This window comes from Dromaius novaehollandiae, chromosome 2 (assembly GCF_036370855.1).
Source record: "Dromaius novaehollandiae isolate bDroNov1 chromosome 2, bDroNov1.hap1, whole genome shotgun sequence".
Classification (NCBI taxonomy): Eukaryota; Metazoa; Chordata; class Aves; order Casuariiformes; family Dromaiidae; genus Dromaius; species Dromaius novaehollandiae.
The window spans coordinates 82,360,780-82,432,868 of NC_088099.1; the positions used below are offsets into that span (position 1 = coordinate 82,360,780).

The 72,089-nt window shown below is 38.0% G+C and overlaps 1 pseudogene; it reads right to left on the bottom strand.

Moving 5' to 3' along the window:
* Positions 1 to 35,937: 35,937 nt before the first annotated feature.
* Positions 35,938 to 36,439, bottom strand: LOC112990963 (vesicle-associated membrane protein-associated protein B-like; annotated as a pseudogene).
* Positions 36,440 to 72,089: the final 35,650 nt, after the last annotated feature.

The window sequence follows — 72,089 nt, forward strand, 5'->3', positions numbered from 1 at the left end:
TACTAAAAGTGAAGTACTAATATAGCCCAGAAAATATGATTATGCTATTACTGGTGAAAAGTCTTGTACTGACCTGGCAGCACAGGGTCCTGGGTTGGCCTGGGCTGGTTTTAGCTGTGGCAGCAATTATCCTGTGGCCAAGCACCTATTGCCTGGACTGCATTAGCTTCACTCTGGGGATGTCCCACGGGCTGGGGCCGGCACCTACGTGGTCACTGTGGGACAAACAGCTGCCTGCCGAGGTGCCTGGGCTGTGGGAGGGTGGTGTGCAGCATGCAGGCTGTGCCTGGGAAGTGGGGAGAAGGAGGCAGGCTGGGATAGGAAAACACACAATAATAGCCCCAAATGGGCCCCAAAATTCAGGAACAAGGGACTCCTGCCAGGAGTGTCACAGTCCTCCCAGCGAAGGGTAATGATGATTTGTCATAAGTCTGCCACGTCCCAGATTATTTCAAATTTAGGAACCAGAAGAGCATTGCAAGGACTGGCATAACACCACAGAAAATGATGTGGGATATTATTATATTAGAGCTTTAACTGTATTATTAATGAGATTTTTCTGTGTTAATATGGCCTGTAAGTGCATATTATTGTAACTGAACTCATAATGCAGACTGTTTAAACTAATTGAACTAGCAAAAAATTCTTAGCTTAATCTCCATTTGCCTGTAAGATTCTGAATGCAACACTAGCAGCAGCCCAACTCAGGTTGTCTTTGAGGTTGCTTTGGTCCTTGAATATTTTGCTAGAGAATGAGCAGTCACATCAGAAGGTAGATAGGAGCTGTAGAAGTCTAAGATACTTGACTGAGCATAACACACACCAGTGAGTTGCATTTCCTAGTATACCTGGACAGAAATTGAGAATGGGAAATTTGTACACCATTCCTATTTTGTTATTCCTTCTCTGTTAGAAACAGAAGGGACATGTTCCAAAATCCTGTAACTGCCTTTAGCCACACTTCCTTACTTTTCTTCTCTTGCTTAAGTACCGCCTTTTCCAAGGTCTTTCCTCATTTCCTCATTGTTAAGCCAAACCTGTAAATTGTTTGTATCTACATAGAATCACAGAATAATTCAGGTTGATTGAGAGGAGGAGGAGGGAAGCAGCACAACAGGGTAACAAGAGTGACAAAATACAATAATGCTCCAGATGCCTCTGGAAGACTACTCACAGTCCAGGTTTCTGGTGAAAATAAAATTTGGCACAATTCTCCCCTTTATGCCCAATGCCGGACACAAGGATGCTGGAAGAAGGTGCCCACTGACAACCATCTTTTTTGCAGCAACTCTTGAAGAGTCCTGTCCATATTCCCCCTCTATGGAATGTTAAGCAAAGTAAACCTTTACTCCAGCATTGTCTTCCTGTGGTTCCAGAGCAGACTGTTCTAACACACAACCAGTGTGTGTCCAGCAAACACGCAGACAGTTAGTGCTATGACAGGGAGCAGGTGTTTGGGAAGATGGGAAAAGAAGCTGGTTACCTGCTATCCTAACAGTAGTGAATGAATGAAAACCATATTACAGTAGCTATTCTACACTTTCTTCCATTCAACACACCTCTTTAAAAAAGGAATGAGGAGATGGGAGGCTCAGAGGGTTTCAGCCAGAAAAATTTACACCCTCAGTGCTTCATTACCTGTTGCTAGGGGAAGGCAGCTACTTCAGATAGATTTGAACTGAATGGTTCCAGGGTTACTCAACCTATGACATGCAGAGTCAAGCCACTTTTTCTGAGGCCAAACACCATGGGAAGTACCACCCATAACCCATTCTACATAAAGTACAGAGCACTAATAAAACCAAACCACTTCTTATGCAACTTACTTTTTTGAGACTCTGGGCAGGAGCATTTGAAAGGGATTCTTTCAGCCATATTTTCTTTCCAAGGCTGTTGAAAGTCCCATGTTGTGATCCTCCAGGATCTCCTGCTCTGTAGAACCCACTGCAGTCGTGGGGAATAGGGAACAGTGTGGGCTCTGCCTGCAGCACAGGTCAAGTCAGGCTGTAGTTTGTTCCTTCAGAGCCATAAATTTCCACTGGCTGCAAGCTCAAGACAGAGACAGCCACATCAGGCTGCAACAGGGACATATTTTTTTCCTAGTTTTCAAAAGTCTTACCATTCTTTTAAAGTGGATATGACATCGACTACAAGTCCCAAGTCTTGAGAACCCAGTGGTGGTCAACTGCCATGTCAGAAGACACTTCCATTGTCTTGTTCATGCAATGCCTAAACAGAGTTTTTGACCTACTCCCTTCACAGGTTCACCAGCATTGTAGTCTCTAACAAGGTTCAATGAGCACCACTCAGATGCAGTGCCCTGGGTTGATTTCTGACTCAGTGATATGACAGCAGGGATACAATACTTACTGTGGTGGAATACTACACTATTTTTTTCCTCTGCACAAGTAGAGAAGCCAAGTATAAGACTATCTTTCAGTATGCTACTAAAAGCAACAAGTCCACCAGGCACAGCTGTCCTTTCTATGGATGGCTCACAAATCAGATGAACAACCATAATCCTTTGTGTCACTTTGGACTTCCTTGAAATGCAAGGCAGAAACAAGTCCTGTTCAAAAGTCAGTTCTGCATATGCCTTTCTAACACCCAACAGGGGACCTGAACTGAGGTGTTCTCAATCCCCAGCCTCTATGGTGTCCATTGGCCATACTCCAGGGGTGGCATTTGGATAGCACCTCAGAGTGTAACTAGTGAAAGCAAGAAAGAAGTTGCAAGGTGCACACAAGTTGGTCCTTTTAAGGCATGAATCTGCTTTGCATCTACACTTGGAACCATCTTGCACATTGAACGGCTATTGTAGATGCGCCTTTTAAAGTTTGTTTTGCAGCTGTGTTCTTGGATGTATTCTTCCTCTATTCTTCCTCTAGCATTGAGTCACTGGAAAAATGAACAATTTCCTCATTTCTCCCATGTTACTTAGGTAAACTCTCATTTGAAGACTAAAGTTTCCTACAATAGAGCATGTTAAGTTAATAGCTACTTTAGACTAAGCTATGAATCACATCTTCATAATTGGTTTTCAGTAGTCTTTGAGCACTATGTTTTCTGGAAGTACAGGAAAGTTAATGACAATAGCATACGCTACAACATAAATAAATTTTGCGTAGTAATAGAAGCACTAATTGTTTGTGCATAGCATAATTCTTGTTTAATACAAAATATTCCATGAGATTAAGCTCATTAGAAAGCTAAAGAAGTAAGAAAACTACACAAGTCATAAGATGTCATCTTAAGTTTGTTACAGTTAAGTTGTACAGTTGTTAAGTTTAATTTGTGAATTAAAAACAGGTAGAAAACAGCTGAATTCAAATATGAATTCCCACAGTAAATAAAGACATTACATATTTATTTCAGTGAGATTACCATAACTCTCTATTTTTGACCAGCTAATGAGGATGTATTTGACTGATAACAGGATCTCACATCTTATTCATGTGGTATGTTGCTAATGGACAAATCTCAGAGGTATTCAGTACCTGAAGACTAAAACTGCATTGCAACCCCATTTTGTTCACTGGTCTTTGAAATCTACTTGTGAGTAAATTATCATTGTTCTGGGCTTGTAATCAGCAAATGCATTTATGATTATGTGTGTATCCACATTTATAACTTTAATTAGCTCTGGAAGCTGTCCCGATCCAATATCGGGAGGGTTTCGTTACGATCCCAAGGACGAGATTAAGACGCTAAAACCGGTCAAATATCGTACAACCTTTTACCTTTATTTTCCACAAAGTGGGGAGAAAAGGTGTGTGGGGGGGGGAAGGCGAAGGGAAAAAAGGAACAGAACAAGGGTAAGGGGGAAAGATAGAGAAAAGCTGGAAAAGTAGAGAGGAAGCTAGCTACCACCACTCCGAGGTCGATGATGTTCCGCTGACTCCGCTCGAATCACAGCTCAAGCTGGGGGGCCTCCGGCGAGGGATGAGGAGCGAGGGCCGAGAGAGGGAGCGAGGGGGGGGGGGGGCAAGCAAAGAAATCCCTCGGCAATTATAGCTTTTTTCAAATTAAGTTTTTCCACCCCTCACGTGGTAGTTCAGACCAATAGTAATATTTGGGTCTGGGGTCTCCTGCTCCTTATTGGGTCTCATCACTGTCCCTAGGTAGGCCGTTTACTGTTGCCCTTTCTGCTGACAGGTGTGTCTCCATTCTTGGGTCCAGCCATTAGCACTCAAGGTCCTGACAAAGAAGGTGATAACTCCAGCAATTAGCACTGTTTCAGCAGTGCACAGGAATGCAAATTGCTGGTAACTCCCTTATCATTCCCGCCTGCAGCAGCTCTGGGCCCTTTCTCACTGTACTAGGGAGTGCGGCCTAAGGCTTCAGCAAATTTAGCCACTCATGCCAAGCAGGTTTTATAGAAGTTGTGCTAAAAACGGACAATAATTTACAGTCCAGGTCCCAAAGTCTCTGCCCGATTGTGGTCTCGTTCAGTGCAGGCTCAGTGTGTCCCAGGTGGTAGCAGGGAGACCATCTCGGGGGTCGCAGCAGCCCAGTCCTGTTTCCGCCAGGGACAGATGGCTTGTTCAGGGTTGTGGCCTGCCTGCACCCCATGCACCAAGAAATGTTTAAGGCAAAAAATTCATTCATCAGTCTGCCACAGAAGCAGACTCAGCATTCCTAAATAAAGATATTTAGGAAAGATATCTAGTTAAATTCCTGATAAGCATCATTTGTATGAACTTTGCTTCATTTTACAGCACAAAGCTTCCACTGTTTGAATCATTAATGAGCTCCTAAGCCCCAGTAATATAAACTGTAGAAAAGGGTCATTGGCAAGATGTAGGATTTTCATTTCATTATGAACAGCTGTAGGGCAGTGTAAAGTTTCTGCTTTTTGTGTTTGCTGTTAAAACACAATAAGATGCAAAGATTACACAGGGCATCTGTTTAAATAGTATGATGCAGGGGAATTAGGTAAAAATGGCTAAAAAGTATAGAAATCAGTGGAAAAAACTAGATATAAACTTCCCGAAATAAGGGTCAAATTTAGTCAATTAAAAAAAAGTCAATAGGAAATACAATTTCTATCACAGGCAATACCCACTGATGCTAAAAAATGTTGATCAGCAGCTGTCCAAAGAAGAACAGACTCACAAGAAAAAGAAAGGCTAGAGTGAAGCTAACATTAAAAATGAAGCATATATTTGAGTTCGTTCATATTTTTGCATTAGTTGCACAGCAAGGGCAAGACCAAAGGTCAGGCAGAATTTCAGTATCTAACTCTGTAAGTTGAATTTCTTAATGCAAAAGGACATGGAGGGAGCAAGAGAGAGAAAAAGTGAAAATAAGAGAAACTGTTCCTTCCTGCAGTCCTTAAAGCAAACTTGCATATGAGAGTGGCTGGTTTTGTGCAGTGAACAGACTTTTTCCAGTCCTAATCTTAACTTTAAGCTCTGAATCAAGACTCAACATCACATTTAGAGTAAGAAAGAGGAAAAAAAGAAAAAGAAAAAATGTTATTTGCAACATTGGAAACATCTGAGGAATTCCTCCTCCCAGTGAGGTGATCTCTGAACAAAAGACTATCAGACAACAAACTTCATTCTATGCTCAGCCTAGAATAGAGAGTTCTGCAGAAAGAAAGAGGACTATTCCTTTTGACAGCTTCTGTTAAATTGTTTGAATGCCAATACGAAAGCTTACTAAAGACAAAGAAGGCGGCAGACCAACAACTTAATGTCTCCAGACCGAGTCTTTAACTGAAAAGCTCTTCTGAAGATTTGTGCAAGACTTCCTTAGCTTTGGCATCCTACTATAACAAACCTTGAGAGAAGTTTTATGTCCTTGTCCCTTGCACCATTTCCAGTTCAGACAGAAGAACACACCCCTGCATTGATAAACTTGGCTGTCCTCCAGCTGGAAACTAAAGTATACTTTACCCTTTACACCTTACATTTCCAGTGAATTATTGTAATACTATCAAGAGCAGAAAAGACTTGAGTCAGAAATTTACTTGTTCTTAAATATTGCCCTCTGCTACTTGTAGCTCAGTATGATGCAGTACAGATATTTAATATGACTTGACTTATAGAACTGCTGCTATGGAACTATCAGTATCCGCCCTGATTCTACACAATTATTTTAAGAAACAAATTTTAGTCCGACCTACTTCTGGCTACAGTTTCCTTTAACCAGAGCCTTGATGAACTAATGAATTTAAAAAAACAAAAAACTCCCCAAAACGGCACAGAAGATAGCACTGTTTCCTCAATTACCTTTCTGTCTCCCAGAAAAAGTCTGAGCAAGTCCTGTTCAACAAATACCGATATTCATGGCTAAATGCTGTAGAAATCAGCTGAAAGCAATTAAACCAAGAACAAGAGAAATTAAATATTTGAAGGGACAGGTGTTCCTGTCTAAATTGACAACTTTGTTAATGCAGTGAAGAGCCTGGCTTCATCTTGATGACCTTCATGTGGGTGCTGGCAGGTTTCTGTCAAGCCCCACTAAAGTCCTCTTTCTTCCAGTCCGAACAAGTGCTATTCCCTCAGCCTCTCCTCTCAGGATGACTGCTCCAGCCCCGCACTGTTTTGGGGCCCGTCTGCTGAACTTGTTCCAGTTTATCAATATCAATAATATTGTATCATTAAACTTTCATAATATCATTCTTATAATATCTTTTATATGGGGAGAGGGGGGACAAAACTGGAAGCAGCATTCTACATGTGGTCTGAAGAGTGCTGAGTAGAGGGGGATAATCACTTCCCTCCATCTACCAGCCATGCTCCTGTCAATACAGTCCAGGATACTTTTGACCTTCTTTGCTGTCAGAGCACACTGCTGGGTCATGCCCAGCCTATGTCAGCCAAGGCACATAAGTGCTTTTCCACAGAGCTGCTCGCCAGCCAGTTCCCAGCCCATATTGTTGCAAGATCTTCCTTCCCAGGGGCAGGACTTTGCATTTGTCCTTGTTGAAATTCATGAGGGTCCAGTCAGCCCATTCCTCCAGTGGACCTAGGTCCCTCTGAATGGCAGCCCTGCCCCTAAGTGTATCAACTGGTCCTCCCAATTCTGTGTCAAACACAGACATGACAATAGCGCACTCCATGGCCGCCTCCATATCATTGGTGAAGGTGTTGAAAAGGACAGGTCCCAGGATAGACCCCTGCAGCACTCTACTGCGTACCAGCCTCCAGGTCAAATATGACCTCTTAACCACTATCCTCTCAGCCTGGTTATTCAACCAGTTTTTTATTCATCTAGTCATCCATCTATCCAGACTGTGATGTCTCAATTTGGATACAAGAATATTGTGGGAGACAGTGTCAAAGACCTTGGTCACTCACTCTAAGGTAGAACAACATGTTCTTCTTAAATCTTACTCTGAGTGGAGTAAGATCATTAGCACTCTCATTCATAAGACAGTGTAAGGTAATTCCCCTCCTGAATGGAAGTCTCTTACTCCTACCTACAGTATGAACAGCCATTTCAGATGTTTACTGCTGTTGTTAGCACTTACTCTTTCAGAACGAGCCATCCTTCAAGTGCAATTATATGACAAAAATTTGAGTTGATGAAGTCTTTATAGGAAGATAGAAAACAGATAGAGTTTTGGTTGTTGGTTTTGGGGTTTTTTTTTTTTTAAACATACAATATATGCCCCAAATTTGACTAGCTTAATTCAGAAGCTTGAAAGAGGATTCACAGACTGATTCAGTCACTGCATCCTAGTTACCCTCAAGATTTTCAGAAGTAACCCTTGAATATTATTAGGAATTACTTCCACCCTCAACTTCCCACAAGGCACAGAACTCTTCTGTAGTCACTAAACTGACCAGTTACACAAGGCTGCACTTCAGCTGAGAGCTTTTAGGTATGCAGAGGTTACTATCATGCAAGAATAGTGTCAGGACAAAAATTACTTTTGCCTGGCTCAAAATAATAGCCATGGGTGAGTACCTGTGTCCTGTCTGGCTTTGTATTCCTAAGCAGTCTCAAACTAGTCCATTGTTCCAATCTGAGCAGAGTCAAAGATGAGTGTTATCTACAGCCCAATCACATTCATAAAGCTGTTACTCAATATTTCCATTAACTAAGCTGTATTTCTTCAATATTACTTCTCTAACAAAGCTAATTGTGCAAAATGTGTCTCAAAGAGATGGTGCTTGTTTCAGTTATTTTATTTTTCTTACATATATATACAAAAAAATCTGGTGGTACTAAGCAACGAGGAAGCTTGTTTCTATGGCTACCAGAGCTTCTTTCACACATTTGTCTTCTATGAAGACTCAGACATTATGACAAAGTATCTTTAAGAAAAAAAAACTTAGTCCTGGAACTACAAAAGGTTGAATGCTTACCAGAACTACACATCACAGAATCATAGAATGGTTGAAATGGTTGGAAGGGACCTCTGGAGATCATCTGGTCCAACACCCTTGCTCAAGTAGGATCACCTAGAGCAGGCTGCCCAGGACGCCGTCCAGATGGCTTTTGAATGTCTCCAAGGACAGAGACTCCACTACCTCTCTGGGCAACCTGTTCCAGCGCTCCATCACCCTCACAGTAAAGAAGTTTTTCCTGCTATTCAGATGGAACTTGCTGCGTTTGTGCTCATTGCCTCTCGTCCTGTCACTGGGCACCACTGAAAAGAGTCTGGCACCATCCTCTTGACACCCTCCCTCCAGGTGTTTATATATGTTGATAAGATCCCCTCTCAGTCTTCTCTTCTCCGGGCTGAACAGTTCCACCTCTCTCAGCCTTTCCTCAGATGAGAGATGCTCCAGTCCCTTAGTCATCTTTGTAGCCCTTCACTGGATTCTTTCTAGTAGCTCCCTATCTCTCTTATACTGGGGAGCCCAGAATGGGACACAGTACTCCAGATGCAGCCTTACCAGGCTTGGTAGAGGAGGAGGATCACCTCCCTCAACCTGCTGGCAACACTTCCTAGTGCAGCCCAGGAGACCATCAGCCTTCTTTGCCACAAGGGCACATTGCTGGCTTGTGGTCAACTTTTGTCCACCAGCACTCCCAACTCCTTCTCCACAGAGCTGCTTTCCAGCAGGTCAGCCCCTAGACTGTACTGCTGCAGGGGGTTATTCCTCCCCAGGTGCAGGACTCTGCACTTACCTCTGTTGAACTTCATGAGGTTCCTCTCCGCCCCAACTCTCCAGCCTGCCAAGGTCCCTCTGATTGACACAGCCCTCTGGTGTATCAGCTACTCCTCCCAGGTTTGTATCATCAGCAAATTTGTTGAGGGTGCACTCTGTCCCTTCATCCAGGTCATTGATGAATAAGTTGAACAATATCAGACCCAGGATTCACCCCAGGGAGACAGCGCTAGCTACAGGCCTCCAGCTAGACTCTGCGCCACTGATCACAACCCTTTGTGCTCTACCATTCAGCCAGTTCTTAATCCACGCCATTGTCTGCTCCCCTAGCCCGTACTTCCTCAGCTTGCCTACAAGGATTTTAAGAGAGACAGTGTTGAAAGCCTGCCTGAAGTCAAGGGAGACAACATCCACTGCTCTCCCCTCATCTCCCCAGCCAGTCATCCCATCATAAAAGGCTCTCATGTTGGTTAAACATGATTTCCCCTTTGTGAATCCATGCTGACTACTCCTGATCACCTTCTTATCCTTCACATGCTCAGAGATGGCATCCAGGATGAACTATTCCATCACCTTTCCAAGGATGGAGGTGAGGCTGATATAAAGCATGCCATTTATATACAGTGTCTGAGAGCTGCAAATTAATGTGTCATTTTGAAAACAAGTCACTAAGTACTGTTATTCACAGGAGTAGGCTTAAAACTCCAAGAGAAAACAGTTCAGGATTGAAGGTCAGTTGCAATGAGTTATAGTTTTCACTGAAGGATATTGTAACTGGATCTTGCAAATGGCCAGGTTAACTCAGTTGCTTCTTTTCTTACCATCCTCCTACGGCATAGATCACAAAAACCTGAAAATTGAGTTTTGCCAGAGAACAGCAATATTGATACTTAATGGTTTATGAGTTTATTTTTATTATTTGAGGACCTGGCTCAGTATCATCATTCATGAATTTGCTTTCCTTCATAGGCTTATTGATCTTTGAGTGTGGAAGAATCCTATTAAGCAAAATTAAACATCACAATCATTGTCCCTCTGGTAAAGCTAAGCAACATAAGGTAGTTAAGCAGTTGAATATCTATGATTAGGTGCTAGATTTCGAGATGATCCAAGATACCAGCACAGAGTTTAATTAATCACAGAGCATATATATACACGTCAAGACCACTGTTTCTGAGCTTCATTATCTCCTGCACATCTTTAACTCTCACAGCTTCCAGTTATACTGTGAAAAGCAAGCCTGGTGGGATTCCAGTCTCTTCTGCAACTTCAAGATGTAGCACCGCAGTGAGAGTCCAGAAGCTGAGATGCCCTGGGTAAGTTTAACAACTGACTTCTGCTCATTTTGTAGTGTTGAGCCATACAGGAGGTGTTCCCAACCCAAGACCCAAAGGCAGCTTAAACTTTGTTCCCATGCTAAGGGCAAACTACCTCCAGCAGCAGGGCTTTGCTGGCTATAAGGCTGCTATGTAATTCATGTCACTGACTTCATTAAGGTGCTCCTCAAGCTAACATTGTACAAAGTCCATCTGCCACCAAGGTTTCATCCTCCAAGGGAACAGGACTTCCAAACAGCAACTGATTCTGGCTCACAGGCTACTTTTAGCCCTTCCTCAGGGCTTTCCTAAGTACATGGTATGGGTTGTGACTCCTTATTTCTGACAACTATATTATACAGCTCAAGAAAAGGAGATATTCCTGAGGATTGACAGATGGATAAAACATTTAAGTGGGGGAGTCACACTGCATGTAGCATTTCCCTGACTTTTATAACCAAGCTTGCAAGCTTTTACTCAATAAGTGTGCTGCTGGTTTGAACTTTTTCAGATATCATTCTGCATGGTAAGGATGTAGTACAAAAAGCTATGTGCCTGCTATTTCACCCAGTGAAATAACATGCAGTTTCACCATCATTTTTCCTTCTAATTAAGAGATTTACAATGCTAGACCTTTTACAAGGGCTTTTCCCCTCTTGATCTTGAAACCATGTTTTTCACTGCATAAAAATGAACAAAACATTCCAAGGAACTCTAAAGAAAAATGAAGATGTTTGTTTCAACTGCACAGCCTCTACCATCTTTGCACTGCTGACCCTTAGAAGGCTATCCACATTGGCCACTGTTCCTACTTGTCTGCTAGAGGAGCTTTGTGAATAAAATGCTTGAAGACTTTACCACAATAACAAGACTCCCATCAATTCCCCCCCATACAAAACAAGTGACTGATGAGCATGCAAAATTGTGAACTTACATCAATTAAGTTTTAATATGTTGTCTTAGTCCTCATTTGTACAAGATAAAAGTCTGCTAAGGGCAAGCTTACAGCACAATAGAAAGTTTCACTTATATTCTGCGTTGGCATACACACTCTACTACATGAATGTGGCATCAACTTTTCATTTTTCCATATGAAGCTTTTTCATATTTTTGAGCTTGAGCTTTTGGCTTGTGCTTAGTACTTAGGTAGTCACAAATATATTCCCTGTTTTAAAGTTTTACTAAAGTTTTTAAAACAAATTTAGAATGAAAGCAAGATTTAAACAACCTTAAAGCCCAATTCTCAAAGCCTCATCTACTTGATGAGGTTGTACTTAAGGGTTTGTTATGTCACTAAGACACATTCCCATTTCATAGAAATTTTAGAGGATGAACTTCTTGTTCAAGACCTTTTACTAGTTATCTCAGCAAAAGGAAAAAAAAATCCTGATAGGTTGATCAGTTTACAGTCAAACATTCATACCTTAACTTAAACAGATTTTCATTTATCCAACACCACATTTTTAAATAATTCTATTGGCTTCAGTGACATAGAGGCAGTCAGGCATTAGCATCCAAATCCTTCTCAGTAAGATCTGGAGAGATTTTTCCATGAACACATTGACACACTGTTAGACTTCAGCTTTGCTTTGAAAACTTGCATGACACTCAAAAGAATAATCACTGTCAGATTCAAATTCTTGCAAGCTCTCATTGCCTGAACAATACCTTTCATATAGGAAGGAACGGGAAACTTCTGGTTGCTAAGCAAAGAGTGCATCATCCTTGTGAAGGAAGCCTTGGAAATTACAACAAAAAAAACTTGCATGAGAACTTTCCTCCCTACAATCCTCTGCTCAAGGGAAGACAAGCTAAGAAACAAGAGTTCCTTTCTCTTATGTGAATGGAAAAAATTGTTTGCCTCCATTGCTTTCGTGTCTATGCACTTCTTGAATCCCTTTGCCAAGGAGGAGGAAAACAACAGATGATTGCTTTTTCTCCTGTAACAATAATTTTTTTCCAAGTGTTCCTCCAGGCTTTTGCTTTGCCAGTTATCCCTTCCCAATGAAGTAACAAACTATATTTTCAAGGACTTATGGGTCTGATAACCTCTTAGATCAGACATTTTTAGATCGGATTTTTAATACATGTTGAAAATAGTTGAAATCGTCCAATTTCTTTTTACACCTCTAAGACCAATCTGGAAGCCTTTTTGAAGAAGTAAAGAAATATGATGCAGGTATCACTGAAGATAAAAGCTGTCTAGATGAACAAGTTTCTAAACCTTATTAGAAATCCTTAGTTTACATGTTGTCTCTTATTAGTGAGGTTTCAAGTTGAAGTTCAGCACTGCTTTATATAGTATAAGACTGTTTGCTTATAAGCTGTATACATTCAATGTACTGATGTTTTTCAAGGTATCAGAATGAAGTTGCTTGCTGTCTTTGTGAAAAAGCAGTCTCAGGCTTTAAAGGAGCTATACATGTGCAGACATATTTAATGATCACCAAAAAATGTAGCTTTACCCGTTCCTGAGCACACATGACCTAACATGTTCCTATTCAGAGAAAAGCATCAAAGCTAGTTGATTAAGATTGGCCTTCCCATGCACATCCTTTCTCCAGCTTTCATATCACCAGCCATCCTATGTGATTAATAGGAGGACTCCTGAAATCTCATAAGAGATCTTTCAGTAATGAAAGTTAAACAGCGACTGCTCTTTCACTGTATGCAGTGTCTTCCCACCCCTCTCTCCCGAACAGTTGAAGTTTTGATACTGATTGTTAACTAGAATTGATTCAGACTCTCTCTCTTCTGGTAAATTCCTAGTATAGGCACTTATGAAATTCTGGTAATCCATATTTGTCAAGCACAAAAGCATCTAGAAGTCTGCATGTATAACCTTCAAAATAGAGAAATGGTGAATATTTCCTACACCCTTATACTTGAGGACCATTTTGCCAAAATTCTGAAATGTTGTGCAGGTTATGCTATTCAAAAATGGAAGCTACAGGTGAAATACTCAGCAATGATACATCACGGATACTTTCTAAGTGATCTGCTTTCTATTAGGCTATAAAGCTCCCTTTCACCATCCCACTTTTCTCAATTATGTTTAAAAAGGTTTGCCTGTCAAAATCCTAGTTTTTCCAAAGACTGATCAGCTTTCTCAGCAAAATTACATTGCCATTTGCTGTTGTTGAAGCTGACATGCTAGTGTATTAGTACCACTAATCTCATCAGTCTTCTCATATGCACAAGGATTTCCCTCCACCCACACATGAGACAGCAGAGGGAGATATGAAGTAGATGTTTTTGCTCAATGAGTGAATATGTGGTTCACTAACTGTTCGCAGTTACAGAAGAGATCTTGTGAGAAAGTCACTGAATTAAGATGTGAGCTTCATTTTTGCCAGAGTGTAGTGTTCAAGTCAAAAGGAGGAACAGGAGAGGACTATGTCATGTCTTTTCCATGGGATGCAACTGGCAGCAAAATGCACTGATTTTAAGATCAGACTGGCAATATGAATCTCCCCCGAAAAACAATATCCCGTTATATGCTCTTCATAAGGTACGTCTTTCATATTATACTCCATTTCAGAAAGCCATTTATGACTGCTATATACTATTTCACATTGTAACTGATTCTATTTCTCTTTTGAACAACCGCAAATATGAAGTTAGCATAAGATTTATTCTTCAACTTTCAGTGTTAAAAATAAGATTTTCATGTGCTTTAGAGCTTCAGACATTTTTATTAATACTGTTTTTGATAACTATTGTTCTATGCAGCTAAGGTACTATACAGCTATGGGCATAAAATTATGTTATTGCATTACGTAGCATGTGAATGCACAGATTTACAAATTACGCAAGACAAAGCTGTGTATTTAAAGATTAATAATTTGAAGATCTTTAAAGACATTTACTCAGTGAAGCAGAAAGAACATACAGCCATTCTGCTCTGTTTATTTGAAAACTCACAGTTTGGAGGAAGGAGGGTTAGAACATATGTACTGAGATTTATACCTTTGTCACAATACATTGGTTATCTTCAGAACTGCATTGATTTGCAGGACTCAGTGTAGTAAATCTGAGTAATACATGTAGCAAGAAAACCTCAGTTTTCATTATCACTTAAACACCCACAAATGCTACCCAAAAGTTGAACGCAATCATGAAAAAAGGTTAAGCATAGTCAAAACCATATACCTCATGATCGTTACAAGGAACAAAATACCCTCTACATTCACAAATTTAAGTTATACAGAATTAATAATGATTTGTTTAAAATGATATCAGAGAGCCTGAATCCAGCGAATTTCATCCCTAAATAAGAAAGCATTCCTGTTCTTTGACAGCTTCTACCTCAATGTGAATAAAGTTGATTTAGTTCTATCCTAGTATATCTATATACTTAGTATACCTATATTAGCATGTTAAATTATAAGCCCATTCATCCTTCTGAAAGCCCATTAATCAAGTTTCTTACCCCTCCTTCAATATTCAGTGTTGTTGCAACAAAAACAAACTTAGAAATCGGTCTAAATCAGTTTCACGTTCTGCTGAACATCATGGTATATTAGCTAGGATATTTCAATTTCCATACCATGCATCTGTTGTTAGCTGGCAGTTTTATTCAGTAGTTTATGCTAGAAAATACTTTCTTGAAGGAAAAAAAGAAAAAAACCTGGAATCTGTTCTCACTCCTGTCACATTTCCCGTACTTACCTGACATTAACCTTAACATTAGCGTATGCTTTTTTAGCAGTTGTGTATAGGATTTCTTCATCACCCTCTTCTATTTTGAAAATATCAACTTAAGTAAAAGCTGACAGTGATAAAGTTTCCTGAGATAATTATATTGCCATTCATGCAGCTGTACTGAAATGAAGCTTCCAAATATCTCTCAAACAAATTGGCTATAGGTAGGAGTCATGCATCAAGAGTTTTATTCTTTGGGATAATCATAAGTCCAAGCTAGTCAGTCGGCTAAACGGTTATAGAATGGTCATTAACTTGAAAATCCCTGTTGTGATAGGAAAAACAGAATAAAATAAAACCTCCCACAAACAAACAAAAACACATACAGACAAAAGCTTAGAAATTAAGAAGAAAAAGCAAAACTACTATTTTCTCAGACACAGAAGTTATAAAAAAAAAAAGTAAAAATATTGTAGTATGTAGCTATAGCAGTTCTTCTTGGACATCTTAGAAGAAAGCCTCACTCTGTTAAATTGACTGCAATTACCTATACCTTCAGACTTACAAATAGATTTTAAAATATCATGTACCATGTTCAAAAAATGCTAAAAACTTAGGGCAGAGAAAGAGTAAAATTATTGCTATGTGAGACTCCAAGTACATAACTTCCACAACTTTGATCCCACCATTACTGAGTGTCCTCAAAAATCCACTGAATATGGATCTTACTCTCACTAGGGGAAAGCGGGTATCCTTCAGCTTGCACCACTTTCTGCTTGTGATAGTGTTCTGCATCTTAGACAGGGCTTTTAGCATCTTGCTGGAATGCAAAACATCTTAGCTAGGATAAGTTATTCCTATCAATACATGTTACAAAATTCTCTCATTCATATCCAAAGCACTGGCTAATCTCATTAAGTAGCATATTAATGGCTGTAGTACAGCACTCCATTGCATTTCAATTTCTCCCTTTTGTTATTTTAAGTTTACTGCAGCTCAGTCTATCATTATAGCTTCTGATACTGCTAGAAATACAACTTTATTCATAATAAAGGTTAAAAATGTTTATTCTTCTCCATCTCATGAGGAAGTTTCAACAGTGACAGGTGTGATTTACTGGGAATCTGAGGTAAATGAGATAACTGGAAAAGCAAGCAGTAGTCAGAGCAGCAGCAGTGAACCCGTGGCCATTTTGTAGGAGGAAGAATTCTTATGGCTGCTCACATTACTTGGCAAATCCTGTTTTACAGAAAGATATCAGTGCTGCCTGAAGTACAGCCCCTGTGACCTATTCTCATGATATTGCATTCCCTGCTCCCCACTCCTGCTTTTTAAAAGGACAAATATTTGTTATAGTAGTACCATGCTATGCAAGTTCTTAAATGTTAAGCTTAAACTGGGATTGGGCAAGAACATGAAAGCCAGTTGCTGAAAGACAGGTCTTTGAGAAAGCATGCTAATCACTACAAAACTTGTTAATAAGAAGTTCTTCACCAGAAACTATCTAAAGTTTTAAATCATTTTAAACAAATAGAAGATTGTTGTTGTTTTTGAGGTTCAGATCAACCATCCCATGAGGGGACAAAAACAGAGGTAAATATCAGAGAGGAGCCATTCTCCCAATTGTTTTCTCATACACCTTTTTTCCACAATGAGCATTCATCCAGCCCGGGAAAGAGCCAGAAGATCTTCCCCAAACCTGTTAGAGATGCAAGAGAAGTATTGCATAGAAGACCCATAACTGTCAAAGAGTTACTGTTTCTCAAAAGTGTCTTCTGGTCCCTCCAACAGTCAAGGCCATCCAATCAAAAAAACATTAGCTAGCATTGCATTATTGACTAACATAGCCTTGGTATCCCGTATCGGGTTCGCCTGAGATTGCTGCAGCTAGACAGGAAAAGAATGTTCATCCCTTTTCTGCTTCTCCTCCCTTTCTTTCCTCCAACCCAGAAGCTTCCCTCAGCAGAAAAGGGAGCCTTCAGAAGTACATGGCAGGGAAGAGAGGTAAAGAAAATAGCTACATAAATCCTCAGTTTTCTCTTCCCTGGGGGTTGTACAGCATTTCCTTCATACACAGATAATCTAAAACACTTCAGCTATATAGCTGAGTTAAGGACTCACTAAAAGCAAGCCTCCTTACAAATGACAATTAAAATCTATTCTGAAAAAAAGGCTATTAAATGGACCATGGGACAGATACATCTGTTCACAAGGACAGAAGCACATCCAAAGGGTCACCTTAAAAAACAAACAAACAAACCAAAATACCACTAAGTTTCAAAGTACCTCATAAGACATTAGACAAAATAGTAATTTATACTTAGAAAAGCCTCCCTGCACCATTCATCAGACATATCTTGTACATCTTAGGCTAAGACAAAATCCACTTCCCTACCTCTCCTTTCAGTGTGCTACACTCCCTGCTAGCCTGACTAGCTCTCTGAAGACTGCCTTGTTCAAACAGGAAGAGGAGGGGAGAATATCTGAGTACACTAAGAGATTGCATTTAATATCAGTGGGAAACAAGCCACATCCCAAAGCAAAGTATTGTCTCCTAAAACAGAAAAGTTAATGAACACAAAAATTTCCAGATAAATTTGAAATAGCTTTACCATGTGTGGGGGGACTGCTCTATTTTAGCAATTTTAGGAACTCTTCCACTTGTGTTCCAACATTAAAACAAAACCAACAAAAATAACATACCAATAACAGTTAGCAGTCTTGTTTCTCCATGTCACCTGCCAAAAGGAGGACTCACAACTTCTCCTCTCCAAGCTGCTCATAAACCTTCAAAAACCTGAAATTACAATAGAAAATAAGCTAAAAAGTTTTCCAGCTGCTTCCCTAATTTCCCACTGCAAGCCATGACACGGCCCTCTGCATCTCACAGGCCCTGGTCCTTGGCCCTTCCCAGCTAAACGTGTGCAGCTGCTTCCACAGCTGAATGCTGTTTGTCCCCACTGTTAGTCAGTGAGGGTATTCTGTGTGCTACATCACGTTTTCCTATCAGGATCAGCTCAATCCTAATTAATTAGGCTGTAATTATCATTAATTAGAGTTAGCTCAAAGTCTATTTTAAGCACTGTATCTATTTTTACTCAGGTATTTTTGGTATTTCCTTTATTTAAAATTCTAATGATGCCATTCAGTAAGTTTTCTGGTACTGATGGATTGTAATTGTCCAGGCTTTAGAAGTGCCCTTTACGCAGCTATGAATTGAGTGTACTTTGGAACAGGGTTCAGAGGCTTCCAATGCAGTAGTCAGCATTTAAAAAAAACAACTCTGATATACTCTTGTCAACAATCATGCTTCAGATATGCAGTCTCCATCTGTGCATACTTGGGGTCTTTTTTCTTTTTTTTTTTTTGGCTTAAATCCAGACAGGTGACAGGTAGGCTTCTCAGAGATACTTATGTCAGCTCTGGCACAAGACTCTTCTCAGTGAGGCTGATGAGAAAGGCAAAGGCAATTCAGGGACAGTGGAGACATTAATACGCAGGACGGGCTGTTTCATGAGCTCTGAGGGCAAGCCTCCAAAAGCTTAAAAGACAACTAATGGCAAGAGCAGTAAGAGTCCCTAGTACTAGAACAGTAGGAGACCAGCTATTACCTTCTGTTCTGTCCCAGAGGCTCTAAAGAGATTCGCATTTCATTGTTCCAGAGCAGGAAAAAAAAAAAAGTGGCAAGGATAGGAAAGAGCAGGCTGAGATTTGCTTTCTTTGATCCCTGTCAGCTCAGAGAAATAGTGAAGGCGTGAAAAGCAAAGTCCATTAATGTATAGCTAGCATGCAAGAATCATGGCACAATAACCTCAGCAGTGGAAAAAAAAAAGTGCTCTGATCTGAACAATAAAAATGAAGTGAACCAAATACAGCTTATTTCATTCTGTTTCATAGAGATACTGTCACACAACTTTCTATACAAACACTAATAAATCTGGATCTGGATGATATAGCTCCGGTAAGGACAGTATTTCTTGCATATTTATCTCAGGATATATTAAAAATGTTTGCTTTGCTTATTTCACTAAATTTTTGCTTCGTTTCTGAATAGGATTATTCAGGAAATTCAGCATAAATACCACATATTCTTGGAAAAACATTCTCTAAATGGAGTAAAGTTAAATCAGCCTTTGGATTAATAAGGTAGTCAGAACTGGGCTTTTATTCAATTATTAACAAACAGAAAAGTCACTGTGATGTTTGGGAAATGTGTATATAAATAAATTTCACTGAAGAGCTTGGACCAATGGTAATCAAGTGGTGGACTGTTTATGAACTCTTTGAATTAATTTTTGTCTAAATTTTATTTATTATGTAATTTTTCTTGTAAATCAGATGATACTGCTTCTTCTCCCTAAGGAGGAGCGCTTTAAATGTGAGATCAATGGCTAACAAATGCACAATAGAAGAAATATACACCGAAGATTTTTTCTCTCTTTTTTTCACTTAAAAGTACATATTCACATCATACAAAGTCACTTGACAGTGCCTGAGATTTGGATCCACTGTTTAATTGCAGTAAATATTTAGTGCTTTTTGCTATTCTAGTTTTCTGTAAAAATAAATTCTAAAATGTTTGGTGTTTGCGTTTTTTAAATCCACCTGTCCGTTTTCACACAAGCCCTCAGGTTCAAGCTTTCAGGGTTTTATATTTCTTGCCAATATTATTAGTTGTTGCAACCAGCTAAAAAGATATGGAACGGGACACTTCTGCTTTGTAGCAAAATTTTGAAAATCTTGAGTGGCATGAGCTATCATTCAGCCACAAGATTTTTTTTTTTTTCATATTGATAAGGGACAGATTGCAAAGGCATTCAGACAGCAAAGCTTGAAAATAGGGTACCTTGTGAGATTTTATCAAATGCATCTAAGCTTAAAACTTCTTGGAAGTTATTTAGAAAACTCCATTTTTGTCTGTCTCTGATTTCATGCATGACCCTGAGAATGTCATTCCATGCTTCAGATTCCCCTTCTTTAAATTGAATATGATAGTATGATAGTTCCATCTCATATGGTATGGTCAGGACAAAATCATTCATGGTGAAGTAATCAGGGGCTACTTCAATAGGTGTACCTGCTGTTGCAGAACGAATGAGTGAGCCCCATGTACATGTCAACAACTTTAGCCTTTATTTATATCAAATGCTGATGGGGAAGTTAGAAAATTGAAGTGATGAGTTCACTATACATCTTTGTAATGAATGAATAGTATATTTCTAAGCATTCCTTACCAACAATGATGTAGAAAGTCAAAGAGATTTTAGGTTTACTCCCATGCTCCTCTAAGGAGAGGACTTCAGTTCCATGATAGCTGCATATAATGAAAAAATGGCTTTTATTTTATACTTCTGTTTTAATTAAAAAAATAATAAGGTTGATCTATCCCAGTGACAAGTTTATGGTCTTCTCCCTCCCCTCTTAAACCACAATAGATCCTGCTTTCTGTTATAAAACTTCAGAAATTTTCAGTTGTGAACCCACAGCTTCTAGGGGGAGCAATGTACATAAATTTAATCCACATTCACACTATCAAGGTATGCATCAGAAAACCTATAATAAAACCCACTAATTCTCACTCCTACAGAAATACGTGTCTGATCACAGGTGTATGCTTCTTAAGATTTTTTTAATTACTCATTATTATTTACATGGGTAATAGAAAAGTGGCACTGCAATGCTGTGCTCAAAGTCAAGGTAGCAGTAAGAGTGATTTTTCTTCCTTTTATTAGAGATATCTCTAGAGATTGACTAGTTTCGAGCTAGTTGCAAAAGAAATAGCCACTTGGATCATAGAAACATAAAAAACGAAGTCAGCAAATACTTTTTTCCTCCTCTGTGTGTGCTGCAACTCAGACGTATCATTCCCTGCAAACTAAGAACCTATTCCTGGAGCTGTTACTAAAAAAAAAAAATGTAACATATTAATGGAAATATCTGCTCAGAGCACAGTAGTTAAAACATACGTGCAGAACTCTACAGTTCCCCAAACTGTTATCAGTTCAGAAGTGGCCAGCACAAAGGCACTAAAATCCATAAAACTGAAGTATATTACTAAACAAATATAGTAATATATATCTCAAAATAGATTGTAGTATGGTTATCACAGTTCAAGTAGAGTTTGGGTATTGCATTTATTAAAATCAATGAATGTCAATTGTGCAAGCATTTTGAGGATCCAAGCCTTGCTTCTGAAACATGTAACTGAAAGCAATCCAAGTTAAAAAAAAAAAAAGAGAGAGAGAGAGCGAGAGAGAGAAGGCAAGAAAATCTCTCTAGCGCATAGCAGAAGAGTCTCAGTGAACTTGTACTTTCAGATATTATCATCTGTGGACTTTCTGAAGGATTCACTCAGATAATCTATCTCAAAAATATGCTTCATACTTACATGACCTAATGAGAAAGAGTTGCTTGATCACAGGCTGGCTCCTGAGAAAGTCATGTATGGAAGCTTGGAACACCCGCCTCGCTCAGAGCCACCATTTCAGTGGATGGTGGCAGCTTTGGGAAGTCCTGGGCCTCCAGCTCAGCAGATCATATTTAACAGTATGAGCAGAAACACTTGAAATATTGTGAGAAATAGCTGCTTGGGGTTTTCTTTCATCGGAAGCCCAGCTCATGCCATTTGCTCCTGCTTCTTCCTTATCTGCAGCAATATAGCATATGCCTTCTAGAAGAGCAGAGAAGTAAGAGAGCCTAAGCAGAAAGAAAAAGAGTTCAGAAGAGAGGTTCATAACCAGTTTGTTTCTGAGCACGTGCTTCCAAATTAATCAGCCTAACATATGTAAGAGGCATTCCTAAATGTTTTTGTCCTGACTTTCATAATCTTTTGCAGGTAAGTCTTTCAAATAACAGCTTGATTCTCATTGCATTGTAAATACCTTTCCCTATTTCAATTAGCTTAGAAATACACTGAGCAGACAAAATATATGATTAGATGTCAAACTAAGTCTCCATGTTCAACCCAAAACTTTGCACATGGAACTTAAGAGTATTATTCAATTGCATTGGACAAACTGGGAAGAAAAAAAAAAACCCACAGCTCGTAACTGATATGTTGACAAGAGTTGTCTGAAGCCTGTCAGACCAACCTGGATTTCAGACATTTGCATCTTTCTTCAGAGAAACAGGAAAGAGGCTTATTTAATTTAAGCTTACATTACTAGCCTCTAAAATCTTCTTGCAGCCCCAGACTAAGAACCTTATTAGGTTCTTTGTTCGAAGGCTTTATTATTTTCAAAGAAAATACTATGGGCAAAAAAAGTTGCTAAATAGAGAAACATATTGGAAGCTTGTTTTGCCATGCTAAAGTAAAACATTAGTTCTCTTTTCAAGAGAACAGATATATATAGAAAGATAGATGGATATAGACAGATAGATATTTAAATTTAAGAAGATAACTATTCTTTACTAAATAATTGAAATAGAATTTATATGCATTTATATCATTTTCTGTGCTGACAGGATATAATTTTGTTATGAACTGAAGGAGATTTCATTTGAAGACACAATTCTTAATAACACCTGCATGAGAAAGAGCAATTGGCAGCTACTCCATCCCATTTAACTCTAAGAAAATAAAGTATAGAATTTCTTATATTGATGAAAAGTTCAGTGCTTATCTAAGTTAAAATGACAATAATTTAATGTTTCATAGATAAAGGGCTGGCTCCAATAACTCATATTCTCCTTTAAGAGATTGGTTTGCTTTAAAATGAGTGTAAATGGTCAAGTATACTAAAAATATTCAGAGATGCACAGAATGTCAAGTGACTTTTTTTTATTGAAATTCTGCTTTCATTTGCATTCTTGATCTAAATCAAGAACAACTCTAATAACAAATAGAATTTCACCATTTTCCGTATCCTATACAAGCAACAAGTGGGCTCATTTTTGACAAAAGGTGAAAATTCCTCCCAAAGTTCAACCAAGTGTGTAGTTGTTGTAGGTATGGGCTTGCACTTAACATTTTCAGTGTGATGTCTCATACCAAGCATGTCCTGAAGTGTTTGGACCGATAATTTTCAGAGCGCTTAGGATGCTGAAGCTGTAGGCTCCAGAGTCTGGGTGCTCTGGGGAATCACGCATTTTCTATTACATTTTTGGCTGTGCTCTTGGCTGCCTCTACACCATGACATAGCTTCTTTAAAAGCACTGTGAGACTGACTGCATGTCTAGTCTCAATGCTGGATTCAGCAGCCTTTTTCTAACACCCTGAAGCAATGCTGGAGTTAAAAGGAGAAAATGGCATAAAACTAGCAGGAAGAAAAGGTTAATTCAACTGACCAAAATCTATAGAGAGCTTCTGGCCAGTGATTAGGATGACATTTCAAGCGATTCTTATTCTGAAAAGGGTAGTTGTTTCCCCCTTGCCTTAGTGTTTTCAAGCTCCTCATGCAGATCAAATAAAGTTTCTTTGTCATACAAAACCCTGCTTCTATTTTAGACATAGAGAGAGTATGCTAAGCTCTCTAAATCCTGTTAGAATAATAAAACCTGAAGTCTTTTCCACTGTCTCTAGCATCAAGCAAGAATGTTTAACTGTGCTATTCTCCTTGTGCTTTTACTTTAAAGTCTTAACTTGTATAAGTCAGATCTACCTAATAAATACTTTGTTATATGTTAATTTCGTCTGAAAATGCATACTTTCATAAGTGTGACATCCTCAACGAAAATTCAAAATTACAGCTATTTATTAGTACCTCTTACCTCATCCATTTTTCCCCTAATGTGGAAATCTGCATGCGCTTTTCTCTGAATGCAATGTGTTCTCCATTAAAATCTGAAACTAATGCTTATTGCAGGGTAATATTTCCTCTATGCGCTTATTTCTCATTTTATATATACTACTGGTACACTCTTTGGAGACTTTAGTCTAGAGTGGCCACACAAACTGAACCACAAATCAATGCCTGGGCATAGTAAAGCAGTGGGAACTGTAAGGTCAAATACTTGGTTATTAAGGCATCAGTAACTGAGCTAGTAATCTCGTGTTGTGTTGATCTAAACTAGCCTGTGTTGAAGTCAGAGAGTCAAAATTGCACAAACAGATATAACAGATTTTACTAACTCACTCCGGTACTAATAGCACGGGTGTCCACAGCGTCACAGCTTGTGCACTATCAGTTCTTTGAAATCCTAGCTAATCTGTGCTACCCTACCTTCATACTGGAGCCACCAGACTAAAAACTATGTTTTTTCAGTGCAGTGTAGACATACTTCTGAGAGCAAAGATTTTTCATCTCTTGTTGTGTTTCAAGAACATGCCAAATTCTGGTTTACAGATGGGATTTCTAGACATTGGCACAGTCACATATTGGCCATGTTCACACTGAATTAGCGCTGCCTACCTTAGGCGCGTATGGAACAGGTGGATTTTTCCATCCACTCTATAGTCCCTGCTAAGAAATCTAAATGGAATTTTCTACAGTGTAAGAAAAAGTCCACGGAATTTACCAGGAAAAAACAATCTTCAGAAAAATTATATCAATATAAAACTGTAGCAAGGTTCATAGGGAGAAAGAGCATCATGAACTTTTATGTCCTTATAGTGGCTACAACACTATTACTGCTTTAAACTGTAACATTTTTCAAACTGCTGTAAGAAAGGAAAAGTATGAGAACTGCAGAATAAGATTTTCTTTTTCCTTGTGGCAGAACCAGCATTGTTGTCATCACATATTAATGTCAATTGGGGGAACAGTAGAAGCATACTAATAGTACAACTAGAACATGGGTTATTTCAGTATGGGGGTTGACTACTGTTATAACTGACAGCCAGTGTCTCTCCCTACCTTTCCTCACCAAAATGAGGTTATTTTTAAAGGTATTTGATGTTGATTTGTAGCTAACAGAAACATGCTTTTGCTCATAATTTGATGTTGAAGCCTCATAAAAAGTAAAGGACAAAATAACCATCAGTTAGGCTAACTTTGCTACAATGTCAGACTCCTAAACATTTAAAAAATAATAAGCAATGTTTTTCTTAAAGCAGTAGTTTCATGCTTTAAATGACTTGGTTCAGAGTGAGTAGAAAGCTCTGTTTAGCTCAGACGTATTTCGCTGTCCTAATTCAATTTAGCAGCAAGAAATAGACAAACAATTTAAAATTTGGCCAAGAGTAAATTCTCCTGTTTATAGATTACCAAAGGCCATTTTTAAGTTCTTGACCAGTCTGCAAATTGTGAGGTCTCTCTTCTTTAAAACTCCCAATTCCTGCAATGTTATTTATTAATCATAATTAACAATGCTTTCCAAAATCTAAATTTCATTATATAGCAGTACCATGATGTCCAAATGATCATGAACTTTGCATTGTGTAGTTTACAAAGAAAGATAATTATACACTAGGATATTTTTTATTTTTTTAAATTTATTCTTGAACTAAAAGATACGTTTTTCAAGAAAATGGCACAACAGACTTTCATTAATTTTACCCAAATCCCAGCTACTCTCCTAAATGCTAGTGATGGAGCTAATGATCCATTCAAAATAGATTTGAATGAGAAATGAACGATTGTATTTTCCACAGTATTCCAGAACAAAGGCAAAATAACAGCCTCATCATGCCTACATCATGACTGTTTTGCCAGAAGATAAGATTTAAAATCCACTTTGCAGAGTGGTTGAAACATTGGTCTTGTAGTACAAAAAAGAAAAAGCCATGATTTTAAACAATGTGTTTGGATTATGCAGCAGACTTTCAAATACAAAAAATACCCATATAGTGAGAATTTAGAGTTGAACTACTTAGACAATACACTAATACTGGCCATATAAATGGTGGAGAGACAAACTTAAATTTTTGACCATTTGTTCTAGATATGAAATCCAGTATTTTCAGAAGAGGCTACTGATTTTTGGCCATCTTCTATGAGTTCTCAGCTGGGGACTAGATGTTCTAAATAAGCGTGATCATCCTTTCCTAAAAATGTCTCTGTAAGTCTGCCAAAAGCTGGCACTTTCACTAATCACTTCCTACCATTTTTATTAGGAAATACCGCAACCTTTATAAGAACCATGATCTTGTTAGCAATGCAGTTCTGCTTAGTTTGACAACTGTTGATTGACAGTACCTGATTAAAAAGAATGGTATAGCTTTGAAAAACCCAAACAACTAACAGAAACATTATGAAAGGTTTCCTGAACAAAAGTTGCTTCCAAGGTAACTATTTTAAAATAATAATTCCTGTATCCAGCAATTGCTGAAAAAGGAGTTTGTATCTCAACGTTCTTTATGATTAATTTTTAAGAAGCATAATAAATTTTATGCAACCCATTCATGTTTTTTTTTTTGCAGAAAATATCTTCCAGAACATTGCAAACTTCCACATTAATAATGATGTACCAGTACGGGTACAGCTATGGCTATGAGTAGCAAAACAAGTTCTTGTTGAAGACAATTCAGTCTTCTAATTGCTCATGGAAGTGAGGGTAATGAATATAACATAAACGATAATAAAAGGCAGGGTGTAATTATTGGCTTATATGTGCCCATTTGAGACATAAAATGTAGCACCGTTTATAGTGATCTTGGCCTGAATGGGAACTAGATTTGGAGCTGAAACCAGTCTCTCTTACAAAATCCTGTGCTAAAGCATGTGCTGGAAGAAGGCAATTTCCAGAGGATTTTGGGTTTTATTTGTTTGGTCTTTTTAATAAGGGTATAAAAAATGAAATTTGCTTAAATCTGTAGAGCTGAACTCATTAATATCCTGAAGGAGGTTTATGCTCATAATTTGGAGGTACTGCTGATTCTGTAAAGAATGAGATAATACTGCAAGAATAATTAGAAGACCTTGTTGCCTGGTAGTAAAAGAAATGAGATCCTTAGTACAAAAATTCAAAGTCATGCACTAATGGAATAATAATGAGAAGTTCTGCTATATAGAAATACATCATTAGCTGGAGGTGATAGAAAAGGAATGAGATCTGAGTATATTTTTTCAGTCATACGATCATTATGAGCAACAGCTTTGAAAAAAAAGAAGACTAAAGTGATGCTAAGATCTCTCAAAGCATCTGCAGTAGAGAAAGGGAATAGAGAAAGTGGTGCCAGTATACACAGTACAGGTAACATCTCAACTAGTATATTGAATACGATTCTGATCACCTATTTTCAAAAAAGATTAACTTGCAGCGGGTATAGTGATTTTCTGCTAGGATGATCAGGGAAGGAGCATCTCTTTTAAGGAAAAAAAAGAAACATAACCCCCAAAACAAACAAAACCACCCACTTATCTAGTTCAGCACAAAAGCCCTGAGAAAGATACTGACTTTCTTTTGGTATGCTTGGGAGTAACAAGAAGGGGAGAGGAAAATGATGTAGCTATTCAAATGCAATAATTTTAGGAGTCTGGTAGAAGCAATTAGAAACAGGTGGTCAGAGTCCAACACCCTCTGACCAGGTTCTTTCAGATAGCCCGCATATGGAGGATTTAATGCTAAATACCAAATTTACTTAATTGGAGTTGGATCAGAAAACAAATGTGATTCTTATGATGGGTCTCTATAATATGCTCACCATTATGATGCTGGGTGTCCCCAGTTGCCAGGGAGGAATACACAGGCTGAAACCAGCTCAAGCCTATTTCTCTCTTCAAAGTTTCTTCTGTTTGTTGATCATTTTTTATACTCTATGTTGGGCTATTACAGGTGTACACTCCTCCCTCCCTGCAACCCCTGCTGGTCTAGCTAACTCGGTGAGATCTTTTGATTAACTCAGGGACAAAGCATTACACAGCTAGCCAATCCACCCAGCTGATACAGCTGTTTATCTAGAGCAAAGGCCCCCTCCAGTCCCTTCGTATTGAGATAAATTCAGCTTTCTCCACAGTACCTGTGGTCAGTTACTCCATACCTTCTTCCCTGAGCTTCTTGGCCACATTGCCCTTCTCTTCTGAGCCTTCTTCTGTTGGAGGGCTTCACTGATTTGTCACATAGGTTTAGATGCATAATGAGAAAAAAACAAGTATTTCCTAACCTATGAATGAGTGGTGAGCTTGAAAGAGTATTTGAAAAAATAGTAAGAGGAAAGAGTTTAAATTGCTTCAAGATGCACTTTACTTATTAGGGAAGGAATTTTATAGCAGGACAGGAGTGATCCCAAAGCTGGAATATTGTTTGGTATAAGTGTATTTAGGAGTACAATTTACTGTAAAGTCAAAGGGGTGGCAGGAGATTTCATTACTGTTTCCTAATTGTTTGCACCATAATTTAATGCAGGAACGCTGCGCTTTAGGGTTCTTGCTGATCAGCTGCAGAAGACAAGAAGGGCTGCCTCCCTCACCAATGCATGAGTTGAGTGGGGTTTTATTTTGTTGTTGTTGTTTTTTGCTTTTCTCTATGATAAACATAGCGAAAACAGCAGCAGTTCTTTACAGCAGACCTGAAGTTTTCTACTCGTGTTAATGAGCTCTTCAGTGAAATGGATGCATGTGGATTCAGACAGACTGTCAAAACAAGAGGTCTAACTGCCTGAAGCTGCGAACCACATGTCCCTACCAATCCTAACAACCACCCTTTCGAATATCAGAACAATATCCAGGTAAAGGTGAATGTTTCCATTCATTGAAACACAAAGTTTTATGGAAAAAAATGTCTTTGGTATGTCTGTTTATACTATCTACTGTAATACTTAAAGAATTAGAGTGTAACTAGGACAGAAACTCTTCCCCTGTTAATATACTGCAAAATAACCCCTTTTAGCTGCCTTTTATTTATTTACTTCAATAATTGGACTTTCTGTGCAAGACAATGGCTCACAAAATGATAAAAGCAATTAAAAAAAAAGGAAATTGTGTGTGGAGATGTGGGTGTGGGGGAAGAAAGGATGTTCACACCAAATATTTACATAGGACAGAGTACAATTGAGCTTGCTATCTTGTCTTTAGGATCCTGCTTCCACCCAGTCACTCTTTCTGATCTATATTCATGGGATTTTCAGGGAGCCAGCAGTTACATGTCAGAATGATGTGTCTCAACCTTGTTTCAGGATAAAGCATCAGTCTGCTTGTGAGCGTTGGAGCCTGACCTGGTAAATTTAAGCAGTGCTGTGGACCCTGTGACTCCTTTACCCAGTGTAATTCTGCACTCGGTGCTCAGTGATGGACAAGATATTTTTATTAAAGTTGTTTCTCAGATTTCAGGCAAGAGCTGTCCCAGGAGTACCTGTTGAAGGTGTTGCCAATCTATGTTTCTGCGAATGCTAACAACACTTTTACAATTGATTTTTTTCACCTCTACTCAGTGTGTAACCTCTTGCCCTTTATTCTATTTGTTTTAGGCAACAACATGTTACAGTCTGCTCCCTAGTATCATGCTAAAACTAAAAGTGCCTTTTTTTCTGTGTAATATAAAGATTGATTTCTAGTAGCTGGGACTCAAAACATTTTGGGGTGTGTGTGTGTGTGTATGCATGTGCACACCCTTTTCAAGGGAAAGTAGGGAAGAGTTAGCTGAATATTTCATATAAGTCCTCCTAAAGTACAGGAATTGCACATCATTAGTTCCAGACATATTCCATTACTCTGCAATGAAATCACTGATACTGAATGCAAGAATTCAAAATCTTGAATCTTTTTTATTACTCACATAATTCTGAGAATATACCATCTAAAGCACATTGAGTGCTGATTCAAAAAGAAAATCAATTAGCAAAACTATGAGGTATTAACTGAATATATTCAAGAGTTACCATGGTACTGGAGCAGCACAGTTTCAAAACAAATTTAATCTAATAAACTACAAATGTAATCCAAAATAATTGCACAGTACATATATGCATTTACCATAGGACCTGATATTAAGTTGGTAACACATAAAGTAAATTTGACAGCGAAGTCCTACTCCAGGAAAATGAATGCAAATTAGCTTTATCAGCTTAACTTAATTTATTGAGCAAACAAAAATATATATTCCTTTGTAATAGTTATTACTTTAGAGATATAATATTTCTGTATTTTCAATGTTAATCACAGTATTGACATTCAATACAGAGATATATAACATATTGTATGCACCCTAACCTAATTTGTTGCCAAATATTTAACTCTTAAATATTGACTATTTTATTGCAAATGTAAAGTAAAATTTAATACCTAAATGTCAGATATATCTTGTCTAGACAGAAGATTTGTGTTCAGTTCTCATATAAGTCTCACCTCCGGTTTCTCTCAAGCACTATTCTGAGTGCTCCGGGAGTCTCAAGAACAGATTTTGTTTCACCTTTACTTAATTGGGATGCTCAAAAAATCATTTTACATATGCCTGCACTGCATTGCTGGGAGCACTTGCATATATTGCCTTCTCACTATTGCCCCAGGATAAATGGTACTTAAAAAGGAGGAGGATGTGTGGGGATGTGGCAAGAGCACTTCAGATATTCGTACAAAATTCAACTGCTTTTACAAACACCTTTTGCTTATTGAAATTCTTGGGCAAAGCAGCAGATGAAAATGAAACTCTCCAGGTAGTTAGGTACTGTTAATTGAAGCTGCCATTAATTAGAATAGGGAAATAATTGGTCCATTAAACAAGAATCCACTAATTTGAAGCCATCTTGCAGAGATGACACTGCCAAGTAATTTACAACCAAGTCTGAATATCTTCATTTTACTTCCTTTCTAGTTACATAATTTGCTGAAAACTCTACTGGGATGTTTTAACTTTGGAACCCCAGATATGATTCTTATGACATGCTTAAAGTTCCTCAAATTGCTGGTTACATGAGAAAGCTTAACATGAAGTAAAAGGGATCTGTCCTGATATGTCTCATGCTCAAGTCCTGTAACCATTCAAGCAACCATCCCCTGGGTTCCCCGGTTTGTGGATATCTTATACAGCGTGCCGCAAAGTGGACATGGTATGCCAGCTGTGGCCTCACAAGTGCTGCAGATCTTCAATTAAGCTGATAGTAAGTTATTCATAATCTGCTTGATTTGTGTCTTGCTAGTGAGTTTTGTACCTCTGCTCCTTATTTGCTACATAATTCCTATGGAGTTTACATCCAGGTGCCAGAAATTTTCTAGTGCAGAAAAACTCTTTTTATAGCAATCTTATCATCTAAAAAATTGATAATTAACTCAATGCAGTAATAGCATGACAGCTGTGTATTATGTTAAACTACAGAATTCCTAATAGGTAGAAATCAGTGCACAGAAGTCATGTATGAATGACGCTGGCTGACAATGGGAGCGATGAGAAACCATGATGGTGGTGCACTATTGTAGTGCAACATCCAGTGGATTAAGCTGTACTTCTACAAATGGTTGGAACTAGAAACATCAGTGTCAGAGTCCAATACTGTCTGACCAGATTTTTTTAGATATTCCATGTGTGGAGGGTGTAATGTATAATATGAAATTTACTTAAGTGTGGATATTTTATGTTACACAGGATTCTGATGTAGCAGAGTGATACAGCAATATACTGAAATTACAATACAAGTGTAAGTTACACTTAGCAGAATATAGCAATTTCAATATACAGTTGAATCACAATACAATGTGATGTTCATTGCTAGTGTCTATAATATGCTCACTGTCACAACGCTGGGCATCTCTGATCACAGGGAAGGAATATGTGGGTTGAAAGCAGCTCAAGCCCATTGCTCTCTTCAAAGTCCTTCCTGTTAGTTGTACAGTTTTTATACTCTGTGTAGGGCTGAGACATGCACACATGTCACCCCCCAACCCTGTTCCTGGTCTGACTAACTCAGGGAGACCTTCACTCTCTCGATTAACTCAGGGGGAAAAGATTTTACCCAACCAGTTGATCCACTTAACCAATATAGCCATTTATCTAAAACAAAGACTACCCTCTGGTCTCCCTTGTGTTGAGATAAATTCAGTTTTCTTTGAGACAGCTGTGGCAAGTCACTCCCTGTATTCATCCCTGAGTTTCACAGGCACACTGTCCTTCTCCATCTCCTCTGAGCTTCCTCCCATTGCAGGGGTTTATTCTTTGGTCACAATCAACAGTAAATCCCTTGTATTCTTTTTGTGTTCTTCTGTTTGCCACTCTATTTTTTACTTTTCTCAAGTGACTTCTCATGCAAACTTCATATGGTAAGTTAGGACTCCTCAATTGTAACTTAATATTTAACTCTTTTAAAAAGAAGTTGCCAGTAATCTCATTCTGTTCGTGAATTTTGTCTTTAGGGCTTACCTTCTTTTTTTGTGTATGTGCTTAATGAGAAGACTGCAAAAGTTTGAAAGTGAAAGAAAGGCTTTTGCATATTTAAATTACAGTAGCCCACCCCATAAGTCTTTGAAAATAGTAATGAGAAAAAAAAAAAAAAAAAAAAACTACTGACATTCTTAGCATACATGAATTAACTTTAGACTTAGTTCTAGGGACCCTGACAGAATATACCCTGAAAGGCCTCACACTGAAAGTTTGGAGAAGTATCTAGGAATTCTGTAGGGATTTCCCTTCAAATTCTTAGAATGACTGGAAGAGGTATGAACAAAGCTTGGGAGTAACACTATCTTTTGTGAAACAGCTGATTAGAATGGAGTACAATATTGGGCAATGTGAATAAGATGATCTTAGAGGTTTGCAAGGTTGAGTTAAGAAAAATATGATTGTACTGAAGGTGACATCTCACACCAGTTCTAAAATAAACAGTGTTTTTGTGCACTTAAAATAGAACTTAGTTATCCTTGGGCACTGTCTGCCTAACTTACCTTTTCACATGGTTGTAATACTGCTCTTTCCTTATACTTTATTTACACATTACTTTCATCATTCTTTTAAAAGTCCCCAAAATATTTACAAAAATGAAAATCTTAAAGGCATCCATATTAATTGCTCTGATTCTCGGTGGAGTTGCAGTCTTAATAGCAACTTAAATTGACAAGAAACAGTTACTCAACAGAAAAAAAGACAACACTTTTGCTTTCTTTGTAATGTTATGCAGTCTCATTTTGAGAGTAGGAACATCATGTCTACTGTTCTGCTACAAGATACTGATACAAATACCGGCTCTGTACATCTTGCAGATCATTGTGCTAAATGAAGACTAATGAGCTGTTTAAGAAACTACTTAAAGCTCAAGAAACTAAATGAATTTAGTGATTCGTATCACAACATTATACCACTGCCTATAGTGATGTTACTATATTTTTCTAAATTATTAAATTAGTAAAATTACTAAATTTTTGTAAATTTAATAATATAATTATGATAGAACATAGTTAAACATTTGTACTGACATTACTTATGATGGTTATAGAGGTTTCTTTTTCCCCAGACTTTATAGGCACAGATTGCATGTATGCAGCAAATCTATTGAGCACTGTTTGTTTGTAGCACCAAAAATCTGTTAAAGTACAGAATGGTGGTGCATTCTGAGACCCTTATTTTACTGGATGTCTACTTGCAGATTGTGTTTAAAAGTCTTGCAAAATATTAGTGCTTTTGAGATTTTGGTTAACTCATTTTTCCCATAATTGGGAAATTGGAATGCAATAGAACAATGTGTGTGCTTCCAGTTCATACAAGGGTGCCTTGTTCAGGGCCAACCATTAATCATCAGAAATGGGTCTAGCTTTACACAGCTGTTTCTAATGCTCCCGGGATTACGAACAATTAATTCAACACAATAGTGTGCAATAGTCATTCATAATAGCCTGAATGCACAGCTAGTTGATGATCATCAGTGTCTGTCATCATTTGCTTACCTGTGGCAGTCTGATTCACGGACTCCAATGTGCTGGCTCAGAATCAACTTTATTCAAGCAAGCAAGGCCTTTATATAAGCTCTAGCCCAGATCGGTACTTTCTCGAAGGTGATGTTCCCATCATCACTCCTTCTCATCCTGTGCGGCTACTACCTTATCTACATACTGCTATTTATTCCTCCCAAGGCTTTCAGCTCCTTAACTCTATCTTGTCCAATCCCTCACTGTCTGCCCCTACATCTCCCCCTTTTTTATTTTCTAAACTAAATATTGCCAGTGCAGTGTGTGTTTGTACAACAAGTACTTGATGCAAAGCCCTTCGAGTCATTCTCTGCATAAGGCTTATTAAGCAGGGGAGATAGATAGCAAGGGCTAGAAATCTTAGCAAGATTACCAATCCACACGCCAGTACCTTCTTAACCCACGACCCCAAACCTAACGTCCAGTCCTATCCCTCAAAAGGGTTCCACTCTGATTCTATCTACAACTTATTAGTGAGGTCGTGTAGGTGCGGTAAGCTTTTATGAATCGATATTGACCCTGCACGAGGCAGGCAGGTATTGCCAGAAAATGTCCTGAAATGGGCTCATCTTAACTAGCTCTCAGTCCTTGTTTGGTGTTTCGAGGGATGCGACAGCTACCTTAACTGGCTCTCAGTCCTCGTTTGGTGTTTCGAGGGATGCGTCAACAGGTTGAATCAGCCATGCAGGCATCTAACGAGGCCCGTTACCTGTAGAGACACAAGCATAACCTTTCCCCCACGTTATTAAGTCTACTGGTTCACTCCACTGATCCATTTCCAGGTTCTTGTAGTGAACCCGAGGCTGTTCTCACCACGTAGGGCATGAGGAATGCTTATTAATTGCACTTTGGTCCGTATAATGGTTTAAGAGGTTGAGAACATATAAGGCTTTCCACAGCTGCTCTTGTTGGGAGGTACCGGGGCTATTCCCCCTTTTTTGTTTTTCAAGCATGTTTTTTAGAGTACGATGGGTACATTCCACTATTGCCTGGCCAGTTGGGGAATAGGGAATTCCGGTCACATGAGTGACCCCGCCAGGTCTGAAGAAATGCCCGTGTTAGTTGTGCAGTGCATGCTGGACCATTGTCAGTTTTAACTAGAGTGGGAACCCCCATTGTGGCGAAACAGGCAAGCCAGTGACGACATACATCGCGGCTTTTTTCCCCAACATGGGCAGTAGTGACAACATAATGGGAAAAGGTATCTACAGAGACATGGACATATTTCAATCTTCTGAATAAGGGATAATGGGTAACATCTGTCTGCCAAATATTGCAGGGTTGCAGGCCTCGAGGGTTGGTCCCTAAGTAGAGTGGTAATGGGGATACATTTTGGCAATCGGGGCAACTTCAAATAACATTTTGGGCCTGGTCTCTTGTGATAAGTTTTTTGTAGCGCTTTTGCATTTTGGAGAAAAAAAAGAAATCATGGCACAATTTAGCCTGCTGATCAAAAGTCCCTTGCTGGGTTCCACTGGGTTTTCCTCCTTTGTCAGGAATGGGCAATCCTCCTGACATAGTTAGACCAACTTTTTTTTTTCTTTTTTTTTTTTTTAATCACACACTCTCTTTCTCTCACTCTCTGGGAACTGCACTCACACCACCTGAGTCTTTAACTGCTAGGACTGCTATCCCATCACAGCGGGCGTCTTCATCAGCTGACGGGTGCCCCGGTTGGTTCCCAGGCTATACACACTCACACACACAGTACTGCTCACACTCACACCAGTCACAGTGACTCTAGACTTCTGTCTTACAGTCTTGCAGTGCGCCTTATGCTGATCAGGCTGCGCACTCCCCTTTCTGGCCGGACCGAGCTGGGACTCAAAACCTACTCAAACCCTGGGGATGGGACTCGCACCCATCCCCTGGTACGCCTTACGGTGGCCAGCCCGCGTACCCGTTACAGTGCACTGTTACCAGACCAGAATTTAGAATTTAGGCGGGAATTTAAGACTCACCTTTTTGGTGCCTCTCATTGCCATAAGATCCCAGGTGAACTCACCCGATGGCGCCAGATGATCGTTTGGAGGCGAGAGGCGCCGACACTGGTCACCTAGGGTCTCACCTGGGTCGCCAAACTGTTATGGAAATTAGGCTTGTCAGCCACCGTAACAGGGCCTGACCCTAGGTTCCCGCAGAAAAGTTCAGAGCCAAATCAACAAATTAAATAATTAAATTTTAATGATACATGTGCAGTAATTACAGCTCGAGCTGGGTGCCTCCGAACACAGAAGAATCTGTCTTTGTTGCAGTTGTAGATACACTTTCATTTCTACGTCATAAGGCGTATCATTTTCCATTGGTAGCTCAAACCCACACCTAAGTTTCAAATGCATGAGTTCTTCTGGTTTTGCCTCTTTCCATACTGCTTCCATATCTGAAGTATCAGCTGGAGCAAGCATAAACTGTTTTTGTTTTTTTTTTTTCTTTTAACCATAAACTTGTGTTTACTTTTCTCATTAGGATCATAGTCAAAAGGCTGTGGCATCACAGAAACATTAATTGATGTTCCTGCATCGATAATTGCACTGTTAGGTTTTACACAGTATCTACGTGGTGCCGTGGTCTTAACTTTGAAGCACACCTTTCTGTCTGGAGGATTGCCGAGCTTCAGGTTTGTGGTAACAACATCTGTGAAAGGCTCTTTGAATTTAAGCTCGTGCTGCGGTTCCAGGCTGAGGCCCTGCTCCACTTTCGCCATGTTCCTCCTCCTGCTGCTTGGTGGTGGGGACACCAGGTGGAGGCGGCACCAGACGGAGAGAGGAAGGACCGTGTGAGAGGGGAAGGAAGGCAGGAAGGAAAGGAGGGAGGGAAGAAGGAAGGCAGATGGGGGGCGTGCCCGGCTGGTGTAGTCACACCCCACCGAGCGGCCCTGGGGCGATGGATCCTTCCCAGAAGGCCAGGTCAGTGCTTGGGGGGATATATCTCTACCGTGCTGTTTCAAAGTCTTTTGCATTACGTTTAGCATGGACCTATCTTGCGGGGAGATTCTATTTCCCATCACTCCCACGCGTTCCCGGCCACTTACCTCCGTCCAGCGGTAGGTACCCTGTTGTGCGCAATGCCGCTTCCTTTCAGCGGCTCCCCTTCTGCTTCCTTTCAGCAGCTCTCTGTTCAGCCAGGCTCTGCCACCGGTTCAGCTAACCGCTGCCTCTACAGACCTGGACGAAGTCAGTCTTTGGTCCTTGTTCGGGCGCCATTTGTGGTGGTCTGATTCACGGACTCCAATGTGCTGGATCAGAATCAACTTTATTCAAGCAAGCAAGCCCTTTGTATAAGCTCTAGCCCAGATCAGTACTTTCTCGAAGGTCATGTTCCCATCATCACTCCTTCTCATCCTGTGCGGCTACTACCTTATCTACATACTGCTATTTATTCCTCCCAAGGCTTTTGGCTCCTTAACTCTATCTTGTCCAATCCCTCGCTGTCTGCCCCTACACTTACCAGGAGATATTTAATCCAAAAAGTAAAGTTAACATGGAAACTATGGAGATGAAGATGAAAACAATATCTAGATATGTTCTTTACAGAAATACTTCTACTATGCATGAAAGGGAATATAATGAAGCTGAATATCCCCTGCTTAATACTGTGGAATCTGGACTCTAGCCTTGGCTTCCTGTACCTGAAAGTATACAAGTTTAATAATCAGTTTAATACGATGTAGCTAAAAGCAAGGGCTTTATATATATATTTTATACTTCCTTGGGAGATGACAAGTATTACATAAGTAACTCTTCAAGACATTAGTATACAGTCCTACAATATTTTCCAGCACCTTACCACAAGGTAGAAGCAGTGTATAATTTGAGATTTAGTTACCTTACTCCTTTAAAGGGGCAAAAAAAAAGGAGGTTTGATAGGTGAATTGTAGTAACAGAGTGGATCAGAGCTAACAGTTGTGAACAATAGCTCCAATATCTAGCACTCATACATACTTTTGTAAAATGAATAAGCATATGACGTAATCATCTATCACTTCACCAACAACTGAAAGCAGTGACACTTTTAAGATTCAGACAATCTCACCTCTCTGGTTTATTTGTTAAACAAAATTCAGAGCCACAGAGATGCTCTGGAAAGAAAGAGACTGTCGTGTTGACCTAACTTTTCATGATATATTTCTAAATGGCTATTTTCCTTGTTGTTTCACATGACTGGGCATCACAAGCAGCTGTATTTTAGAGACAGAGGAAAGGAAGTGAAGACTCCACTTTCCAAATATGTATCCATCCCAGTATTAAAAAGGAAAAGAAGAAGTTGAGCTTTGAAAAATGAGCTTCACAACCCTTCAAACGTTAGCTCTCCTTACAAGACAGCTGACTCATCAACGGCTATGAACTACACCAGCGTTGTTAACCAGTTGCACCAAAACTTGAATAACTGCCCTATTCAAAGAATTCACTTTGTTTCAGGTTTCAGTAATGCTAGTTTACAGCAAAGCATATTATTTTGTTCCTTACAGACTGTGGAAACGGCATTGGGGAATAATGCTTTTTCTGGTAAGAATTATGGCTGCTGGGCAGCCAGTTCCAGCAGAATCAGTATTGTAGTTGAGATCTGGCAACTGAAAGTCCCTTGGCAGTGTTTTCTGATTAAGACTCCATAGCTTGTCCTCCCATGCCTTGTGATAAAAGAAGCACTGCTCTCACTTTCACATAGCTGCTCTGTTAAAAGCTAGAAGTATTTCACCCAGCACTGAAATGCAACTGCATCCATCTTTATGACTGAAATGCATCTGGCTGGATCTTCTTTATAGTACCTGGGATTATACAGGCTGCAGGATTTGGACTGAATGGGTTACCTGGAAGTACAAAAGTCATTGTACTTTAAGTAGTTGGTGTTACAGCTACTACTAGATGTGTATAGCTAACTAATTAAAAATAAAGAAAAACAAAACCATGGGGATTGTGAAGCACTTGAAAAGCCTTTTGAATCCCTTTAAGTTTAGAATTTGACCACAAAGTCCAGGAAGCAGAGATGAATGTTTTATACACTTGCTGTGAAAAGTTCTAAGCAGTTCTAATTAATTCTTCAAAGTGAATTCTCATTTGGTGAAAAAAAAAGTGTAATGACATTATTAAAGCAAATAGTAGCATTATTCTATTACCCACTATATCATCTTACTTCAAGTGTTCAGGTGTGTGTAGTATTTTACGAAGTGCCAAGATTTTGGTTCTTTTTCCTCTGATGACATTTTTCAAAATGACATACCTATGTCATTAATTTTTCTGTTGTTTCTGAGATGATATTTATTTTACTTTGGCAAAACAACAAGAGAAACATCAAGGAGACAACCTTCCTTCAGTTTGCTTTCTGGAGAGTAATCTTTTCTGATTTCCTTTATGACAATAAGAAGACACCTCTCAGTATTCTACAAATATACTGGTTAATTACTTCAGGTAGACTGACTGACAGTAGCTAGTTCTAGTGGTAGAAAATTAATCTGACAATTGTCTTCAAATCCATACTCTTTTTTGAAAAATAGTTCATTTGGAGATCATGCAAAGTTAGCTTCAATGTAACATAAAGCTCTTCTCTTGACTAAAACCAATTCCCGAGGCTTAAATATGGTAACACAGCAAATAGGAAATTACCATTTCGAATGTCTGCTGTTTTTTTCCCTGAAAGACAACCAATGGAAACATGGGATGAAAACAGGCATAAGGAAAAACTGGTTTTAATATAGAGAAATGTTCAGCTGTGTGTATTGTGGTCTGGCCATCATATGCTCATGCACATCGTTTCATTTGTTCCAAGCAGATTTAGGCTCTTGGAGGGGAGTACAGGACAGGTGCTGTCCAGGTGGATTTGTGCTTTAGATACAGAGCTCCATTTGAACAGAACTCCTGGGTGTTCAGAAGACTTTGGTAAATGGCTAGATACTTCTCTTTCTGCCTAGAGCAAATTTTGGGATTGAAAAGGGCAGCCTGAGAAACATGGCTTAGCAGAGAGGAAGCCAAGCCTTGTGAGTTCACAGAGTTATTGAGGCTCCTTATGCATAAATAAAAAACGCTTGTCCTCAGAAGATTCAGCATGTTCCTAACGTCCTTATATAAAGTCCTTATTTAATCTTTAAGCAAATCTATAAACACAGGGTTCATAAATAATGCTTTGTGTAATGTTACCTGGTTCTCTCTTCCAAAGCCTTCTTGAGGAATGATACAGTTTGTTACATGCGATTGAGCAAGTTGGTTGCAAGACATTTCCTGGAATAGCTGAATAGTTTGAAATATGAATAATGCAAAGTAGATTTAAAATTTGGCTTTATTGTCCTGATTAGTATTGTTAAAGTTATACAAAATGTCACTTTTTCTTAACCTTACTCTGTACAATATCTAAAAGCTTAACTCAGTTGCAAAGTAAGTTTCCAAATTGAATAAACAAATAAACATCTAATAAAAAAGTCCTAATAACTTAAGCTTTGTAATCATATAAAAGCCTGTAAAGGCAATGGACCAGATGTTATTAAAATTAATGCTATAATGCCAAATGTTTTATTCCAATGTGGGTAACTCTGAAAATCTGCCTACTAAAGAAGCTAATGATATCCTTGTCACTTCCTGAACTTTTTTCATGCTGGGAAACTGCATATGAAAAGCATCTGTTAGCAAACCCAGGGTGCCAGCACAAAGCAGGCTAAACTTCCTTGACTCTGAGTCTCACAATAACTGCTACTGGTATGGCTAGAGATGCCAAGTTAGTCAGGGGTATTCTGACATTCAAATAAGATAGTAATAGTGATGCTGGAAATTATTAAAATGAACTCTGTCTTACAAAAGCAATTCTTGGAAATGGCAATCAATCACAACAAGGGTTAATTCCTGACTGAGGGGATCACTTAACAGCATTTCTACCAGGCCTACAAATTGTTACATTAATGAGCTTATAGTTTGTAAAATAATTTGTCTGCCCTTTAGCAACCCACATAGGAATCTGTACTCTCTAAGGGTCTTGGAATTTGTCTGACATAAGAATAAATTTGGTTCAGCTATGAGTCTTCTCCATCAAGTTTGGGGCTCTCTGATGTAAGCTTTCAAGTTTTGCTGAAGTTGTTTATCCCTAGTAGATGATTTCACTGTTTTTCTTAAAGACAGGGTAGTGCTTAGTATTTGTGATATAAGCAGTTAAGGAGTATTTTCCCTCCATAGCATAACAAATCCTGCCTTTTCAATCCTTCTAGGTTCAGCCATCCTCCCTCTTTCTCTGCCTTTCTCCCCCAGCTCAAGTCATTGTGGTCTCCTTGCCCATTGAGATTGTGCTGCTGAAAGATTTGTATAGCACACACTTAAAGCATGAATGATACACAAAAGGTAAGTCAAGTGACCATCTTTTAGGATGTCATTCAAGAAAATCAAAATATAGCTAACAACAGACAGAAAGATCTACACAGTTACCCATTATAACCAAAGAGAAAGGAAGGAGCAGCATGCCATAATGAAATACTTTTTATTAGATGTCAGCCCGAAAACAAACTTGTATTACTATATTTCACAGTAAATCATGTAATTTAAAATGTTTTAGGTTAACATTGGACCTCATAGAGGCATAGGTGAGCTACAGAAAGTGAGTCTTAAATGAGAGAGAGAAAATATCCCTCTTTGGTATGGAAGACTTCTATGGGCTATTTCAGTTTCCACTGGAGTGCACAATAAACCACCTAGTTTCTTAACATTTCTCAATATCTCCATAATTCCTTACACATAAAGAGCTAGATTAAAATGCATTTCTGTATTTCTGCAAGAGCTATTTTAGGCTAAGCATATTTCTTCTGAGCAAAGAATATGGATAATTCCCCCTCCCCACCCCCAAGGCTTCAATCAATTTGAGTAATGTATGCTTTTTAAAAGCACGCATCTCTTACTGCATCACATGTTGCTCAACTGCCTTGATGCCAGTGGTGGGTGGACAGATCTGTAATACAGTTGTGTTATTCACACAATTGCTTTTAATGAGTTGGCTCGGAGCCAATGGTATCAGCCTCTCTGTCTGTTCTAGCGCTGTCATGTACATGATGACATAATCGTTTCTTGACTAATAAGCTATAACGTGAACCACATTGACTGTGGAAATCTAATTTGCAAGCTAAGTGGTCATTTTGACCATGAATTGAAGAAAACGCTACATGGAAGCCAAAGGTTTGAACTACACCATAGTGACACACTTTCCACCTTGTATGCTTAAAAAGAGTGTGCTACTGACAAATGAAAACATTTCTGGAAAAACATTACAGAATTGCAATATAGGATTAATATTGTATATCTCCTTAGTACAGGAACAATTTATGAGTGATTGTCACAAGATAAGCTCCAATTTTATGGCTGTTTGCATGCTGTTCAGGCCAGATAAATAATTTAAGCAAGACAAAGAAAACTTGTTTTCAAATATGAAGCAGGTATCATGAAATACTTAACTCTGCTTCCACTGTTACTCCTAAGTACACTCAATTTAAGCCTTCTAAGTTACTGAAAAGACTCTTGGATTGTATGGGAATTGTTCCAGCTTCATGTATAACATGAAACTGAAGATTCGTCTGGATACTTAAGGAGCACAAATTCCTTTTTTTTTTTTTTAAAACCTTTTTTTCTTGTTTTAACTAATTTTGTTTCAGTTAACAATACAGAAGAACTATCTTTTTCTGTATCTCCTTTTTAAAGATGGCTGAGAATGTAAGGGTACATCTTCCCAAACACTTTCAGGCCAAATGGGAAATATGACACAGGTATCTAGTTTTTACAAGGTGAATGTCATCACTGCCCAAATGAACCAAAAGGTAAGTAGTTTTATTTATTAGGCAACATGGTGTTTTACAAGGGATTAGCACAGACTATTAAAAGATGTGATCACTTTAGGGGTTGTTTCTAGATGGAATAATAAACTGATAATGATGCTTTCATTTTCTTGCAGATTTGTTAATTTCTGAAGACATAATAGCAATATTTAAGTAAACCAGTGATAGCGCCATTTGGACTCTCTTAGAAGACAATGCAGTCAAAAGCTAGTATCTTACTCTTTCCATCTGGTTTCTTGCTTGACAAAATAGAAAAAATCATGTTGCCAGGCTGTTGTGGAAATCAAAGTTGAAAGTGAGGGGCAAACATTGCAGATCATATTTCATGGGACTTCATGGACTGAAAAGTATAATGAATCTCAACCAGTAAGTATGCTGCATAAGTTTACCAGCCAGGGAGGCAGGGGAGAGGGATTGGCCCTTTGTGTTGTCCACTTGCATGCAGAATAAACTGTGCTGCTAGGGAGAAATGATCCAGACTTGCACATTTGACAGAGTTTATCCATCAGACTGTGTGCAGGAGGGAAGATACAAAAGCAAAAAACCCTCCAAACTTCTCAAGCTTGCCTTTTTCGGGTTGATGTCTCCAGAGAAATGGATAGAACCTGGATTTCAAAGGAGTTAAGTATTTATTTACATTTCCAAATTAAAATTTCAGGGGAGAGGGGTCATTTTGAAGGGAGATGGAGAAAAATCCAGTGAGAGAACACTGTCTGGTACTTTATTTTTGTGAGTCAAACTGTTCAAGCAGAATATCTCCTTCAGTGACTAGGAACCTTGCAATTCCTCCCCTCTGGTGGAAAACCTTTGATGGTGATATCATCCAACAGGCTTTCAACACACAAAGAAAAATGGAAGCACAAGGCACCCTATCAGAACTTTTATTCTGACATTTTTAACCAATCTTGGTTGGAATAATTTTTCTTTAATTCTAACAAAGACTTTTTTTCCTAGATGCTCCTATGTGGAAAAGCTTTGGTTTGTGCTACAAGCCACTCTAGCCATCCCAGCACTAACAGGTGCTATATTGCCTGGAGACACAACACTGTGAAGCTATATCTGTACTGTAAAGCTCTGACCTAAATCTGCTTCTTATTAGTTTCTTGACACAGATCTGATACGGCAGAACTGTGTTTTGAACTGTTTATCACCATCAGATCATTCTGCTATCATAGCAATTATTCTACTATAGCACCTATTAAGCCAGAATAAATATTTAATTGTAAGCATACACAGCATGAGTCCTTAATGTAGGTCCATCAAGATGTCACAGTATGTTAAAAGACTGTTGTATGCTTTAGTTAAAACACAGGCTTATAGGTCAGTGAAGAAAGGAGTTGAAAATTGAAATTACAGAAGTATTCTAAGGAATATAATAAAAGGCTGTTTTTTCCAGTGGCTGGCTTTTGGAAACAGATCACTGTTCTGCAAGATTCCAGCTGCTTCATCTGGGGGTCTGAACAGCCAGCTATTGCCCTGTTTTCCTGTTCTTCACCCTTGAATGACTATTTAACTTTTGATTCATCTGAAATGGTGATGAAAATGTAACCACTCAGAATGAGGCAGCAAGAATGCTCACACCAGAACATTTAAGTCAGGTATTCAGTCTCCCATATGGAGCAGTTCATATCTTTGGAATAGAGACCTGTCCCCAAAAAGCCAGCATCTCCTCCCGCTGGTGAACGTGATGATCCTGCTTCTGCATCTCTGTCCTCCAAGCCATATATATTCTCCTTGTATACTTAAGCTATGTGTATGTCTTAAGCCACTGCATGCATCCCCCTTCTATTCCATCAATTCCTACTCAAAAATTGTTTTGCTACCTGTCAAATTGAGAGGCTGAGTTCCCACTGTGGATTTGTTTCTTCACTATACGAATTTTACAGGCTGATGTGTGTGAGGCACAGCAGAAAGTGAAGGGGGAGTGGAAGAAACACAGAAATGTGTTGTCTATTCTACCTACAGAGGTAACAAAGTACTGAATTCAACGACACGGAGAACCTGAAGTCTATTTCGGGGGGGCGGGGGGGTTGCCCCCACAATGAGGAATAATGTTGGTATGACGGAGTTGTCTAAAGGACTATACTTTTGTTCTGAAAAGAAAATTAATCAGAAGTCTTCTATATGGATAGAGAATGAAACATTTATCAAGGTGTGATTGTGGTGACCTAATTAAGTTCCACACACTCTTTGATATTGGACAATTTTATCATCAGGTCACCTGGTTTCATGAGAGTCTTCTGAAGTGTCTCACCCTCAGTGTGTCAGTCTCTTGCATATGGGCCAAAGTATTGGTGTGTATGTACCTGTGAAGCATTTTGTTTCCTCCTGTCTTTGATATGGGCAAGAAGTAAGAAAACTAGAATTTCTGCAGCCCTCCAGAATTCCTCTGCCTTAAGACTGTCTTTTCAGGAACAAAGCTTACATCTGTTTTGTCCCTTTCATTCTCATGTAAAATGGAAACCAGTGTGTCTCACTACTGCATTTACTTCCAGAATGAATAACTTCATAAATCCAGAATGTTTCCCAGTCAAACAAAAAACCATGAAGCAAGGAGTCATAAAATAAGTCTTCAGAGCTCTGTTTCCACTAGCTTGTAGTTGGGAGAACACGCTTCCTTTTAATGTAACCCTTTTGATGACTGACATTCAATAGTCAGCTTGCAAAATGTAAACACTCATTCCTGGCTAAATAACTGAAGAGATGTTTTATAAGGCCATGAAGGGTGGAGATAGCTTCCTCATGGACAGATGCCATGTTATTTAGGCTGATCCCCTGAATAAGCTAGGCGAAAGAACCTGTTCAGTCTGTGAACTCTCTTTAAATCTAGTCTTGATTTGAAAACATCAAAACCAAACAACATACTTAAGAAGATCGTTCCAGTGCTAATTTAAATTTTATACCTACATGCATTACTTCTGGCTTTATTGAGCTGATAAGATTCAATGATCGAATCCCATTACGCTTTTCCTATCTAAAACAGGAAAGTTATCTACTGTATGTATCTTCATGTGGGTCAAAAATTGTGGATTATAATCAAATGAGCTTTTTCTCTATTTTAACTTTTTATTTCTTCCTGTGAGGAATTCCTGTTCGTGAGTTTACTGGAGTTTGCTGTTGGTGTGCTACTCCTTTTCACTTCTATTCATTGCTTAAGCTGTACCTTAATTTAGTGCAGTCCTATCTAGCATACTAGTTGACTTCCATGAGCAGTGGCTCTTAAAATATGATTATTCAAACACCTCAGAAGCAAACTGTATCTGCTGTTTCTCTGATGTGCAATATTAAAGCTAAATTTGGATGTCCATATAGAGGCAATGTAATAATTCTATAGGAATTCATGGGCTCCATATCTTACTGTTATTTACTTACTGTTAGTTGGAAAACACTGACTTTGACAAAGCACTACAGAATTTCTTTTCCTACAAAAAAGCCAACACTTCTTGAAAATACTGATGCCACCTTATTTCATACTGAATTTTCTATTTAGCAGCAGTGATTTTGATTCTCAATAATATTAGTTATGTCAGCTATTATTATCTACTATATTTCTAAGCTGACCTATCAAAAGGTAATTTTTTCATTAACTGATAAATCACTGATGGGTATTTTTAGGATTATAAATAAAGGTCATTATGTATAAAAGACCTCCCCACAAATATCTAAGCTTTAAATGACCGATGAAATCTAGGGTTACTATGTCTGTTTTGTACTTAATTTCTCTCATCCTGCTTAATATCTCAATACACTTTCAATGAACAACATGACAGATGTTCTTAGAAGTTGTTTCTTTTCGTGATCAGTAAAGAAGAATTTAGATATTAAGTATGCAAGTCTCTGTAAATGAAAGCTGGTTCAGGTTTAATGCTAAATGTTTTAATTAATATATTACTTCCTGAAGAATCTAATAGGATGGATTAGTGTCCAAAGGGACCATATAGAGAAATGCCATGACCCCCACCATGGGCCAGGCCATTGCATTTATATCTGCTGAGAGAAACTCTAATACCAGAGTTTCTGCAGGTACATACTACCATTAAAATGACTGGACATGACTCTCTCCCACTCTGAAAGGCCAACAGTTCAGTATGGTGTCCCTTCCAAGTCATGGAAGAACTATCTCTAATTTGAGAATCATTAAGCGATCCTTAAGTGTCTTCTAGATTATTTATTCCTTAATTTAGCCTTTATCCTAACTGTGTTCTAATTTAACACTTAATTAGTTTCCAATAACTTAAATGATTGCTGATTTTTTTTTTTCTTCAAGGTTGAGGACTGAAATGTTTGCTGGCCTGAAGTTTCTGCTTTTCAGTGTCTTAACTGATACAGAAAGACTGCTATCCATTTTGGAAATATTAGAAATAAGCTTTCAAGTAGTCACCCCTCAGAGTGTCTTCAGGAGCTTGGTCTTGTATGTCTGCTAGCCTCATAGCTCTGCCTTTGTCTCTGCTCCTTGTTCTCCTCAGGAATTTCATACTCTACCCTACTGTTGCAGTGGGGAGCTGCTGCTTCTCTCTCTGTTGCTGTCCATCCATCTGTCTGCCTGCCTGTCTGTCTCTCTCCTCACTGTATTCCAGAAATTTCTCCCAGATGTGCATGCTGATGGCTTGATGCAGACAGTACTGTCCCTTCCCTGCAGAGGCTTCTGTGTGCTCCAAGAAAGCCATCAGGCAACTTTTCTCTCTGCTGCTTAGCCATAAATTTTTTAACAAAATGTAATAGATGTAAATGATAAACAAGCAGACAAGAGTGTGTCTACATTAATATCTAATAAGGGTGCCTTTAAGAAGCTGAGAGAAACACTAATGTGAAAAAACTTGCCCATTAGAAATAAGTCCACTTAGGTTTGTAGGACATGGGCATTACTTATAGTCAGTCCTTGTTATAAAATCTCTACCTGAGTGAGTATACCAGTACTGTATCAAATGCATATTGGTTTAAGAACACAAGCTGCAATAAATAATGTTGTCTGTGTCATGGATAATTCTTTGAACAAAAATAAGCCACCTGAAAAGCCTCACCTACTATTGCTATTGCTCAGTTAGCAATGGATCATATTTATTTTTATTTTATCTTCAGTATAAAATTATTGGGGTTATTAGCTGCCTTCTCTCTTAACAGAATAGAAGCCTGTGCCATTGATTTGTTCTTTATAAGTTTCAGAATTTTTACAACTGATTATGTTCCTGCAAAGGTAAAAATTAAGTGGTCTGTGTTACTGTGCACAAGATATGTAGGGCTTCAAGCACCTCATCATAATTAGTGAGATGTGAAATATTACCTTGACAAGCAGGCTGCTTGTCATATCAGCTTTTGGAAACTCAGCCACCAGTTTTCTTTCTAATGAATATTTCAGCTGTTAGGAGTAGCATAATGTAAGTGTCTCCACATGTGTTCATACCCCAAGTGTAAAGATTCTCCTGTGGCAGTACCTATGGGATGTTCAGTCCTCCTGAGCCCTTCCTCTGTCTATGTCTTTGAATTTGTGTTGCTTTACCCCCCTTCCCCCCCATGAGGTCCATGTGTTTCTGGACCAGCAATTCCTGCTTAGTGTTCCTATCTAAAATTCTTATTTTCCCTACTTTTCTCATTTTAGACTCCCTAAGGAATTCTTCTGAGAATCTTCTTCTACATGTGCTTATTTTTCTCACTTCCTAAAACTGAGTATTTTCGTGTCCCCTTTATTACTCTGCAACTGGCCTGGTCAAGTCTCTCTTCCAGGAGTTCTTAGGCAAGTGAGGCCCAAACTGATGCCTCCTTTTCATTTTGTCATCACTGTTTGCCCTTTACTCTCTATGACTTCTTTCTCTGAAGCAGTGTACATCTCCCGGTAATTGTTGTCTGTTGTTGCTGGAAACAAATTTACCCAAAGGCATGAGTTTCAAGTGCTATTTTTTTATTATTTTTGGAAAGTGTATTACATTCCTGCGTTGAATTTATATAGCTTCAGAGAATATTGCTTCCCCACTGCATACTCTCCAAGTCAGCTGCTTAAGCTAGAACCTGCAATATCTGACATAAAATACTGTTTATATCTGATAAAAAGTCTGTGAAATCTGCCTTTAATTCACATCCCTGGGACCACTGTGAGCTTAACTCAAGGTGTGGTCAACTTGTTTCTTCAGGATCCAACCTCATATACTTTTAGAATTAACAAGAGCAAAAGGCTGGAATGCATTTCTTTGAAATGGGCACCCTAAAGAATCTTTCCTTGCCAAAGTTATGCAGCTGTCAAACTTCAACAAGCCATATGGATAGCTGAAAGCTTGTTTGCTCTTAAATGTTTTGTACCAGCCATCACTATGGTGGCTCTGGCCCACATTGACAAGGGAAAGGAAAAGACAACCAACTAGAATACATTATATTTCTTTACGATGCCTGCCCTCACACCACCACAAATCCAGAAATTATCCCAAAGTCCTTCTCATTCTGCCATGGCACAGGTTTCCCAAGTCCTGTTCAATGAACCCCTTGTCCAAAGACCTGAGGAATTTGATCCAGATAAAGGCTAGAATTGCCTCAGATTTGTTGTTAAGATGGAACTAGGAAGAAATATATTTTCCATTTTAAGATTTCATGGACTTGAATGTCTACAAAAAGAGAAATTTTTAAAATGTATGTGTGGATCTCACCATAATCTGAATCCATCTTAAAAGCCATTTTATTATACTATATGTTCCTTTATTTTAGTAACTGCATGAATTATGTAGAAAGCCTTGGTAGGGTGAGAGCCTGTTTATAAAGGTCTAACCCAGAGGTGCACATTCCACTACTTAAGTCAGCACTTCAGGCTTGTGGCAACGTGATCCACTAAATGGGGTTTAAATTTGTTTTCAAACACTCCACTCCAGGGCACGTATTGTGATGCTACTTGTAGTTGTTAGTTTCTTTTCATGTTTTTATGGTAGAGATTTTATCTAGGTTTGAATGTTATTGAAGGTGTTCTGTCAAACTGAACTTTGCTATACTGACTTGACCTTTTTATATTTCTGCTTTTCCTCACAGGTTCATGCAATTGTAAAGAAGAACAGAGATGGTCGACCAAATCACAGAATACTGAAAAGGTCAAAGTAGCAATGCAGACCTCACTGTTTCTCCAGATGTAAAGTGTTGAAACTGTACACACATAATTCTCACATCTAGATTTGTAATATGCCTGGAAAACGGTCTATGTGAACTCCCGTTTTTAATGATGGGAGTGATGAAAAAGGTAAATGGTAAGAATGTTATTATTCTGTAGAAGGCCTCAAGACTGCGATCAAATTCTGCCATGTGAAATTAAGGCTATATGCAAAGGTTAGCTACAGACATTTTTGTCTTTCATACAGGTTTCCCATAGCTGAACTATGCATTAAATGTTTTCCAGGTGATGGTTATGTATCATAGTCTGTACTGTGTAAGACCTTTCGAAAGAATTTTATTCTCTTTCAATCTACTGTACTAGCATACAAATAGAATGCATGGATTTTTGGTGGGGAGGAGGGAATATTTTTGTGTATTAGAACAAACTTTCTCATTCTAAGAAATCTTCATTTAAGAATTTCAGTACTCCTGCAGCTTTACATGTGAATAGTGTCTAATATATAGCCAATAAAGACACTACTTTAAATATTTGGTACTCTGTGATCTTCTGTATAATGGTATATAACCCTCAATACCATATAAAAGGTATGAGCTGAATTAAGTGACCTATATTATATGTTTCTTTGAGAGATGAATGCATTGTTTCAATTTTTTTTAGATTAAAAATATATTATGTTGCATGCAAAATCTTGCTATGGGCAAAATTCCCCACACCTTACATATAGAACCAGTAATTTACTTTAAGTCCAATTAAATGTTTTAACAAGCTTCTCATAATACAGCAAACAGTTATCAGACCACGAACAATAATTCTAATAGTTATCATCCAAACGAATACAGAAAAGCCACACTAATGATACAATTACAGTTGTTTTAAATAAACTAGTGTCGTGCTCACTCTTCCAATGCCTCTCTGGGTCCCAAGATTGACAGTGTCAGTCTTCCTCAAGGAGAACGGCATGAGAAGTTTATAATAAGTCATCATTGTCCTGAATCATTCACCTGAAGGCACATGATGTTCACAATGAGTTTCTTCTTCCTCAGGTTTGCATCTATTTGTAGTTATTTTTATATGTCATCTTAATACATGCTACTTTCTTATTGGTTTCCAGCAAAGTTTGAAAGTTAAGTGGTAGCCTGTCCTGATTAACGTGACATCCTGTTGTTCGTTATGCAATGGTTACCTATGGAAGACCTTAACTACATATAGTATTCACAGACCTAAGCTGAAACAGGCAAGGCAATAGTCCCCAAACTGCTAGACAATTGCTGTCACTGCTAAAGCAAGCTAAAACTGAGTCTGCCTGAGCCAGACCTGGGCAAGTCCTGAGACTTTGTGCTATCAGGTCAATACAAAGCCTGTGACTTTTTACTAGAAATGACAAATTTTAGAAATTTTTTTGTTTAAAGAAACAAAAGCTGCATAATTCCATTTCTACTTTCACCAGAAGAAAATTAACTTATCTGTAATGAAATTAGACCTAATAAGCAGGAATCTAGTTCCCCATTCAGGAGAGTGTCTCTCTGTACACAATACATTTTTGTGGTCACAAAGAGGCTCTCCTATGATGTTCAAATTTGGTGACAATAGAACCACAGTTAATTAGAAAACGGGGCAATACACTTTCTGTGCCAGGTAGAGAAGCAGAAACATGAAATAACATGTTGGCATTTGGCTATCTCAAAACTGCCTTTAGGATTATTCTGAAACCTTTCTTTCCTATTTCTATTAAAGGTCAGACCTAGATTCACAAAAGGAAGGGACACTAACCACCACTATACACAGAAGCCAGACTTTTAGGGAACTCTCTATGGATACAGCTCAGAAGTATGTTTTTTCCCTTTGCCTGTATTGTTGCCTTATTTTTAGCTGTACAGTAGATACTAACTGAAATGCCTTAAATTTGAGGTAAAACAATTTCTTTGATCACAAAAGACTGCAGAGTTATATGGTTCTATGATTCAGTAACTGAATCAAAAAGCTTTGCATCCATAGTCAACCAAAGTTGACTCCCTAGTAATTTCCACTAAAGAAGTATAAGCAATAGAGACACATTTATAATCCTGAAAACTAAGTCTTTCATCCTGAAGATAAAACAAATTCCAATGGCACAAATCATTAAAGCATTCATGGGCAGTGGTTCATTTGATTTTTAGCTGATCTTGTCTTTTCCTAACTGATTTTGGTTGGATCTGCCAAAATGGGATTTCAGAGCCAAAGATGAGAAGTTTTCCATATAAAAGAGTATTCCAAATAGAATGTGATCCCTGTTTAATGTTCATTAAATCTAGAATTTTGCATGCATAGAAGCTCGTTTGAATATATTGATAGATTTCTATTCCTTTTCTTTTTCTGGAAGAAGTTAGTGCATCTAGACCAGTCTCCAGATTCTCATGGACTGGTAATGTTTTTTTCCCCTGCTTAATGCAATAGTTGGCAACTCAATATTCACACTCTAAATTCAGTTGTTGCAAGCTGAAGAAACTGTCAAGAAAAGGTAGATACAAAGAAGTGTATAGCTAAGTTTAAAAAACCCTCTTTCTTAATACAGAAGCAGTTGGACTCTTTGTAGAGTATGGCTAGTCATATATGAATGCCGAAATGTTTAGAAGTTCTCATCTTCTAGAGAACCAAAAAAGTGGAGAGACTTATGCAAGCAGTGTGTCATTAAACTGTGTAAGTGAAAGCTGAATAGCTACAGTTTGCATTAAAACATTTTTGGCACGTGGACTTTTAAAGTCTAATTATATTTTCTTTGAAGTTGAAGGCATTTCCACTGGCCAAATAAATAAAATAAAAACAGAACAAAAGGATCAAGTCACTGCTTCATTTTGTCCAAAAAAAGTGATAAACTAGTTAGCAATATACATCTGAGTCTTTCCAGGCTTTTTTTTGCCCCCAGCACACAACTACACAAGATAACCTGTAAAATGATATTTTGACAGTGAGTATAGACGCCTTCAAAACAAAAAAAATAGAGTTAATTGGTGCCAAAAAAGAATGTTCATAAAACTAATTACATGAGGAGAATGGGCACATGAAGATTATGGGTCCCCTCCCTCCTTTTTTGAAAAAGCAGTAACAGAAGATCGTTTTTTGACAGACAGGCAGAAATTATTGTCATGGGTACATTAATAGCAAAATCAAAGAAAAAAATCATGAAAAATCACTTTGATCTCAATTATTTTTGTGGGAGAAAAACTTGGATATACTCTATTCTTTCCCTTGAGGCCTACTGGTTGGAGTCCATCATTCTGGAGTTCTGACCAGGGTTGGAGTGCATAGTATGGCTTTAAACTCCTCTTGGAAATCCTTTTCTGAAAATACATTTTGTTTCTTCTCTTGTAATATTTCCTGATTCTCTCAGTTAAATGAAGTGTTGTTTTATCACTGTAGGATTTGTCTTCTGTACCTGAACTCTTTGAGGTATAGAACACATCTCTTTAGTTGTAAAATACTGTGCAAATTTATGATGCTCTATAAATGATTAATAGCAGTAATACAGCTGAGTAAATAGACATGACTTTTTTGTAGTTCGAAAATGCTGCTGCTTTATTAGAGAACAAGATTAAAAATAAACATTCTGGTATAACTGCATTCACTTTAGAGACAGTTTGCATGAAGGTCACCAATGTTTGTCTATCTGGCCGTTCTGAAGAACCCCTCTCTTCATTCTCACTCTCTTTATGCTTATTTCAACATGGTCATCTGTTCTCTTATCCTCTTCCCAGGCTTTGCATAACCCAGTATCTTTGTTGCTGGCAGACAATTTTAAAGTGGAGTAAGAGCAGGGTGAAATGTGTGGAGAAGGGAAAAAACTATTGGAAAACAAGGTTGGAACTAAGCCTCTGTATTAAAGTAGTCATTACTGAATCACAAAATTTTTCTTTCACAGCATCTGTCCACTTTTCTGGAAGGGCCCAGCACTCCTTGCAATTAGTTGCAGCCTTTTCAAATTTGTGCATTCTGTGGTGATAATTCTAGGAGAGACATAAGGTAAGAAGATAGCTGGGAGAAGAGAAATGGTACAGAAGCCAGCTCATCTGAGTGACGGGGTGAAAAACAGTAACTGCTGGAAAATGTATCATGAAGGAAGTAATATGAGAGAACAGTAACTTTTTTTTTTCAAAGAAAGCATTTTCAAGATTTGTGTGTGCTGTCCCAAGGTCTCTAGCAGACAGTAGCAAAAAGGCTGGTGGATCCCATAGTGTGATGGGAAAATCAAATGATTATGGACTAATGATCAAACTAACAGACTAGGTAGGCAGAGAATAAAGTGTGGCTCATAAGTCATGATATTATATGACTACATTTAATAGTAGAACATTGAACTCAAAGATTCATGAGGTTACATCCAAATCCTTCCTTTTCAGTGTTTTTGAAATGTTGTTGCTACATCTGTTTTGTAACATATGGGTTGTCAATGACAACTTTATGCAACAGTAGGATATCCTCTGTGGTATCAGTATTTATGTCTGTGTTGAGAGGCCAGCTGTGGTAGCAAGACTGCATACCAATGTCTCCAAACCTAGTTTCTTACCAGAGTCTTTGGGGAAGAACTGGACTATTGCTTGTGCTATTGACCTGGTGTGTTCATGGGAAATATGGGCATGTGTATGCCTTTTCTCCAACCCAGTAAGTTTATTATTGCCTCCAAAATTTCTCTTTTAATTTCATTTAGTCACTCTTAATTTCATTCTGCTATGACATTTTATTTTGTTGCTGACTTCTGTCAGAAAGATAATGCAAATATGAGACTATTTTTTTTCTCTTAAAATCCCTGTAAGTGTATTCTCTGTCTATTCTCTCACTTCAGTCTTGAATGACTTGATTAGTCTGTGTAACTGTGCTCTGTGACTAATGATATGAAAAGCAATTGGGAAGCATTTCACCACTTCAGTGAAATAAGTGCTTTCTGACTGTCATACACAAAGCTTAGCCAAAGACAGATGTCTGAATACTATTTAAACCAATTAAAAGACAGGATGGTGGCTAAAGTGATGCTGTTTTTTTCAAAAGGGAGCGTGCAGGGAGCAAGAGACCAACAAGCCCAGCAATCAGCAAAATAGTAAAAGTTATGGTAAAGAACAGAACTGGCAGGTATAAGTAAGCATAACTTTCTATGGGAATGTCAGCATTGCTTTGGGAAAGAGGAGTCCTGTCTTGCAAGGCTATTATAACAACTCTCTGAAGAACCCAATAAACACAGGAAAAATGAAGAATGTATGGATCTATTTACTTGGGTTTCCCAAAACCATATTTGTTTGTCAGATTCCTTTACCAAGGCATGCAAAGAATATAAGCAATCATTCGGTAAGACGGAAAATTTTTGCATGGATTACAAAATTGCTTTAAACAAAAAAGGGGCTAAATGTCCTTAAAGTAAAATAAGGTCACCCTAAGCATTGCACAGGAACTTTTGCTAGGAGCTGTGCTGTTTCACACATACATACATTATTGGAAAAAGAAGTGAATAGTGAGGTGACTTTGCTGACAATACTATATTAATTAAGGAGGTGAAGACAAGGGTAAAAGGTTAAGACTTGCAAAAGGACATTAAGAGACTATATGACTAGACAATAAAATGACAAGTGAAATTCAATGAAGCTCTATGTCAAGTGGTGTATATGAGAGAAAAAACAATCCTAGTTCATGTATAAAATGATTTTCTCTGAGCTAATCACTGCCCCCTGAAGAATGAGATCTTGGAGCTATAATAGATAAGGCTGTGATTACATCAGCATAATACTCAGCAGCAATTAAAAAAGCAAACTGAATATTTGAAGTTATTGTGGAATGAATATAGAACAAACTGAAAGAACACTATTATACCACTATGCAAATCCAAATTTTGGCTTCATCTTAAACACAGTGAACAGTTTTGTTTCCCTCTGCATCAAGAAGGATATAGAGGACTTGAGCGAGTACATGGAGGCAACAAAAACAATCAAAGGTATGGAATAGCTTCCACATAAGGAATGACAACATAAGCTAGGATTACTGGTAGTATTTCTCAAATAGCATTTCTCTCCATGGGAGTGCAGAGATGAAATTAGTTGAACAGATAAAGCGTTTATAATGGTTGCAACTGCATATATGTGTAAACATATGTATTGCATATATAGTTACATATATTTTTATCAGTTGTGCAATTAGAGATCTGTGTGATAGGAGTGTTAAAAAGCCAGTAAATCAATAACAAAGGCCACTTTCAAACTTCAAAACAACACTTTGCTAGATTGATTTTCATCATTATCAGTCATTAATACTACATTTCCAAGCAATTGGTCCTTAACAATAATATCTCACTTTGGCTATGAGTGTACAATATCCCAGATCCGGTGCTGTGTAGTTAGTGCTGATGGCCTTTGTCCTTGATAGTCCATGTCACCGAGGTTAGGGTGATCAGACTTGAGAAGTGAGGGAAGTCTGAACCAACAACCATGTCATCTTTCTTCCCCATCCTTCTTCACTCATTGTTGGTGTTTAATACTCCTTCCCTTCCTCCACAAAAAGGCTCCCCACATAGTTTACCTTAATTTTAGGACAAGGACTTGTTCTGGGTCCATCAAACATCTCTCCTGCTTGTTCTGCAGGATTATTCTAATTTCACTAGGCATATTTCCTGGTTCCTTTGTTAATTAACGTAAAATAGGAAATTTTGCTACTCAGACATATTTTACTGTATCCTGTTTGTGAAACTAAACTAGAAATCCCCGTTTGGCCTTTTGTGGTTACCTATTATTCACATATTTATGCTTAGCTGTGTTTCAAATGCTCATACATTGTCACTGACCATATTATCTTAAGGATGTTTACTAATAGCTTCAAAGCAAGCAAATAATAGTTATATCCTGCCTCGTACAATTCTAATTTAAGGGTGCAATAGGTCTCTACTTTGGCTACATGACCACCTCCTGAATTCCTGAACATGCTTTATGACTCATGCAAAATGGAAAGCTAATCCACAAGTAAAATGTAAGAAGCCTCAAATGAGAGCAAAAAGTTGGTGTAATGTTTACCACCTAAGACTGTTCAGCAGAGCATATTCAGCAACAGGATAGCAACAGGATATTCAGCACTGAGCTGCCTCAGAATCTTCTTTATAAACTTTCAAGAACTGACAGAGGCTCTCAAAGTAATCATTTTGCAATGCTGCACCACCTTCTTGCAAAGTAATTTTTTTCCTAATGTCCAGCCAGAATCTCCCATACCAGCATTTCTGTCTATTTTTCATTCATATAGTCTGCCATTGTCTTTGTAATTCCCCTTCATGCAGGCTGTTATAAGATCATTCCGCAGCCTCTTTTTCAACAGGCTGAACAAGCTCAGCTATCTCCACCTCTCTTTGTAGATTATTCACCCTAAATCCCTAATCATCTTGATAGCCTTCTGTTGGACCTGCTCCAGTCCCTCAGTATCCTTCTTGAACTGGGTGACCAAAAACTGGACACTGTTCCAGGTGTGGCCTCACGATCATTGAGAAGGATAGTAACTTCCCTTGATCTGCTAAGCTGCACTCAAGCATGCCATTTGTATTATTTTCAGTGAGAGTATATTGTTAGCTCATATTCAACGTGGTGTCCTCTATGACCCAAGGGTCCTTCTCTGTACGGTTTCTTTTCAGTCAGTCAGATCCCATCCTGGGATAGGATCTGCCCAATAGTGCTGCCCCAAACTCTGCACTTCTTGCTGAACTTCATGAAATTTTTGCTGGCCTAGTCCTCAATTTTCTCCAGGTTCCTCTCGCCTGAAGCTCCATTATACATTGTGTTGGTCATTGCCCGTAATTTAGTATCATCTGTACATCTGCTGAGGGTACATTCTATTTCATGAACAAATCAATGAAGAAGACATTGAACAACACGGGCCCCAGTATAGGCCCTGGGGGTACTCCACTCATGATTGGCTGCCAGTGAGACTCATCCATTGACTACCACACTTTGAATTAGGCAATTTTGCATCCACCTAGCTTTTCTGTCATGTTCCCTGAAATGAGGGAATGAGAATGCTGTGGTGGGAATGCTGTGGGAATGTAGCTGTTGTACTGTTTCCAGTATTGGTCCGAGTAATGGCATGCTCTGCCTTTGTCACTGAGTGGGCTGTGTAGCTTGTTTTGGAGTGCTAAAAGTCTGTCTGACAAACACACCCCTGTTGCATGTCGGGCAGACTTTCGATCAGATAGCAAGAGCAGATCACATGTTTTTTCATGTATATACAGTCTTCTGTTTCATGTATGTACAGTCAGTTACATGACCTTTTATAATCTTTGCTTCAGTCACGTGATAGACATAGAGCAGTTTCTGGTCAGTTGAGTGCATGTGGAGGGAGTGGATATGGGCTGTCATATTATTTATTAACCCCACATTGTAGCTCCTGCCTATTTACTTCCATCTCAGGAGAAAGAGGTGACAAGGATAGCCATCACATGAATCAGATGCTCCCAAATGCCACCTGTAGCTTGTAGAAGACAGCCTGCCTGTCCCCAAAGTCTATGAGATCCAGGGGAAATCTGTGCTCATTCATAGTACCTGAGGGAAGCTACAGCAGATTTGAAAAATGAAATGAAAAGAAAAATTAAACTACAGCTTTTTTATAATCTGAATATTGAAGAGGCTTGATGAGTGTTGAGAGAATTAGCCCATAGCAGCTCTGAGTGTAAGGCCCCCATGCCACCATCTTTTATTTCTTTTGCTTATGGTTTGGAAGGCTGAAGGAATGAAATATTGTTACTCTACAAGATCCTGTACTGCATCTCTGGGCTATCCTTGTGCTCTCAGTAAAATTTGAGATCAAGCTTTATGTGGCATAGTAACATGATCAGAAATTATATTTATTTCTAAAAACTTGTCCACAAGCTGCATAGACTGATGAAACTCCCAAAACCCTTGTTTAAAAAAAAAAAAAAAAAAAAAAAAAAAAAAAAAAAAGATAGACAGTGACTTTAAAAGAAGTGAACTGCCTCTACTGATAAAGAAATTCCTGGAGAAAAAAGCACATTTTTCATGAAGGTACATAATAACAAGATTTGATTGCCTCAGTTGCCAGGTATGACTCAGGGACTTGTGTTTCTCACGATATTAAAGGATTTTTTTTTCTTGATGAATGGATTATAGAAGAAAACTAATATCACTTAACTGAGAACATAGGGTTTATTTTGGAGGGTGTTTTTTTCATGTGAGACTCCTTATGGAAGAGAAAAGAAATGCCTTTGCCATGGCTGTCTTCCTAGAAACTGGGTGGAAAAGATAGGCCATGAAAACAGGATCATCCTTATTTGTCTAGCAAATAGGATTGAGATTTGAACCCATGAGTTATGAAACTCATGATACCATTGAAAGAGTAAGGTCATCTGTCATGAAATTAGCAGTGAGCTAAGACATATCTAATATTTACATTAATAATTTTTAATAAAATTGTTAACTCTCTGCCTTTCTTCTAATTTCTTAATGTGTTTTCTTACATCAAAATTTTCCAGTTTAGAAACAGGGTAAAGATAATCTGTGTTTCCTTAAACATGCATATATGTCTGTTTGTTTCAAACTGTTCACACAAGCCACTGAGCTGGTGTTTAGAATCTAACAAATGAGGCAGGGAAACAGTGAACTGATATTGGGATTTTTATGATTTGGGCAAGAAACACTGATGAGATTTATATAACAAAGACTTAAATATATGTTGGACATTGGCTAATTTTTTGAGTGGGCATTAAAATGTCAGCTCTCTTATAAACTTCTATTACCATAAAAAGGCCTAAAACTGTGATAAATTAAGCTGTTGGATATAACATGCTCATAAGAACATGATTTTAAGGACATGGGTGTTACCTGAGTTAACGCAATCAAAATCAGGTTGCATTATAGTGTACTGATTAGAAAAGGAAAAGTGCAGATCACATGTTTAGCAACTGTTATTAAATTATATAATTTTAAAATAGGTAATGTGTTACAGCAGAGACAACTTACTGATTAATTTCTTCTCATCAGTCAAATAAATCAATTTTGCTTTTTTTGGTTGTACTGTAACCACAATTGCTATAAAATGAAAAAGGATATCCAATATATTTCACATCAGCTCTTGCCAGCTAGTTTTCTGTGCAACTGGAAATAATAGTATGCTTAAGGTTTCAAAGGGGGCCACAATGGATTTTAGATTAAGAGTTACAAATTTGGATTAAATGCAAGATACTATCCACACAGGTGATGCTTTTACCTCTTTTTTTAATAACCATTTAATTATTCTTGCTATAACTCACTGACTGTAGTGTTGCCAAAAGTATCTGGGATATGTAACATTTTTGAGATAGAGCTCTGTGTGCCTCTTTAATGGATGGAACAGAAGAAATAGGATGGACAGAACTGGATATCTTCTAAAATGTAGTTGCTGGAGTTAAAGAGGTACTTTTGGACTCTACTTCACCAGATATGTTCAAAGTTGGACATTTTTGCAGCTAAGTAATAGGATGCCATTCCTCAAGATATCTACCTGTTGCCTAGAGTGTAAGTTATCTGAATGCAAGGTAGAAGCTTTAGTACTCTTGGTTAAAAAAAGCATGAGAAGCTTCCATTCTTGATGCTTCCGGTGAGTAATTTACAGCATCTCATGCTGGGTCGGATTATCTATTACACAACAGGAAATTCTTGTGGTTGTGTTAATTCTCCATCCATCATCTCAGTAGAATGAGAAATCACTGTCTCCCTTTTTTAAGATTGTGGGCAAAAAGCAAAATCAATGTTAGGATCTGTTAGGAAAGGAGGAGAGAACAAAACGGAAAGAATTATTATGCTGCTGTATCGATCCAAAGCCTGCCCACCCTTAGAACATGAAGTGCAGTCTGGTTGCTGCATCTAAAAACATTAAGTGGCATTCATAAAGGCTTTCAAAAGGGCAGCAAGAATGATTAAATGTATAAAATGGTTTACTATATTAAAAAAATTACTAAATAAACTGATTCACCCTTGACATCTTTAAAGAGAGATATCAGTGACTTCCTGAAGTAGGGATGAGCTCTTCTCTCTCTATTCCAATAAAAGAATTAGGTAAAATCAAATGAACTTATCAAGTAACAGATACAAAACAAACAAAAGAAGTTAATGTATGATTAAGCACTGGAATTCCTCTCCACTGGAGGAGAGAAGTTTTTTTTTTTTAAAAGAATTGGGACAAATTCATGGAAGAGAAATCCATTATTTATTTTACTATTATATCCATAAATTCATAGAGATTGATAAATACTTGAAGCTAATCTGCAAGTTGTTAGAGATGGGAAGTATATTGCAGGGAGTGTACTTATGTGCTGCTTCTTTTGTTCTTTTACTTTCTCCTACATGTTTGCTTTTGGAGATGTGATATGGGCTACTCTGATCTTTACTGTGACACAGTAGGAATGTTTTTATGTTCTGAAGTAGTTCTTCCAATAGTTAGATTTGGATTATGATAGGTTCCATTGTAGACATAAGCAAGTATTATTTTCTAAAACAAACGCACCTCTGAACAATGGCATTTCTGCTAGCTTTTAATGTTGTGGAATTCTCAGTTATGAAGGGGAATGAGAAAGAAGTCAAATAAGAAAGCTCCAGGAAAAGAAAGACTAGCAAAAAATCATGGAGAGCTTTTATGTCTGGCCTTTCAGCTTCAGTCCTAGATGGAAAGTCTAGAAGCTATGGCATGGAAACACTCTCTCATTTTTATTTATGCAGTGTTCAAGAGGACAGGACTGTATGAATTACTTTTTAATAATTACTTGACTCAGTCAGTTTCACCTAATGGTGAACCTGCTGATCCCTTAATATTGACTAACCGATTGAATTACAGAAGCACACACAAGATTGTGGCTGAGATTATAGACTGATGTATCTTCAAAATAAAACAGTTAAAAATTTTTGACTTAAAGACCTTCTTTTTCTTGGAAAAATCTTATGCATAAATATTGAAATCAATCTTCTAAAGTGCTTTGCAGACATGAATCATCTAAATTCTTTATGAGATAAGTAATTAAGAACCATGAACTTTTTTCTGAAGGTAAGTACAAACCAGATCAATCTCTAGAGAGCTTTCTGGCTTAAAGAAGAACACATTTCAGTGTCTGACAAAAAAATTTATAAATGTTCTTAACTGCCATGGCCAAATTTTCAGCTTGAGATTTTAAAGAATAGCAAAGGAGATCTTTATAGCTCTTGTTATCAACCAGTGATCAGCAAAATCTTTACTTTTGTCTAATACTTTAAATTCTCAAAGACCATTTGTCTTCTCAAGAAAATCACAATTTAAAATCAGTCTTTAATTTCTCATTTGATGGCAATTTGTAATTCCAGTGATGAAATTACTGGAGCACAATCTGCTTTGCCTTCTTGTCATAAGGCTAACAGGGCAACTCTAACCCAAAATTGCAATTACAATGTTCTGTGTCTTCATTTTCATTAATACAGAAATTAACTTGGTAGCACATCACTTTTTCTTGTGTTCACTTTCTGTAAACAACAGAGAATGGAAAATAGTTGAATAACCACAGGAGATTGTAGGATTGCATTCTCTAAAAATATTTTGCTAAAAGAATATACTGTTTGTAGATTTGAACCATGTTTGACATGTCATTGTTGAGGATAATCAAAATTTCTGGAGCCTTAGTTCAAATGCAATTGAAAAGATCAGGATAAAAATTACTGTATTTTCTTTAGGTATAAGACATAAATTTTCTAGTCCTCAGTATTTTTGAAATTGTTTCATGGTGTGATGAAGCCATCCTCTAACACTGGGACACACAACAATTGGACAGTGGGTTAAGTTTGTCTGCTCTGCTCTTGAGTACTCCTGCCCATGGGTCTATTCAAGCACAGATTGAGAAACAGACTTCTGGCAAGATACTGAGTTTATTCCTTGTCTTTCCCTGATAGTGCTGGCAAGTCTGATGCTCGCATACTTTGTTACTCATTCAGCCACTGAAGGCTGTTCCTCAGCAACAAGAAATTCTCCTGCAGCTGCCCAAGTCTAAAAAAAAAAGTCTCAAAACTGCAGCTTCTGTGTTCCTTCAAAGTCCAGTTTGCTTTGCAGCAACATCATTCATATTCTCACAGTTCCATTGGCTGTTTGCTACTCACTGACTCTCATTTACTGGCCAGCCTTATCGCTCTTGATGTTGCAGTCTCTACTCTTGGTACCATGACAGACATCAGGTTTGACGAAATTCTGCACTGGAGTACAAGCTAGTTCTTCACATCTCACACCTCACTACTACATTATTGTCTGAACTAGGTGCTATAGATTGTAGCCTAAAAGGATATCCTAACCCAGAGCTGCCTGATGAAATGGCAAACTTTTTCCTCCCACTGTTTGTTGGATGGTATGCATTCAAGAGCAAGTGACAGCATCATTTAATAGTGACACCGTCATTCTGATGTCAGTAAACAAACACCTTTAATTTTAATGGCTTTCTGATGCTGAAGATGTCATCGTCTATTATCCCCACTTCTATCCTTCATGGCACCAGTAAGTCATCCTCAAGTCTTTTTCCACTAGTAGCTACACTTGCATATATACCTTGTATTTCTATAAGATCTCATTGCTAAACTGAGGAGTTTTCCATAAAGTGATTCATCTCCTGTCAAAAAAAATTAACTCTTTCCTTTAAGAAAAGTTATATGCTTGATGAGATACCAAGCTGGGATTCAACAGAACCATAGCATATCTCAAAGAAGGCACTTAGATATCTAAGTGCTAAATGGGAAGTACATTATTTGGCCATATTTATGTAAAATAAATGTGAGTGATTTACACAGCAGTCTTCCCACATGGTTCTGTATGCAGGATCTGAGGCTCACTTTCTCTCTGCTCTATAATTTTTTTCGATTACAATAAAAGTAGTAGTGATTCCTAATAATTAATGAGATACGTAATGGTGACCTAGTTCAAGGAAAAAAAAACTCTCTGAAGAGCTAACATCATTTCTCACTTTGTCTCAGAAACAGTTATCTACCACCACACAGAAACGGTAGAACTAACAACATTCTCTTGAATCTAGAAAACATTGTTAATGCCAGGTCAGCACAGAACCATCTAGACTGTCTTCATATTATGTTTACAGGAGTTTGAATTTCCAAAGTCAGAAGTCTCCTAGTCCCAAAGTACTTTTAAATTGCATATAAATAAGCAATCTTATCAAAGATGACAATCTACAATAAATCAAGCCATAAACTAAAAAAGTAACAAAACTATAAAAATGCTTTCTAGCATATATTTTTAAAAACTAACATATTTATATTTGGAAATATTCAGTTTAAAATAAAAAACTAAATGGGCATTAAGTTTTCGCCAGCATTTCAAAGTAAACAGCCATTTTCACACAGCAAAATTTAAGAGAAAAAACCCTCAGAATCTCCCTGAGTCATCATATATCTGCTCTTATTTGGTGAAAGCTTGGGTCATATACAGCAATTATTCTGGTAGGAAAAATCATGCAATTATTCTGGTAGGAAAAATCATTTGCCAAATTAGCACTGAAGAGATCCTACATTTTTGGAACATTTTCCTCAATGCAACTTTGGTACTGAATTCCAGGAGATGTTAAAAAAAAGAGTAATTCTCACAGATTTTCTAGCTCCTTTTTATTATCCTGGTGGGTTCAACTTTCAAGTGATATTTATAAGCAGTATCAATATATAGTTAAGTTTTGTATTCCTAATTGATGGCTACTGTGCACAGAAACTTTTGACTTGATATCTGTGTGGATTATGACCTTACAGTGGGATTTTTCAGCTCTAATTTTGCAAGCCAATTTTGTCTACCAGTGAACACTAACTTTGTCTACTTTCTCATTCTTTTCTCAAATAATACAAAAATATTGACTTACAAGCTTTACCTGGTCAAATGAGCATTTTGAGAAAGATCACAATGATGAAAACCTCTTAAATTTTGCAAAAACTTCCTCCAGCCAAAATGAGTCTCTAAGTATTTTCACGAGGGAACCAGCACAGAACTAGAGCTGAGTGAGGCTTCTTTTTTTTAGCATTAGCAAAATACTGTTACGAATTGTTTAGTTTTGTTCAATTTTGTTAGCAAAGAATGCTCCATAAGTCAAAACATTCAAAACAACTTAGCTTGGACATTTTCTTCATGTTAAAACTCTGAATTGAAACAACCCTACAAAACATAAATGTGCATCTTTACTGAATTTAAAACTTGCCTTATGGTTTTAGCAGCTATTTTCAGGCTCTGAAAGGAAACAACTAACTGGAATTTCTTGCTAATTGCTGTGTGTAGAAAAGAAGAAGAAATACTACTAGAATACCTTCTACTTGCCAACTGTCTTGTGCCATTCAATAGTGTAGCATTTATCAGATTCCTAATTCTGCAGAGGAACTGGCTGACGGAGCATGTATAAGATTCAGCTTACCCAAAAAGCAAATATATCTTTCATAACAGGTTTCTAATTAAAAGAATTTTGCAAACCACTTCAAATACTTTTTTTTCCCCCAAACCCTCACCCCTCCTTTTTTTTTTTTATGAGGTCTAACATGTGAATTCCCCGGTCAGGTATTCTTGAGTTATCTGTATTCTGGCTGAACAAAATGAATTAAATTATTATCTTCTAGGCAGGAGCTCAAATTTGTTCAGTGTTTCCTCATTACTCATCAGAAGAGAGGGCAACTGCATATTTGTACACAGATACATTCCAACGCAAAACACTCAGGAAAAAAAAATGAGGTGTACTCACAAATACATTCCGGGACAGTTGGATTTGGGACCATTTCAATTACAAGAACTCAATAGTTGAGAAGTAGCAATCTCACATGTCAGAACTGGACTTGGTTCTCAAAGCTCTCGAATCAGATGGAACTACCCTGTTAGTTCTTGGGCTGTTTGTTAAGATGGGGCATTCACTAAGGCATTCAAGCATGAGGTCTCATGTTCTACACTGCATAATATGAATCAGCATTCAGGACAGTGGTTGAGATTACACACAGCTTTAACTGAGTTTTGTAAAAAGCACATCTTACTTATGCTATCTAAAAATGATGTAGGAGAAGATTCCAAACAAATACATGGATTAACATAACATATGCGGGTTAGAGGTTAGACTACAAAATGGCAAAGGCCTGTTTAATCTTAGTTTACACAGATTTGTTTTTGAAATATCCAGCCTTTAGTTTGAAAATTTCCATTCCTGTTCTGTTACTCCCTTATTTTAGAGATTTTGAACAAAATATTATTATATATGCCTATCCTTTAAAATAAATTCTAAACTCAGTTTAATTAGGTCTGCAAAACACATTTCATTCATCTAAAGAGGATAATACTTTGTAGTTGTCTCCTGTTTCCTTACTCTTGATCTTTCCTTTTTATCCTATATTTTTACAAGAAGATTATGTAGCATATATATATATATTAACTGCTATTGTAAATTGCAGTCAGCTACTGGATATATATGACTGAAATCAGTATTTTCAGTAGATTTTACTTTAAACATACCAGGTTATAAAAAAAGACTCCTACCTTCATGAACTTTGGACTTCAATTTTTTAGTAGTTGTACATAATTAGAATTTGCTGTTCTTTCAAGTATGCTATTGTACTGAGAAGTAATCAAATTATTCAGTTGCTAAATATAAAAAATATTATAATTCTCATTTAGTCTTAAAAGTTTTTGCACTTAGAAGAATGATATTAATAGTATAAGGCTGCTAATTCTACAGATTCCCTGCTAATACTCTATTTAATCGAAAATGAATGGCTACAGACCTAAGACTTTTTCATTTTTCAATTTTTGACATCTAAAATAAAACTTCAGTTGTGCAATTGAATTCTCATCAATGTTGGACAGCATACGGAGCCTAAATTCATTATGGTTATATAAGCCTTCTAGAATGGGAGCACACTAATTCAGTTGAGACAATCTAGCTGAAATAGATCATAAAATAGAATCTAAAACTACTCTTTGTAGACTGATTGTTAAAATTACTGTTTATTTCAGCTAGAAGGATTAGATATGAAATGATGTAGATGCATCTCAACTGTAACAGTTGAAATATTAGGGTAATGACCACAGACTTAATAAGAAGGATGCAGATAGACCTGTCTCTTCTCATTATGCTCGTGTAAATAAAAAGCTATAAAAGACTCTAATGTTCATCATTTTTCTGTAGCTTGAAAATGCTCACTACCAAAAACTCAAGGAGCAGACCCTTGACACATGTCAAAAGGGAATTTCTCCCCAAAGTCAACAAGCTTCAGTGTTCAGCTTCCCACTGGTCAGCACCATCATCACGCCTTTGCCTTTGTGCCTCCTCATATACACGGGAGAATGAGATCTCCTGAAGCAACTACAGATGAATTTCTTCTATTTGGGTTGCTAGATGATTTTGTTTTAAACTTTGCTCTGGATAGAATTTGTTGGAAGTTGAAGAATAATTGCTATATAATCCTGTGCATTTATGACTAGAGCATTTGTAAGCCCTCTTTATACCCAATGAATGGCATCACCTGATGGGAGTGAAAGGGACAGATCAAGACAACTAGTTCCACCACAACATCAAGGGCTATCTTGGGATAAAGAACTGTCCTTTGGGAGCATTATGTCGCAAGGAGATAGAAAGAAAGATTCTCTGAGAATGAGATTCCTATCTGCAGATAAGATTTCAAGATGATTCCTTTTAGTAAATTATTTAAAGCAGGCACTGACTGCTCAAGGAATGTAAACACATATTACTGAAGCTGCTTTTAACTTGAAGGGAAAATAGCATCAATGAATTGTCATTTCCAGTTTATTCTCATTTCTTTATTTCCTGTGGAAGAATTTCCTACCCACAAACTGCTAGTATAAAATTTTTCTTTTTCTCAATAGTCACTTTAACAGGCTAAATTGCATATTTTCATATTTTTATTTGGTTCAGTGTGCATAATGTAGTGCATAAAATTCTGTGCTGGATAATGACTTTGGTCTAAAGTTGTTCAGAGAAATACAAGCTTGTTACTTTTGTGTTGAAGTAATATAAGTCAACTGAACCTCCCTTAGGGTCAGGTCTATCCTATTTTTTCCAACAGAGACAGGAAAGAAAGAACTTCAGCATCAAAAATCGTATGATAGACATTAGCAAGGTAGAAAACTAAATCTGTTCTACATGCGGTTTGTTTTGCTGATAGACAAATACTTGGCATATATTTGAACTGTAAGTTTCAATTAACATATTTCTTTCTAATATTTTAACTACCATTAATACCAAAGATAAGATACTTAAAATAAAGAAATAAAATTGGATAGAATTTACAGTTTTAGGGAGTGTTCCAGAACTTAAAAATCTACAGATCTTCTTTAACCTAAATGTGCTTTACATCAGATTCTCAGTTTCAGGGATGAGAGGAAAAAATGGTCCATAAAGTTTGTTTTTTACTGGTGTTAACTGCTGTTTATATTTCCCAAGGACACTTAATAGTACAGAAACTGAAGGTCCAAGAGTAATTTGGGAGGTTCCATTTTCTTAGAAGACCATGCCAATTTCTCTTTAATTATTGAAGCGGTTAAAACAACAAATCCCAACAGACTGTTAGCTGAATTCAACTTGGGCAGATGGCACCATTCCATTCAATCCAGTTTTGGGGGAGTTCTGCCACACCATATGCTAGAATCAGTTCAACAGCTAATTAGTGCTTATTATTATAAGATCATTCTCTCAAGGAAATTTCTTATGGACAGGTCACAATTAAAAGAGTGAGAATAAAGAAGGAATAGAAATCTGAATAGTGTATACCCTCACTGACTTGTTTACTCCAGTCATAAATAAAGGTCAGCATGGTAAGCCATCATGAATAACCTTTCAGCTCAATCCCAGTAGTGCTGACATTCCTAAGCTATATTTGGAAAATAAATATTGAAAGCTGTAGTGAATTACAGCTTTTTTTTTTTCCTTCTTTCTCTTTACAGCTGTGGTGTCAAAGATGAAGTAAAGATGATTAGGCAATTGAGCTCTTGTCCATTAAATTACGCAAGTTAAAAAAAGAATTTGCGAAAGTAATATTAAAAAAATAGGATTATGAGGCTAAGAAGAAGAGTGCTTATTATAAACATAAAGCTTAGCTTTATGCATAGCTTACAGCATAGCTTAATTTTCAATAGTCTTATACATTAACCTTATTTTTCCAGGCAAAATCAAAAAGAGAAATGCCAATATTTTTAGACTGATGTCTGCAAGACAAAGATGAATAAAGATGCTGTGCTGTGTTGATATTACAATATCTGTTACCTCTTTTCCTGTGACTTAATATGATTCTCAGGAATCAGATTTTTAAGACATATATTCGAATAAATTGTTGAGGTTCAAGTTATAGTCTCTCTCTCCTAGGCATGCCTTCTACATGAATAAACTGATACACAAAACACTTAAGCAGTCCTGATGCTTAAAGAAATTGTTAGAATGTGAACTCTGTAATTACACAGACTTCAAGAAAGAAGAATTTGATGTGCAGCAGATGTAGAAGAGATCAATTAGGATGATGAGAAGAAGAAAGAGCAATTACAAGTGTGAATATGTGCCTGTGGCATTTCACATGCATATGTGAGCAAGCTCTCCTTGCAGACTAGGCTGAATGGAAGCCATGTAGCTATATCGGTAAAACTGCTTTTTGCCCCACAGTATGCCTATTCATCCCAAGCAGGGCAGAGAAAACCCTCAGAAGCCTATAAAATTTCATAAAAATGTATTATGAAAGAGCTTAGCCTCTTTTTGCTCCAACTGCTTAGACACAGAAAAAGAAAGCCTGAGGAAGTGTTAATTGTTCTTCATAGCTACAGCGAGGAGAGAATTTTCAAAACATTCTTCTGATAAAGGATCAGGACCAAAAATCTACTTAAGTTTAAAATAAATTCTCCTCATTTCAAGAAGCGTGCATGACATGGTACCTGTAGGAGTAGAGAACTCAGTCTTAAAGGAAGTCCTTTCTGTGTTTCTCCAGAGGGTAGTTTTACATAACATAATTTCAGATGAAAGTAGATGAAAAAGACCCCTATCCTCTACAACATGTTTCTCTGCCAATATACGTGAACTCACTGTACCTATGCAGTAAACCTGATGCTTTAGAAAACCAAATGTATACTAGTCACAGGCATGAGTTTTGCAGAACATGCATGGTGTGATCTCTGCTTGTACATTATGTCCAGGACCTCTATGGAATACTAGTACATTAATATAATAATATAATAATATAAATTAATACAATAAAACAATAATGAATACATGTGATACATAGGTGTCCTTCTGACAGCCTACTTGGCACTGGGAAATTACCAACTGAGAGCTACCACTGGAACAAATCATGTAGCTGGCTTCCATCATTTCAAAGTAGTTCCTCATTCTGCACTGAATGAATGGTTTTGTTGACATGGGAGTTTATTCAGAGCTGTTACTGCTTGCAAAAGGCTTAACCCCTCCCCTGTTATATAACTTGATATGTGTCAGCCGTATGAGGGAGCCAAGGGCAGCTGTTGCTGCTACAAGAACAATTCATCTGATTTGTGTTATACTTAGGAAAGCCAGAGGTCAGATGCCTGTTTATCTGTACATATGGCACTAACAGAATACGCAGGTAATTAGATTTTGAATAAAGCTGATTTTAACATCCAAAGCATAATAGATAGCGTATCTATGTTTTTTATTACGTTTGTTTCTTTATTGCTCTGTAAATTATTCCTCTGTCACTCACACTGCACATATTCTAGTGCACTTCTGAGTTAATAGGTTCAAAGAATAAACTTAGTTGTTGCTGGGGAAGTACATTACCCCAAACAGGTACTAAAAGAAAGACATTCCTCACGTTAGTTCCTGATGCCTGGCATAGTGCCCCAACACTATCTCATCAGGTTTTGCATCTTCATACATTTACAGGCATTGCTCTATACACCATATGGAATGCTACGAAGACATAACTCTAGCAAACTGTGAAGCAGCCATATCTTATTCTAGAAGTACTTTAAAAAACACTGCTTCCAACTTATCCCAAAACCAAATAACTGCTCCACAGACAGAGGAAATGCTGGTCCAAGGAAACTTAGGTATTGGGCTCCATCTGTGTGGAGGTGGCCTAGACTCCTGTGGGCTTGCCTGTAGATAAATAAGCTTGAATGAGTTAAGATGGTAGAACACCAGTGCAGCGCTATCGATTTTCTCTATAGTATCAGTCAAAGCCATTTCAACTTCAGTAATGAAAATAACTGCTGAAAACACAAAAACTACAGGCAGGAACTGAAGACCTTGGCACTAAACTGAGCTGCACTGTATTCTTGTTCTTTAAGTATGGGTTTGAAACAGGGACTTCTGTGAAGCCAGAGAGAAGTAGGAGCACAGAAACACATTTTTGCAATCATGAGTCACTAATGAGGGGAGGGATTCGCTTTATACAGGTCAAAGTTTCTCCTCACTTCACCACCATCCCTAGACACATCAACTGGCCTCTCCACCACAGGAGAGACATCCAGCTCTGATGACTACCATGTTTTCTTCGTATTTTTGGCAGGAAAAGAAGAAGGCTGGAAGAGACAGAAGGGGTATTCCCATGGAACATATGCTGCAGGAGACTAGATAGCTGTTGCTGCAGAGGAAACAGGCACTGCAGTGAAAAGGGAGCCCTTCATCAAACAGACTTTCATGCCTACTTGAATGAACAGCCTTGCATTAGCCCTGAAATATTCTTGCCCAGCAGCCAGTCATGACACAATTTCTATTGTTGTCAGCCAACAGCAGGGCATGTCATCACAAAGAAGAGGGGCAATGTGCAGGTCTCAGTAAAGAATGCTTACAGCAAGCAGGTATGAGTTTGCCTGCACATACACCTCCCTACATGATAAAAAGACACACACCAGTTCAAAATTGATGCCATACATTAATTTATAATGAAATTGGGATTACAAATCCCAGACTTCATATGCAGTCTGTGGAAACAGTATCCATAACTGAAATGTGGTTCACTAGGATTACATAGCAACACACTAGTGAAGCATCAGTTTCAAATCCCATGAGAGGTAAGACTTATGCCTCGCTCTTCTTGTTTGGCAAATAAATCACATGAATTCAGTTCCTACCCTGCTTCTCATTCCAGCAGCCAGACCACAGTTTTCTAGAACCACCACAGGCCTGGCATGTCAGCTGGAGACAGGGTAAATTCCAGGCAGTCTCCAGGGTAAAATGGGCACCATCTGCATAGGGAAGATATGCAGACAGAAGCAGGATGGTCTGGCATGGGCAGCGATCTTCCATTATTTGCCAGCCAGATTTCTACTAGAACATTTTGTTCACAGAAGGCCTAACACGCATCTACTCAATATAGGAGGTGAGACACATTTCTCCCGCGACAGGCAGTCCATACAACTGCATAGCTAGAAGAGCAGCTTCTCCCCTTCCATGCCCACATTTATTTCACAGCCCTCCTATTCCTAGTCTTGGCAGCAGATTGTTGAATGTGCAACTGTCACTAGCTGTGTCCCAGGGCATTGTCA